This window comes from Macaca mulatta, chromosome 3 (genome assembly GCF_049350105.2).
Source record: "Macaca mulatta isolate MMU2019108-1 chromosome 3, T2T-MMU8v2.0, whole genome shotgun sequence".
NCBI lineage: Eukaryota > Metazoa > Chordata > Mammalia > Primates > Cercopithecidae > Macaca > Macaca mulatta.
Window position 1 is genome coordinate 74,437,943 of NC_133408.1, and position 72,089 is coordinate 74,510,031.

The following is a 72,089-nucleotide window of genomic DNA, read 5'->3' on the forward strand; positions in this document are numbered from 1 at the left end:
CCTACTGCCAAAAGCAATCTACGAATTCAATGCAATTCCCATCAAAATACCACCATCATTGGCCAGGTGCAGTGGCTCATGCCTGTAATCCCAGCACTTTGGGAGGCCAAGGTGGGTGAATTGCTTGAGGTCAGGAGTTCAAGATCAGTCTGACCAACATGGTGAAAACCCATCTATAATCCCAGTTACTTGGAGGCTGAGGTAGAAGAATTGCTTGAACTTGGCAGGTGGAGGTTGCAGTGAGCCAAGATCACTCCAGCGTACTCCAGCATGGGTGATAAAGTGAGACTCTGTCTCAAATTAAAAAAAAAAACAAAAAAAAAAACAAAAAAAAACCACCATCACTCTTCAGATAACTAGATAAAGCAATCTTAAAGTTCATATGGAAACCAAAAGAGCCTGTAGAGCCAAAGCAAGACTGAGCAAAAGGAACAAACCTGGAAGCATTATATTACTCAAATTCAAACTATATTCTAAGGCCATAGTCGGCAAAAGAGCATGGTACTGGTATAAAAATAGGCATATAGACCAATGAAACAGAATGGAGAACCCAGAAATATAGCCAAATACTTACAGTCAACTGATCTTCAGCAGAGCAAATGAAAATTGGAAGTGGAGAAAGGACACCCTATTTAACAAATGGTGCTACCATAATTGGCAAGCCATGAATGGAAAAATGAAACTGGATCCTCATCTCTCATTCTATACAAAAATGAACTCAAGATGGATAAAAGACTTAAATCTAAGACCAAAAATCATAAAAAGTCTGGAAGATAACATTGGAAAAATCCTTCTAGACACTGGCGTAGGCAAAGACTTCATGGCCAAGAACCCAAAAGCAAATGCCAAAAGCAAAACCAAAAAACAAAAAACAAAGATAAAGAGATGGGACTTAATTAAACTAAAAGGCTTCTACATAGCAAGAGAATTAATTAGCAGAGTAAACAGACAATCCACAGAGTGAGAGAAAAGTCTTTGCAATCTATACTTCTGATGAAGGACTAATATCCAGAATTTACAAGGAACTCGATCAGTGAGAAGAAAACAAACAATCCCATCAAAAAAGTGGGCTAAGGGCATGAATAGACAATTCTCAAAAGAAGATATACAAATGGCCAACAAACAAATGAAAAAATGCTAAACATCACTAATTATCAAGGAAATGCAAATCGAAACCACAATGCGATACCACCTTATTCCTGCAAGGATGGCCATAAGAAAAAAATTATAGATGTTGGTGGAAATGTGGTGAAAAGGGAACACTTCTACACTGTTGGTGGGAATGTAAACTAGTACAGCCATGATAGAAAACAGTGTGGTGATTCCTTAAAGTAGATCTACCATTTGATCCAGCAACCCCACTCCTGGGTATCTCTACCTAGAGGAAAAGAAGTCATTATATAAAAAAGATACTTGCACACACATGTTTATAGCAGCACAATTCACAATTGCAAAAATGTGGAACCAGCCCAAATGCTCATCAATCAACAAGTGGGTAAAGAAAATACACACATATACACACCATAGAATACTACTCAGTATTCTGAGGAATTGAAATAATAGAATTTGCAGCAGCCTGAATGGAATTGGAGATTCCATTATTCTAAGTGAAGTAACTCAGGAATGGAAAACCAAACATTGTATGTTCTCACTCCTAAGTGGGAGGTAAGCTATGAGGACACAGAGGCATAATAATGATACAATGAACTTTGGGGACTCAGGGGAAAGAGTGGGAGGAGGGTGAGGGATAAAAGACCACACATTGGGTACAGTGTACACTGCTCAAGTGATGGGTGCACCAAAATCTCAGAAATCACCACTGAAGAACTTATTCAAATAACCAAACACCACCCGTTCCCCAAAAACTTACTGAAATAAATTAAAAAAAACATAAATATAAAAACAGTAATAATCATCAGAATCACTCCCCGATTAATTTAAAACAGATGTCAGTTCTTAGAATTTGACTTGCCCTTTTAACTTTTTATGATTTAAATTCCTAGCTATTTCAGATATTATTCGCCAATCTTTAAAATATTGACCACTGCTATAAAAAACAAAACAAGGCATGTCCATTCACTTAAGTCATTCATAAAGGTACATATTTCCTATTCAATGTATTACCTGGAAGTTGCTGTTTTTGTAGTCCGTATCAATCTGCCAGTTATTCCATTATCCTTATAAAGTTGTGTTTTTTGTTTGTGTTTTGGTCATTAGTATCAGTACTGTCTTTAGAAATGTGGCAAGAGGGGTCCCTGCTCTAGGCCTGGTGCTTCAGGCTATATGACTTGGCTCCAAGGACCTGACCTACCAAGCCTCCAAATTCCTTCTAGAGATCTTTTTGGTATGCAGGACTCACAATTCCTTACAAATTGGCCCTATCCATCTTCTTGTACCAGCATGGGCTGACCGCCTAAAAACAGATTGCAGGACCAGTGAGTGCACCTTGGGCCTGAAGGTTAGCCAAGACAAGACGAAGGCAAAGGGGAGGCGGCGGGAGATCACCTGTCTGTGCATGAGGCAGCTCATGGTGTGGAAGGAACCATAGTGTGTCAAGATCAAGGGCTGAACGCCTGGCTGGCATAAAGAAAAGCTGTTTATCCTGCAATTTCATTGAACTCATTTCTATAATACATACACAGTCACCTGAAGGCCATAAAACAATCCTATTGTCACTTTTTTTCAGGATTGTATCATTTTCCTACAGCTTAAAAGGCTGCATATACAATTTTAATAGTCTGTATCTGGATCTGAGAATACATGTGATTATATACATATATATATATTTTTCTGTTCCCTATTCTTTTAAAAGTTAGGTTTAGAAACACACATACTCATGAAAAATAAATCTTTAATAAAAAATTGAGATGGACTAAACTTCGCTGGAAAATGAAAAGGGAAATAAAGCAATATTAATATCTGATAAAGAAAAATTCAAGGCAAAAGAAAATCAAAAGGACAAAAAGGTTATTTTATATTGATGGCATAGAGTCTACAGTGAAAATCTGATCACCTTCAAGCAGAATACTGAAGGATATAATACAACTTCTCTTTTCATTGTATAGGAATATTGACTCGAATGTGAATAATAACATAATAACATAAGATGTTAAGATTCCTGTAAGTCACCAATGGACCAAAAAGACTAGTTCTAGTTCTATTAATTTGTACTTATTTATTAAAAATACACACTCTAGACTGAGATATTAAATAGTATTTGAATGCTCAAAAGGGTTTCAAAACTAACCATTTCCCAAGAATAACAATAATCTTCAAAATCCCCAACACAGAAATAATGCAATTCAATGTATCTAACCACAATGAATAGAAGTTGATGTTGCTACTATAAACATAAAACAAATTACATGAAAATTTACAAAATAATAACAATTAAAAAACACACACTCTCTTAAATAACCCTCTGGTTAATATTGAGAGGAAGTCATTGGGGCTAATGTGAAAAATTTGCAGCAGAGGAGGAGAAGAATATCTGACTAAATAAACTGATTGTGTAAAAAAAGTTTTATTAATTTTTTTTTTTTTTTTTTTTTTTTGAGACCAAGTTTTGCTCTTGTTGCCCAGGCTAGAGTGCAGTGGCGTGATCTCAGCTCACTGTAACCTCCGCCTCCTGCATTCAAGTGATTCTCCTGACCCAGCTTCCCAAGTAGCTGGGGTTACAGGCACCTGACACCATACCGAGCTAATATTTGTATTTTTAGTAGAGAAGGAGTTTCACCATGTAGGCCAGACTGGTCTTGAACTCCTGACCTCAAGTGATCCACCTGCCTTGGCTTCCCAAAGTGTTTGGATTACAGGCTTGAGCCACCGCACCTGGCCTGTATTTGATCAAGTATTTAATTCATTCAAACTTTTCTTCAAATGCATATTTTTAGGTGGATACGTTTTCCTATGTGTGACTTATAATGTTGCACCAGGAAAGATATTAAGAGCTGCAGCACAGCCCTCCCAATTTTTTATGTTTCTCAGGCTACAACAAATGCTATTAGTGTTACCTGTCTTTTCAAGCCATTGCTCTACAACTCTGCTGTCACATAATTAAAGTTAAGTAGAATCACTTAGTTATGCTAAAACACTGTAATGCTGATTCTTTTCATATGAGAAAAAGATTTGGACTGACACACATCAGTTACAGTAAATAAGAGAGCAAAATTATAATAGAGATGGTCATATTCCTTCACACTCATCTTCCTGTCTTCCTGCAACCCCTTCCTGCCTCTGGCTTTTCCTTTGTTCCTTCTCTTATTTCTTTGTTTCTGTCTTATAGAACCCAATGTGGTTTCCTCTAAAAACCTGAAATCTGAATTCCTTTGCATCCCTGTGTCTCACAGAACAAACTTACGTCTTAACAGTTCAATCAATTCCAAGTAACCTACGAAGCAACAGAGTTTTAGCTTTCAAAGCTTGAGTGTAGAGAATAAAAGTGTTATTCAAAATAAGTTCAACTTTGAAACTTTCCGTTCTCTAATTATTTTAAATTCTTTAACTTACTAAAACAATTCTGCTAAACAATTTTTTCTCAAAAGTATTTATTATAGCTTTTACAAAAATGGTTTTACAAATCCTTATTGAGATTTGTTTACATATAGATAAAACACAAGCTAGATAAATGACCTCTCATCCTTTATGATCCACGTCAGTACGGTAAACCCTAGTCTTAACATCATGGTCTCATCTTCAGAACTTTAGAACATTGCCTTTGATTCCAAATGTGCCCACTCACCTATGCATGTAAAGACAAATCTCCTCATACCTGGACTTTTCTTATTGGATCCTATTTCTGACAATGGCTAAGGCTAAAGAAGAAAAGAGAGGAAAATGATCTATTCCTATAATCTACTATGTGTTTGTCTGAATACTAATTTTAACAAATAATAATTTGGTGATTTGGTTTCAAATTGTGCACAAATTTTACCATCAGAAATGGTTTTAGTTACCATATGAACTCGTTTTGAAAATAAATTGCTCAGTAGATTTCCACATTTGTATTTTAAAATGGCCCTAAGTGTACAGCAAAGCATTGTTAGGAAAGATAACCACAAAGAAGAGTATTACATTAAGTGAAATACGCCAGGCACAGAAGGACAAATACCATATGATCTCACTCATGTAGAATCTAAGAAAACTGATATAAAAGCAGAGAATAGAATACTGGTTACAAGGGGATTCGTGGTTGGGGGTGGGGGAGTTGGGGAGATGTTGGTCAAAGGATACAAAATTGCAATGATTTAAGAGGAATAAGTTCAAGAGATCTACTGTGTACCATAGCCACCATAGTTAATCTTGTGTTGCAGTCTTGAAAAATGCTAAGGGGGTGGATATAAAGTGTTCTCAGCACACAAATGATCACATGTGAGGTGATGCATGCTCATTAGCTAGATTGAATCATTCCGCAATGCATATACGATATACACTTCAAGACATCATGTTGCACACAATAAATACATATAATTTTATCTGTCAGTTTAAAAGTAAAAAATAATAAAGAAATTTTATTTATTATTTTAAGAGTCTTGCTCATCACCCAGGCTGGAGTGCAATGACGCGATCTCAGAGGACTGCAACTTCCGCCTCCCAGGTTCAAGTGATTCTCCTGCCTCAGCCTCCTGAGTAGCTTGGATTACAGGTGCCAGCCACCACGCCCAGCTAATTTTTGTATTTTTAGTAGACACAGGGTTTCATCATGTTGGCCATGCTGGTCTCGAATGCCTGACCTCAAGTGATCTACCTGTCTCAGCCTCTCAAAATGTCAAAATTATAGGTGTGAGCCACCGCACCTGGCCAGAAGAAATTTTTAAAATATAAATAAAATAAGGTAAGTGAAACTCTCTTCATGAAAAATACAAATAACGTATGAACTCAACCACTCAAATTGGTATACAAATGTCTTGTCTTTTCTATGCATAAACTATGCACATAATCAAAATATAGAGAATTTTTATTTCTCACACTGTATAATATACAAATTATCTAATATTTATTTAATTAATTAATAACCTAATTTCTTTCCAAGGTTGATATTTATAGAACACAAGACTTGTGAGAATGAGATGTTTCCTTTTTCTTATTTATTTATTTATTTTTTGAATTTTAAGTCCTTAAGATGAGACTGTGAAGTTTTAGAGTTTACTACACTGTCCTGGATCATAAAGGATAACAGGTCATTTATTTAGCTTGTATTTTGTGCTCATGTAAGAGAAGCTTAAGAAAGCTTTGTGTGGTTTTAAGTATTCCTGTCTATTCCACTCTTCATAATACAATTCTCTAAGAAAAGATTCTCTGAAATTAAAAACAACACAAACACTGCACAAAAAAGTGTCTCAAAACTTTATTACAATTGCCAAAAATAAGAAAGAAAATTATAAATCTCCTTATAGTTTTTCTCTCTACCAGTGATTTTTCCCAAGTCTAATCTGTTCAACATATTTCTGTAGGAGTAATTTTTTTTAAAAAACTTCAGTTTGGCTATGTAACTTTCCTTCAGAGCTTGAGGTGCTCCTACATTACACACAGAATACAGTCCCAACTCAGATACAATGCCTAAGTCCTCAGAATTTGATCTCCATCTTTGCTTCCCTTGGAAAGCAAAGTGGAATAGACTAATCTGCCCTTTCTCCCTCCTACACCAGTCTGAGCACCAGACTACTTGAGGGCCCCGAATCCTTGCTAAAGTCTTTCTACTCTCTCTGTCATCACTCCGTTGTCCTTGTTGCTGGTTTTTCCACTCTGATCTGCTCATTTTCTGCTCAGCAAATGTCTACTCACACCTCAAGGCTTAGCAAGAGCTACATCTTTTACAAGTCTTCTCTGATCCATCCTGACTGAAAAGACTCTCCACAAGAAACAAATGATGGAGTGCTGCATGCCGGCTGTGTGCCAGGGCTGCTGTGGGCTTTCACATGCTGTGGCTTAATCCTCAAAGCTAGACGGTGCAGTCAAGTTAATCCTAATCACCAACAAGAAGAGTGGGTTCGGAAGTGTTGAGCTGACTCAACATGTCATTCAGCTGATTGCATGGGACCTCACACTATTTTCAGAACTTTTCTATTAAGCCTATTGATGTGTGTTTTATTGGCTCTTCTTCTTCTCTGAAATCCTTGAAGCCTTGGTCTGGAGAGACTTTAATTTATCATGCACATCAGGTCAATTCTCATAGTGAAAGGAGAAGTGTCCTTTTAATAATTAATTCAGATTAATATTCACAGCATTCAGAACTTTCTTAGGTAAACAGGAATGTATGATTAAACTTATGTTATGAACTGAGCGTTTGTCTACCTCCGAAATGTGTATGTTGAGGCCTTATCCCTCAATGTGATAGTTGGGGCCTTTACAGAAGTAATTAAAGTCAAAGGAAGTGATAGTGGTGGAACCCTGATCTGATAGGACTGGTGTCCTTATAAGGAGGCACACAGTAGTTCTATTCTCTCTCTCTCTCTCTGTCTCTCTGTCTCTTGGAAAGGCCATGTGAGGACTCAGCAAGAAGGCAGCCATCTGCAAGTCAGGAAGAGAGCCCTCACCAGGATCCAAATTGTCCAGCCTTTTGATCTTGGATTTCTAGCCCCACAACTGTGAAAAATGAATTTCTGTTGTGTAAGCTACACAGTCTGTGGTATTTTGTTATGGTAGCTTTAGCAGACTAAGACACTTTCCTAGGTCATATATTATTTATTATTGTGTCTATCATTAAGTCTACTTACTACGCCACTATATGATAGGCCATCAATACATGTAATTAAATAAAATAATCAGAATTAAAAGCATTTAAAAAGTACAATAGAATTAAAGAACCATTCAATATTCAAAAAGTTAATATCAACATAGTAAAAAAAAAGTTATATTTTTACATTAGGGTACACTTACTATTCATTTTTGTGAGTAAAGAGAGATGTTATTCATATTTCATAAATATTTTTATAAATCCCAAAGCCTTTGGAAATGTTTTCAGTACAACTTTAAAATGTCAATTCTGGAATTAAAAACTGAATTGAGAGTCAGCAAATTTTTTGAAATAAGATTATTTTGTTGAACAGAATAAGCATATAAAAGTAACAAACAACATGCTGGTACTTTTTTTCAGAAGAAAAAACCTCTTAGTTAATACATTTGAAGAATATTTTATAGAAGCAATAAGAAGACCCAGAATAGCAAAAGGATCACAGGAGAAAACTGTGGATTGGCAGATGGTCAGTGCTCGCAAGAGAGTGCAAAAAAGGGTTCCTGGGGAGCCCTTGTCCTCTACCCGTGTTACAGCCTCATCTGAGACTCAGGCACCTTGCAGCTGCAGGAAGGATCCTGATGGAGTCCCAGCCCAGCACTATGGGCTTTGATCTCAATTTATCTTAATGCAGACCCCTTTTGAACTTCCTTAGCAATTTCTTTTTTATTCAGAAATCACAACCCATACATTTTAATCCCATTCTGGACATTGGCTCCCTGTTTATTGTTTGAGCCTAAGTTGTTGTGTTGGCTTCCTGACACATACTCCATGTCTCACACCCATTGCTATGGGCAGGAAATTATTTCTACCCCACTGTCTAGTGCTTAAGGTCCCGCTGAGGCGGCAGTGATATTCCTAGTAACCACTGCCTGATCCCCTGGTTAGATTTTTGCATACTACTGATTCTTGGTTTCAGAGTCACAAATACTGTAATCTCATTCCCACTGTGTTGAATCTCCAAGGGCAAACACTTGCCTATCACTAATTGAGCTCTCCAGGTGCTATTTTATGCTTGCCACCTCCTCCCATTGTCTTCTTCAGCTGGGACTACGCCCATGGTGTTTTCCTACTGCAGCTACTTTAAAAAGCCATTTCCTCCCCACCTGCTCTCCTGCTCACCTGCTACTTGGATAATCATCAGCCCCTCCCATTTCATGGCCTCTATCACAGCAAGTGGCATAACTGAAGGAGCACTGGAAAGAAAATCTGGCTTTCCTTGTATTTGGCTAATGCACCTGTTAGGTAATGATGTATGATGCTATCAGATAGCAAGGAAATGCAGGCCACAAATAAAGCATTGGGTTCAAGAGGGAAGAATATTTTTAAAATATTATAGTAAGGAGCAATTTATTGGTATTAATAAAAGTAAATGTGTTGCCTTCTATCCTCTGTTGAGTCTTTTTCCACACTTTCTTTTACTGAGTGAGAACCAGCTACTTACCTTTAATTCCTACCCTCAGCACTCATTATGTGACAGAATTAAATTGTATTTTAAAGTTACAAATTTGATTTATTGTAAAGATATTATTAAATTTTAAAACAACTTAAAAAACTACTGTAGTGAACATAACTCAGATATATCAGAAACTATAGAAAGAGGAAGGAGACAAGATTGGACCAAGACAGCATTAAGATTTATAAACTTCTCTGAAATAATATGCATAAGGCAGTGATATACTTGTGTGAACCAACAATTTAGCAGCAATAACCAAAAAATAAACAAATAACTGGACTTACAGGCGAGAAAGAGTGCAGTTTAGCTATGTAGGTCACATAGGTCTGAACAATATTTCTTTGGTTTTGTTAGAACTCAATTTTTAAACTGAAATTATGATTCATTTTAAAAATCTAGTGTCAATTAGCAACTTCCAAAAGTATTTTTAAGTACACACAGGTTCTGAAATTTTGTCTCACAAGTGTATAAAAATAAAAGGTTTCTGTTGTCTGGTCACATTTTCAACGTATTGAATATTTCAAAATTACTAAAAGAGGAGATTTTTAACATTCTCACTACAAAAATAGTAAGTTAGTGAGATGATAGATACGTTAATTAATTTGATTAAATCTTTCTACAAAGTATGCATATATCAAAACATCACATTGTACCCCATAAATACAAAATGTTTGTTTGTCAATTAAAAATAAATTTGAAAAAGAATGGCCGGGCACGGTGGCTCATGCCTGTAATCCCAGCACTTTGGGAGGCCAAGGTGGCTGGATCACCTGATGTCAAGAGTTTGAGACCAGCCTGGCAAACATGGTGAAACCCTGTTTCTACTAAAAATATAAAAATCAGTTGGGTATTGTGGCACTCACCTTAATTCCAGCTACTCAGGAGACTGAGGCAGGAGAATCGCTTGAACCTGGGAGATGGAGGTTGCAATGAGCTGAGATCGCGCCATTGCACTCCAGCCTGGGCAACAGAGCAAGAGTTTGTCTCAAAAAAAAAAAAAAGAAAGAAAGAAAGAAAAAAAGTTGGAAATACCATACTTCTTTATTTCAAATTACATTATAAAGCAATAGTAATCAATGAGTATGCCACTGGCATGAAAACAGACCCAGAGTTCAATGGAACAATATTGAGAGCCTCCAACATAAACCTAAGCGTATATTGTCAACAAAGGCACCAAGAAGACACAATGAGAAGACATTCCCCTCAATAAATGGTATTGGTTAAACGAGATCCACATGCAAAATAATTAAATTGTGCACTAATCTTAGATAATACACAAAATCATAAGACCTGAAACTATAAAACTCCTAGAAGAAAACACATGGGATAGCTTTGGCAATGATTTTTTATTTATTTTTATATTTTTAATTTTTAATTGTTGTGGGTATATAGGAGGTGTATATATTTACGGGGATGCTTTGATACAATCACACAATGTGTAATAATGACATCACGGAAGATGGAGTATCCATCCCCTCAAGCATTTATCCCTTGTATTACAAACAATCCAATTATACTCTTTTAGTTACTTTAAAATGTACAATTAAATTATTATTGACCATAGTTACCTTCTTGTACTATCAAATACTAGGCCTTATTCATTCATGCAAACATTTTTTTTTGTACCCAGTAACTATCCCACCCTCCGGCTCTGAGAGCCCTATTACCCTTCCCAGCCTCTGGTAACCATTCCTCTATTCTCTATCTCCATGTGTTCAATTGTTTTAATTTTTAGATCCTACAAACAACCAAGAACATGTGATGTTTGTGTTTCTGTGCCTGACTTATTTCACTTAACATAATGACCTCCAATTCCATTGGTGTTGTTGCAAATGACTGGATGTTGTTCTTTTTATGGCTGAATAGTACTCCATTGTGTATGTGTACCACATTTTCTTTATCTATTCGTCTGTTGATGGACATTTAGGGTGCTTCCAAATCTTGGCCATTGTGTACATGCTGCAACAAACACAGAGTGCAGATGTCTCTTTGACATACTGAGTTCCTTTCTTTTGGATACATGCCCAGCAGTGGGGGCAATAATTTTTTTAGCTATTATACCAAAATCTCAGGAAAAAAAGAGCATAAACAATAAAATATCAAAGTAAACTAATGTAAGCTAAACATCAAACTAAAATGTTTCTGCACAGCAACAGAAAATCAACAAAATGAAAAGCCAGCCTACAGAATAGGAGAAAATATTTGTGAATCTTATATACGATAAGAGATTAATAATCAAAATACATAAGGAGCTCATACATTCAATAGCAAAATAACAAATAACCTGGCCAAAAAAATGGGCAATGGACCTGAATAGATATTTATCCGTAAAAGTAACGTGCAAGTATATGAGAAAAGTTCTCAACATCAAGGAACTGGAAACCAAAACCACAACAAGATATCATCTCACGCCTGTTAGGATGGCTATTATTTTTAAAAGGCAAGAGATAACAAGCATTGGTGAGGACGTGGAGAAAAGGGAAAGTGTGTATATAGATAGCGAGAATGTAAATTGATGCAGCCATTATGGAAAGCAGTGTGGAGTTTCCTCAGCAAATTGAAAATAGAATTAAAATAAGACCTAGCAATCTGTCTTTTGGGGTTATACCCGAGAAAAATGAAATCTACACCTGAGGTCGGGTGCGGTGGCTCATGCCTGTAATCCCAGCACTTTGGGAGGCCAAGGTGGGTGGATCACTTGAGGTCAGGAGTTCAAGACCACCCTGGCCAACATGGCAAAATCCCATCTCTACCAGAAATACAAAACTTAGCCAGGCATGGTGGTACACACCTGTAATCCCAGCTACTTGGGAGGCTGAGACACGAGAATCCCTTGAACCCAGGAGGCAGAGGTTGCAGTGATCTGAGATCACGCCAGTGCACTCCAGCCTGGACAACAGAGTGAGACTCTGTCTCAAAAATAAAAAGAAATCTACACCCAATAGAGATATCTGCACTCCCATGTTCATCACAGGATTATTCATAGTAGCCAAGATATGGGAACCTAAATGCCCATCAACAGATGAAGCGATTAAAATATCTGATATATATATGTGTGTGTATACATATATATACACGTGTATATATGTATGCATATATATCTCATATATATCTCATATACCATGTAGATATACACACATATATACGTGTGTATGTATACATATATATCTCATATACCATGTAGTATAAGCATTAAATCTTTAAAACATTAAAACATATAATATATATATCATATTACATATTATACATATGATATATATAATGTAAGCATATGATATACACATACACATATATACATATACACAATGGAGTACTATTCAGCCTTAAAAAAGAACCAAATAACATTATTGTTACAATGTGGGCAAATCTAGAGTACACTATGCTGAGCAAAATAAACCAGGCACAGGAAGACAAATTTTGCATGATCTCACTTACACGTGAAATCTAAAAAAATTCAAACTCACAGAATTAGAGAGTAGAATGGTGGTTACTGCAGACAGGGTGGTGGTGGGTGAGGACAGCAGTATTGGTAAAATGGTACAGTGTTTCAGTTAGGCAGGAGGAATACCTTCTGGTGATCCATTGTACAAGGTGACTAAAGTTAACAATAATGTATTGTATATTTCAAAAGTAACAGAACAGTGGATTTTAAATGTTCTTGCCACAAAGACATGGTAAGTATGTGGGGTGATGGATACATTAATCAGCAGGATTCGCCCATTCTGCAATGTATATATGTATCAAAACATGACTTTGTACCCCATAAATATAAAATTATATACAGTTGTCAGTTAAAATAAAAATTAAATTGATAAAAGAAAAGAGAATAAGGCACTGTTTTACACAGGGGTAAATTTAAATCTAACAGTGACCCTAGAGATAGGTATTATTTCTCCCATTTCCAGAGGAAATGTGGGATTGGTTACACAGGTGTTGGGAAACTTGCCCGAGGCTGATGAGCTGATGTCACTCGCATCCGATCTGATTTCAGGAATGATTTAAGCATTGCTTTTGGGAGCTAGATGGCTGGACAGTTCCACAAGGTCAAGGCAAAGATCTGCAAGAAACATAGAAGGAGTGAGATTCTGGTGTAGCCCACATAAACAAAAAGGCAACTGAATACTCCTGTTCTTAGGGAAAGGGGCTGGCAGGAGGAGGTCAAAAATGGGTGACAGCTAGGGTTACAGAAGGCTGACCAGGGCCCCCACAAATGTGCCTCTGTGAGAATCAGGAAAGATACACTTTGCTCAATGCAGATACAGACTGGGGCATGAGGCTCAGGATGGACATCAGCCCCGATAGTCCACCCCCTCTCCCTTGTGCAACACAGCACCTTCAAAAAGGTTGAACTACCTGGCTTGGATGCCAGCCAGGGGGCAGGAACCTGATGAGGGCCACTTGGATGAGAGGGACCTCGGGCATGAGAGGGGAGGCAGAACAGCATCAAACAGAAGGTCCTTAGTCCAGCTAGGCGGTACAAGGTGTTGCCTCTGTACAGGTGCTGCTTACCCCACCTGCCCTCAGCTTCCCATTATTTCCCAAGCCTGGCGTGACTGTGCTGACTCTATTCACTGGGCTGAGAGGAAGGAAAGGGCAGTGGGAAAGGTTAGGGGAGCACGCAGGATCATGGTAAGAAGTTGTGTCCTCAAGTGGGCTTATGGCTTTTTCCATGGTTCTGTTTCTGCTCCTACCTAAATGTCAATTTCTTTATTCAAACTGGTGTTTCTAGCTATTGTTGATGTCTCCTCAGTTCATTTCACTTATATCTTAAAATCTTTTTAGAATAAATTAATCTTAGGACGTTTTCAGCATCCAAATTTGGAAGAATAACTATCCTTCAAGGTTATAAATTAAAACACATATTTAAACAAACTTTGCCATTATTGAAAGTAAAAATTATATTTTGAATGACTTTAGAAGCTTTGTAATAAAATTCTAATGACCTCTGAAGCAAAAAGTCTAAATGCTAATTATAAAATATTCTAAAGTGTATTCGTTGTCACCTGATGAAGGTGGCACTTTATTGCTAATTGCAATGTCAACTATTCTTAGAACAATACAATTATAAAACAAAAATTTCTCTAAAATATATAAAATGTGAAAACTAACAAATTAATAAAATACTAAGTTGATAGGCTAAATACAATTTTTCAAAATGACTCTGAAAAACAAACCTATTGGGTTGAGTTTTATTTTGAGGTAGGGAAGCCTGTAATACAGTAAACCCTGAATCGCTGCTGGAAAGAGCTGAATTCAATATCTTGTTGATCTCAAAAAATAATTTTATGCTCTAATTAAATTCATGGTTTTAAATTAAAAGTTGATACAAGAAAACACCAAGGGATTTCATAATGCAAAATAGAGAAAGGAAATTAGAACTGGGAGAAAAAAAAAGTGATGACTCTTGATGGAGAAAAGAGAATGGCCATGAGGAAGGTGATCACCGTTATTTATTACTGTAGATGGCAATTTTGTTTAGGGAAGGAAAACATTAATGCATTCGATATCCAGACACACATTCAGATTGCCTGAAGTGTTTGAGGCATTACTTTAAATATTATTTAAAAATTGTAAATCTACATGAAGAGTATTTTTGAAAGTTATCCTGAGAAACCTAGAATTGACTTTTATAATGAAGCACATATTAAAAAGGTAACTAAAACCTTTGAAAAACAATGTGTTTGCCTATTTTGAAAAGGTTATCTTTGTAAATTAAAATTCAGTAAAATCTAAAAAACACAATTGTACAAGTTTTTTGATGAAACAAATAGTAGGATTTAGATCAGAAATCTTTAAGTACCAAATTTACTAAAAGGATCTAAGAAAATTTCCAAAGAAAATTCTGGATACCATGTTGAGTAGCCATCATAAGGTAACCCAGGTATGCCTATTGTGACCAACCAATGAAGTAACCCTGGAAGTTAATTTTCCCTCCACTATGGATCAAATGTCTGTGCTCCTCCCTCTCATTCACACGTTGATACCCAATCTCCAGTGTGATGGAATTTGGAGGTGGAGACTTTGAGAAGCAATTCAGTTATGAGGGCAGAGAAACCTCATGAATGGGATAAGCGCCCTTATCAAAGAGAGTCCAGAAAGCTGCCTCACCCCTTCCTCCGTGTGAGGACACAGCAGCAGGAAGTACTGCAGCAGCAGGAAGTACTGCAGCAGCAGGAAGTACTGATCTTCTGGTGAGTTTTCTCTAGTTCTTCCTTCATCAGGGTTGGCAGGCATCTTATCTCTGATCCTTCCTGGATAGTCACTTCATCAAATCCACCCACAGCTACCTAAGGACCATTTTCCGTAACAATTTTTATTTCATAACATTCTATCATCTCAACTTTGTCCTTCTACCAATATTCACTATCTATAATGTAGAGATTTATATGTAGTACAGGTAAAGGTAATCTTTTCATTGAAATAATTTCACAACCAGTGATTCTTACTACTTTACGTGGCACATGAAGGGAATTCAGCAGTGGTGCCCGTATCTTGTGATGGGCAACAGGGCATAATCTTATTTAAGAACATTGCTTCTACTTGTATAAATTAGTATATAAGCTCCTTTGCCTTCTCTTAATTTTGTCTTTAGTTTTCAATTTTGATAAAATATCTAGCTGCCTTATTTGCTCATAATAAAGCATTTTACACCATAGCATCTAAAATACACACACTATAGGACTCGATGATTTGCTTCACAGTTTTTCTTTAGTTGAAGTAAATTTTTCTCCCAATAGAACATTCTCCTTTCTCATAGACAATTACATTGTCAAGATAATCTATGTTACGCTGTGGTAACAAGCAACTCAAAATCTCAGTGGCTTTCAACAAGACATTGTTTCTCACTCACACTATATATCTACAACACATTGGCTGCCTCTGTTCCACATCATTTTGACATCAGCCTGGGCTTTGAAGCAGTATCAGTTCATAGCAGGGAGAAAGATATTTTTCCAGGAAGCGGATTTTTTTTCCGGGAAGAAAATATGTCATTTTCATTTCTTTTTATGGCCCCAAACAAGTTACAAGGACAGGGCTGATGTCAATGAGATGGGGAAATACAGTGGGTCCTCTATATCCATGGGTTCCTATCCACGGATTCTACCAACCATAGATTGAAAATATTTAGAAAAAAAAGTCACGAAGTCCCAAAAATCAGTACTTAAATTTACCATATGTCCAGTACTATCTTGAATCCACTGGAATAAACTGATATGTAGGCATTGTACTATTACAAGTAACCTAGAGATGATTTAAAGTAAATGATGTGCATAGGTAATATACAATTACTGTGATATTTTATAACAGGGATTTTAGCATCCATGGACTTTGGTATCTGAGGGAGCTCCTAGAACCAATTCCCTATGAATACCAAGAGATGACTGTATGCTTCTTCCCCAGGAAGGAGTAGGGAACACTTTAAGGTGTACTCAAACACTGTCTATCTTTCTGGGCATCATTTTGCTCCCCCACCACATTCAGAGCATACACACTCCCTAATCCGAGGCAACAATCCCAAATTCCCAGCCACAGCCTCCATCGTGCGCCTGTCTCATCCAGTCTGGAGACCGTGAAGCAAACTCAACCTCAATGACTCACTCCTCTTTGTATTCAGGAGAGCAACAGGAACAATAGCACTGCAATACATGCTCCCACTGGGAAAACAGAACAACTGGACCTGCCATCACTGGTCTGTAGCAATCCCAGAAACCTGCTAGGCAGAATTTTGAGAGGCTCCTGTCCTTAAGGTGGAGAATATTCTTTGGGTCCTGACTGCATACCCTGGGATTAGACACTTTCCTCCCAGTATATTTTTCCCTCCATGACCCTTGGTTCTGTTTTTGAAGATGTTCTCTCTTTTTTACCATCTTACTTTGTCACATCTGAGAGGGTCATTGAGAATGCATCCTCCCTGGGGCCAGATGGTCTTCTCAGTCTGTTTCTTGTCCTTTGAAGTTGGGTGAACCAAAGCCTATTTTAAATTCTGAAGCATCAAACTCTCTTCTGGCTCAAACTGATGGCTATTGGAAATACAACTCTCTCAAAAACTTACTTGCTTTCTTAATCCTGTGAGAAGCAGCAAATATTTTAACATTGTAATATCGTCTACCACAGAGATGGAGCTTATATTTTTCTTTTACATAGAGCTCTTGATGCACTCAATGTAATAGCTGTTCTATCTGCCTTTTATATTTCATTTTTGTATCTGACTTGGCTTTGCTGCTAGAAATAACATACGAAAAGCACTCGGAAATTACATCTTGCAGCTGATATTCCCTAGAGACACCATTCCTGACCCAAATAGTCATTTGGCTTATATTCGAACATAAACATGGATGGCATCTCACAGCCTACTGAATCTGCTCACTCATTTTTATACTGATGAGCTGCTGGGTTATAAATCTGCCTTCTCGTAGTTTCCAAGCACCATCCTTCCTTCTGCCAATACATAAGCACACAATAAATACAAACTATCTTATAAGCTATAGCGAACCAATCAGCCTATCTTTTACTGTGAACCGATATTGCCTGGAAAGAAAAAGTAGCTACTAAAAGTAGTTTTATATATACTTTTTATACAACATATGTTTTTTAAAATTTTTATATAACATACGTTTCCTCTTTGTTTTTCTTTCAATGTGTTCTAATTTGACGTTTTCCTTTAAAGTGTGCATCATAACCTAAATACAGATCTTTAGGTATCCTTGGGTCACTATAAAATTGAATGGAGTCACTATTCCCCTCATTTAAAATAACTACTCTTCCATTTTTTTTGCAGATTACATATTCATGTCTGTGGGGTTTTTGTTTGTTGGTTTTTTGTTTTGTTTTGCCCATTACATTGTTGAACTGATTGTTTTAAGGCATTATGTAAAATCCCTTATTGTTTAGCTTGTCATTTCACACAATTGTTATATATCCTTGCTACTGGTCCTGCACAGATTAGATGGTCATGCCTTTTATATTTTTATTCAAATGATTAATAAAAGGTTGAAAAGGACATAGCCAAGGATAAAGCCCGTGGCACCCTACTGGAAACCACCTTAACGTCATCAACATCTATCCATTAATCACCACTTTGGGTTGAGTTTTTCAATCAGCTACTAATCCATCACTTTGATCTTGCACTTTTCTAAATCTTGTCCACAAATGCCTAGTCTGACATGATTTGTTGTTTGTGGGCCTATATTCACCGCCTCCTCTAAGGAACCATCTTTCAGCTTTAATGATGTGTTCCTTAGACAAGAAGGCAATATTATACTACACATCAGCAGTAAGCACAATCTTTGTCCAACTTTTCAAAGTGTAATGATTATTTGTCAAACTTTAAAAAACTTACAGAACTTCACCAAGTTTTCTCAACTCATTTCAAGAATATGTTCATAAACTCATTGGCAAATTTTCTGAGTAACTTGGATAGCAGTTCTTCTGCTTTAATAGACTTCAAAGAAGCTATGTGTGCTATTAAAATTTCCTTCAACTACCTCGGGTTTCAGTCTTTCTCACTAGTGTACATTTTGTTTGCCTTTGTCTGAGAATAATTCTAGAAACTGTATTCTAATTCTCTCACTGTCAATCATCAACATAACAAACCCCACAGCATGTGTTATCCAGTCATTGCTGAGGTTGTCTTGAAAACAGCCATTATTTCACCCTGTCATTCTTATAGTCAGTTTATTTGCTGACTCTGGATTAAACTAGAAAGCAGGTCTTTTAAAGTTTAGCTATAACTGTACTTTCATTAAATGTAAACAAGAGAGACAGGACTTGCAGAGGAAAGAAGACTGAATGTGGGTCCACATATGTTGGGCATCAGACTAACCTCCAAACTTTCTAGTTCTGTATTTTGGTAGGTCATAAGATTCTCTGACTTACAGTTCGTTCTTTAAAATTATGAAAGAAAAGGATTTTCTCACATCGAGTGCCGTAGCAATGAGAAAAGTATATAAACCACCTTAAAGTACTATGTAAGTGGTAAATAAGGTTCCTTACTATTGTTATTACTTGATAATTTAAAGTTGATATAAAACATAAGAATAAGAAAGGGAAAATAAAAGCAGTGTGTTGAGAACTGAAGGAAGAAATAAATTATATATACTGAGGATGATTAAGTCATTGTTTTGTCTATATATTTAATAGCTGGCAAATTACCTATCCATTCTTATTTAGTCATTCAAATATATGGATGATAAAAAAGCCAAGAATAGTCAACAATGACATCCACTGAGTATAAAAATTAGGTACTCTTTTTAGTATCAATATGTCACTAAATAACGTTTTGGAAAGTTTCAGATTTTTTTTTAACTTTGTAGGTCACATTTTAAATATTTTTCTAGCTTTTCAAATTTAAAACAATTTCATTTCACATTAAAATATATTTGTGATGTGAAACTAGGAATACATTTTGTTCAATTATTGTTTTTTGAGTAATTGGGATTGAGTTCACAGTCAAAATATGAATTATGGAACTAGCTGACAGTATATTTTAATTAATTTCCTTTATATTGATACTATTTAATTACTTACAGTTAGGATTATCCAAAATTTTAAATTTTAAAGAGTGAAGTCATAGAAAATTTAATCAAGAAGGTTTTTATTACATTAAATTTTGAGCCCCAAATATATGAATCTATTTCCCAGAGAGAGACTGATCTATAGAAATGTGCTTTTCTTACCTATTTTTATATTTTTGATAGTCTTTTTGTAGTTTATGTTCTTTGAGAAATGAGGAAAGTCACTGTTAACACTATTTCAACACATTCTGAGACATCAAAAGATAAAATCATAATAATAATGACAATGATAGTATCTTTTGCTGTTCATTTAAAATTAATGGCTAGTTTATAATTACTAATATTTAAAGAACTAGTTGGTTCTTAAGTGGAAAATGAATTTTAATTTCAAAGACATTTAAATTAAAGGGAAGAGCTCTTTAATTTTACATTCATTACAAGCTAATCACTTTTCTGAAATATTGCAGCATAGTTGATTTTTAATTCTGAGACCTCTATAATTCAATTTAGATCAGCACTATTATGCTGCGTTACAATGATATTTAGTCACCCCATCATGATTATTTGATTTAGCCAAATTAAAGTCTGTTTCATGGTTTTAAGATACAATAACATATATCAAAGCACTATCAATGTAGTTAATAAAACTCTTTACACAGCAACAGTTATTTGTGTCAGATTCAAACATTTCCTCCAGGACACCCATGCAAACAGAAGAGTAAGAGTGAGTTCCCATCATTTTTCTGTGTGAGAACAGAATGAAAGCCATGCTGACAGTGATGTGTGTGCATCTATGTTTCTGTACTTCACATGCGTACTTGTATGTCCCTTAGCTGAGCCAACTTTTGAAGACAGCTGTTTTTTGGTACCTGTGGGGATTGGTTGCAAGACCCCTGTGGATACCGAAATCTGTGATTGCTCAAGTTTCTGATATAAATCTTTTTGCACACATCCTCCTGTATAATTTAAGTCATTTCTGGATTACTTGTAACACCTAATACACAGTAAATTCTATGTAAACAGTTGTTGGACTATATTGTTTAGGCAATGATTACAAGAAAAAAATGTCTATGCATGTTCAGTACAGACACATCATCCCTTTTGTTCTGAATATTTTCCATCCATGACTAATTGAATCTGCAAAATCAGAATCCACAAATATAGAGGGCCAACTGTAAATGTACTCATTTCTTTCTGTTCTGGGTAGTATCAGAAAAACTTACCAAATGTCTAACTTTTCCATGAAGGGAAAGAAAAGTGCCCCTCCTCAGAAGACAAAAGTATAGAGAGAGTTATTATAATTTTTAAACATTCCTTTTCTTACTCCTCCCCCAAAGAAGACTAGGGTGGTGGGGGGCAGGTTGGTGAGATGAGGGAGGGCACCCCAAGAGCTCTCCTCCCCACTGTAGCTTGGCTTCCTCTACAACACAGAGATGATCTCACCTCCAGTTGATGCTTGTCCAGGACAGTCATATGAAGGTCATTTGGCCATACATCTCAACCTCACTCTCCAATTAGCTTTAATTTTATTTAAGCTGTTATTCAACAGCTTTAATTTTATTATAATTTTTATAATAGATGCTATTCCCTGTAATTATATTGATATAATATTTTATTGTTTAAGCTTTAATTTCATTTAAGCTGTCATTTCTATTTTTATGATTCTTACACCTCACTTCTCAATTAACTTCAAGCTATGAGCAGACAGGAACGTAACCGATCGGCATTCTTTACCTTGCTAGTAGACAGATTTGTTTTCTCCCTTCTTGGTATCTCTCCTTGTTGAATTTTTTAAATGAGAACTGGCTATGCAACTATGTAAAGTCTTGTCAGGAACTTAAGTAGTTATAGCATAAGTCCTATAGCATAGGCCAGGCGTGGTGGTTCACGCCTGTATTCCCAGCAATTTGGAAGGCCGAGGCGGGTGGATCACGCGGTCAGGATATCGAGACCATCCTGGCTAACACGGTGAAACCCCATCTCTACTAAAAGTACAAAAACAAAATTTAGCTGGGCGTGGTGGCGAGTGCCTGTAGTCCCAGCTACTCAGGAGGCTGAGGCAGGAGAATGGCGCGAACCCGGGAGGCGGAGCTTGCTATGAGCCGAGATAGCGCCACTGCACTCCAGCCTGGGCCACACAGCAAGACTCCTTCTCAAAAACAGAAACAAAAACAAAAAACAAACAAACAAAAAATCCTATAGCATAAAAACAGAGCTTTTGGGTAGAAAACGTCTTTGCACTGCTCTGGCCATGCAGGTTAGGACGTGTAGGTTTGCAGCACGGCAGAGTTCACCTGGGAAGCGCAATGGGCACAAGATGGAAGGCACGTCACCTCTGTCTGTCTGTTTCAGTCACATGAGCAGATTAATATTCATTTCTTTAGAGTAACTTGAACTGGATTTCTATAATCTGCAACAAAGAGAGTCCTGTCTAAACACAGGTACCCACGAGTAAGGAATGCAAACAACAGAACATAAAATTGACTGTGTTGAAGGAATCTCTGACAAGGAGGGTATCTATCTCCGGCTAAGTAATCGTAAATTTGTGTTATGCATGGCAAAACATCTACGTAAATTGTTGCTTGCTTTGTTCAACATTGTGTGCCTATTGAATATTGTGTGTCATTGAAATGACCTCTTTTTCTTTAGCAGCTCTACCGAGAAATAATTCACATAACACACAACTCACCCATTTAAAGCTCAGAATCCACTGTATAACAAGGATATATCAATATAGTTGCAGATGTGCAACCATTACCATAACTACTTTTAAAGCTTTCCATCACTTCCATCAAAATCTTCATACCGATGAGCAATAAAGCCCAATCCATCTCACAGCCCAGACCTGGACAATCACTAGTTACATTCAATCTCTATTGACTTGCCTATTCTGGACATTTTGTGGGAATGGAATCAGAGCAAGGTTTACCTATGTTGTAGCGTGCATCAGTACTTTATTCCTTTTGGTTGCCTAATAATATTCCATGGTGTATATGTATTACATTTTACTCATTCAGTCATCAAGTAATGGACATTTGGGTAGTTTTACTGTTTGGCTGTTACAAAAAAATGCTGCTACATACATTAATTTGCTAGTCTTTGTGTAGCTATATTTTTTTCATTTCTCTTGGGTATATAACTAGCAGTGAAATTGATGTGTCATATGGTAACTCTTTAAACTTTGGAGATACTGCCAAACAACTTTTCAAAAAGGCTGAAATATTCTGCATCCTCATAAGCAATGTATAAGATTTTCATTTTTTTCCACAACCTTTCCAAAATTTGTTATCCATCTTTTATATTTAGCCATTCTAACGGGGTGAAGTGGTGTTTCATGGTTTTGGTGTGCATTTTCTTAATAGCGAATGAAGTTGAGTATCTTGTATTTGCTTACTGGCCACGTGTATATCTTCTTTAGAGAAGTAGCTCTTCAGAATTTTTGCCTAATTCTTGATTGTTTGAAAATTTAAATTTTTTAGTTGTAGGAGTTATTCATACATTTAAAATGAAAGTTCCTTATCAGATATATGATTTGCAAATATGAGAGTACATATAAGAGAAATCCTTAATTTGCTTTTCATCACTTTAAAAGATAATTGACTATCTAAAGAAAAATTATATAAATATATTGAAATTTCTAACGTGTAGAAATAGAAATGTATGAAATGTATAATATATACAGAAATAAAATAGAACAAAATATAGAATGAAGAAAATAAACCTATAATATTTGTATCTCCCAATATAGATCAAGTGATACATTTTGAAGGAGTACTGCCATAAGTTAAGATACATAACATAAATACTAGAAAATTCTTCAAAATATGTATTATTAGTAATACAATAGTGGCCACAATGGAATTATTAAAAATAAAAAAATTAATCTACAAAAGACAAGAAAAGAGAAAGAAAGTGGTAAAAGAACAGACAGGACAACACATGATGGAAAACAGTTAATAAGAAGATAGATGTGACACAGTCATATTTACATTGTATTCATTTTTATTGATATAGATACTTGTATTATATCTTTTTGTCATTAGTTTTTTAACCTATATATTTTTAAGTGAATATGTGCATTATAAGAACTTGAAAAACAGAAGAAAAAAGCAAACTCATTCACAACCACATGTAGTTCACAGTTCGATGTATCCTTCTAGGTCCTGTGTGTGTATAGATGCAAGATCTAATTTTACGGAGTTGAGATTATATAGTATATGTCATGCTGTTTTCACACATCTTGTCTATTTACCAATTCAAAAATCAAAGGTATGTGAATATTTTGATAACCAAGAATATGCTACATCAACTCAGTCTATTAGGAAAAAAATGCAATATTGCCTTTTTCAGAACAAAAATTTCATAGAAAACAAAAATGATCACAGGTCTCTAGATAAAAGTATTTGCAAAGTTCTGATTAAAATATTAATTTTCTGATTAAAATATTCACTTAATGCTCAATTAAAGTGAACCATAAAACAACAATTTAAACTAAGTATGTTTCTAAGGTAATTCATTATCAGATCTATGCTATTCAGATATTAGCAAGAAGGTGTGTTTCTACTGAATTACTTAATGTATTCCTATGGTACAGCCAAAAAAGATGCACATACATCACTGGCTATCCTCAAAATATAAATATGAACACGTTGCTTACTCCTCTCCTCTTATACTTCCTTTTGTTTCTCTACTGCTCACCTAATCAACAAGTCCTGACATAAACTTCTCAGAGGTGGTCTAACAATTCCATATCCAATATGGTCCTTTTCCATCAGTTATAACAAAAACGTATTTACAAGTTGGCTAATTCACTAGCTCTGCTTTTATCATACATTGCCACCTCAGAACATCTATAAAACTTAGAAGTTGGAAAATAGTGAATTTTTCCACAATAAACACTTTACTAAAAATGCTCATACAGACCTATGGTTGTCATCTGAAACCATCTTCTAGCTATGGAGGTCCTAAAAAGAGCTCTTCTCTTTACCCCTCCTCTTCGCCCTCTTCCACTATTCCAGTGACTGGGTACAGAACTATGTCCAACTCCAAGAGGTAGAGTAACAAAGGTCATTCTTGGAAGACAGGCCTTCCTAAAAACAAACCAAGGACATTTATAAAGGGGTGGTAATATTACTACCTCTACTTTTAACATATGTCGAGTATTAGGACTTGGACTTTTTTATCCTTTCATACACAGCAATATGAACTAAAATGCACATATAGAACAATCATTAGACCATCTGAACTAATTAAATTCACGGGACAGAACCTTTCTTTCTGTACACTTCCTCCTTCCCACCTGCCACCCTTCAGTGAATAGTCAGTATCTTTTAAAAATATATCTTTTAAAAAAGGAGACTGTCAGATTAGGGGAAAAAAAAAAAAGGAAAAACCTAAGAAACCCACTCTCAGTACAAAGACGTAGGTAATGTGAGATATTACCTTGAAATGATATGATATCTCTGATTTGCTTTAAAATGCTTCAGCCAAAAAGAAAAAAGAAAAAATATTTAAAAAGAGGAAGATGATCTGGTAATATTTTAAGTTTGGGGATCTGTGTGGGTGAACAATTTGATTTTTTTTTCCTATTTTTGTGTATGTTCAACTTGTTACGATAAAATGCTTAAAATACACAACTATAGGCTCCCCCCACATCCTTTTAGTCATTGATAATGCCACAATCACAAATTATTTCTTATAAACTAAAGGAAATGCTAGCAAGGGCATAGGAAGCTCTAAAGCAGAGGAAGGGTTCAAATGGGATTTTCATAAGGGGAACACAGCTGAAGGTTCCCCATCCCAGGACTTCTCCTGACAACACAGCTAGCAAGTACCCCCACCTCAGAGCACAGTCCACTAAGGAGAAGCTGGGGACCCTGGGTACATGTCCTTGCTCCAGGCAGGGCTCCAGAGGCCAGGCCTGAGATAGAACTGGTTATGTGTGTAAAGGGCTCAGGCAGAACACCAAGACTCATCTGTAAGAGGCAGGCACATCTATAGAGAGAGGCTGATGCAACATGACAAGGACTGGCACATGCCATGAAAAGAAATGAATTTCAAAAAGCTTTTTTGCTGGAAAATTCAAGAGCTAAGGTCCCTCTTTTGTGCAGATTGCTAATCTGATAGAAAATTAGTCTTTGAATCCCAGTGCCCATGATATTATATCTGTTACAGAGAAATAATATTATATGAGGGAGGGAAGGAATGGAACTGTATGGAATTACAGAAACTTCTGCATCCAGCATATCTAAATTGAGAGTGTCTCTGGGCATTTTGGTTCATTTTGTGACTTACTACCATTTAATCTGGGATTGCCACTTGCCACAAGTTAACATTTGAATTTTTCAGGCATTTTCTGGGATGCTTTGGGGGAGATGCTCTGGCAATGAAGACCATCAGAAAGACCGGAATGTAGAAGTGAGATGCAATGATGCAAAGTCAGGGGCTGAAAGATGGGGTTCTGTCCCTCTCTGCTTTCTTCTTACTTCCCAGGATTCTGACAGCCAGAATTGTGATTCCAGGCCAGAGTCAGGGAATGATTGTCTGAGGAAACTGACCGAATCAAAACGAAGACCCATAGATATGGGCATGTATAGTTCCATTAACGACTGGATCTAGCCCAACATGAAAGCAGAACTTCCAATCAGATGTACATGGTCATTACATAATGTTAAAGGGATAAATTCAGCAAGAGGATATAATGGTTGTAAATAGATATTCACTCAACACTGGAGGACCCAGATACATAAAGCAAATATTATTAGCACTAAAGAGAGAGTTAGGCCCTGATACAATAATTGCTGGAGACTTTAACACTCTGCTTTCAGCTTTGGACAGATCATCCAGACAGCAAATCAACAAAGAAATAGCAGACTTAATCTGCACTATACAACAAATGAACCTAATAGATATTTACAGAACATTTCATCCAACAGCTACAGAATACATATTCCCTCAGCACATGGATCTTTCTCAAGGTTAGGCCACATGTTAGACCAAAAAACAAGCCTTAAAACATTTAGAAAAATTGAAAGAATAACAAGCATCTTCTTTAACCACAATGGAATAAAAATAGAAATCCATAACAAGAGGAATTTTGGAAACTATGCAAACACATGGAAATTAAACAAAATGATCCTGAATGACCAGTGGGTCAATGAAGAAATTAAAAAGGAAACTAATAAATTTCTTGAGATAAATGATGATAGAAACAAATCATACCAGAATTAATGAGATACAGGAAAGCAGTACTGAGTGAAATTTATAGCTGTAAATGCCTACATCAAAAAATAAGAAAAACTTCAAATAAATAACCTAATGATGCATCTTAAAGAACTAGAAAAGCAAGAGCAAACTGAACCAAAATTAGGAGAAGAAATGAAATAATAAAGATCAGAGCAGACATAAATGAATTTGACATGAAGAAAATAATGTAAAATATCAAAAAAAGTTTTTTTGAAAAGATAAAAAAAAATTTATAAACCTTTAGCCAGACTAAGGAAAAAAGAGAAAAGTCCAAATAAATGAAATCAGAGATGAAAAAGGAGACATTATAACTGATACCACAGAAATTCAAAGGATCATTAGTGGCTACTACAAACAATGATATGGCAATAAATTGGAAAATCTGGAAGAAGTGAATACATTCCTAGACACATACAATCTACAAAGATCAAACCACAAAGAAATCCAAATCCTGAACAGACCAACAATAACAAAATCCAAGCCATAATAAAAAGTCACTCAGTAAAGTAAGCCCAGAACCCAATGACTTCACTGCTGAATTTTACCAAACATTTAATGAATTAATATCAATCCTGCTCAAACTATTTCAAAAAATAGAGAAAGAATGAATACTTCCAAACTCAATCTACAAGGCCAGTATTACCCTGATACCAAAACCAGAAAAAGACAAATCAAAAAAAAAAAAAAAAAAAAAAGGCCAGGTGCAGAGGCTCATGCCTATAATCCCAGCACTTTGGGGAGGCTGAGGAGGGCAGATTGCTTGAGGCCAGAAGTTTGAGATCAGCCTGGCCAACATGGTGAAACCCTGTCTATACCAAAAATACAAAAATTCACCAGGCATGGTGGCGCATGCCTGTAGTTTCACCTACTTGATAAGCTGAGGCATGAGAATCACTTGAACCCAGAAGGTGGAGGTTCTGGTGAGCCGAGACTGTGGCGTTGCACTCCAGTCTGGGTGACAGAGTGAGAGTCTGTCTCCAAGAAAAAAAAAAGCAAAAACAAAAACTAAAGGCCAATATCTCTGATGAATATTGATGCAAAAATCCTCAACAAAATACTAGCAAACTGAATTCAACAATGCATTAAAAAGATTATTCATTATGACCAAGTGGGATTTATCCCTGGGATGCAAGGATGGTTCAACATATGCAAATCTATCACTGCAATACATCAGATCAACGGAATAAAGGACAAAAAAGATATGATCATTTCAATTAATGCCAAAAAAGCATTGGATAAAGTTCAACATTGTTTCAGGGTAAAAACCCTAAAATACTAGGTATAGAAGGAACATATCTCAACATAATAAATGTCATATATGATAGACCACTCAGTGTCATACTGAATGGGGGAAAATAGAAAGCCTTTCCTCTTAGATCTGGAACATTATAAAGATCCTCTCTGTCATCAGTGATTCAACCTAGTACTGGAAGTCCTAGCTAGAACAATCAGACAACAAAAAGAAAGAAAGAAAGGGCATCCAAATTAGAAAGGAAAAAGTGAAATCATCCTTGTTTGTAGATGATATGATATATTTGGAAAAACCTAATACTCCACCCAAAAACTATTAGAACTGATAAATTCAGTAAAATTGCAGGATACAAAATGGACACACAAAATTCAGTAGCATTTCTAAATGCCAGCATTGAACAATGTGAAAAAGAAATAAAAAAAGTAATCCCATTTACAATAGCCACACATAAAATTAAATACTTATGAATTAACTTAACCAAAAAAGTGAAAGATCTCTATAATGAAAACTATAAAACACTGATGAACTACATTGAAGCAAACACCATAAAAGGGAAAAATATTTATGTTTATTAATTGGAAGAACCAGTATTGTTAAAACGTCCATATTATCCAAAGCCATCTACTATTATATAATACTACCACATTATTCAATGCAATCCCTATCAAAATACCAATGACATTTTTCACAGAAATAAAAAAAAAAACTATCCTAAAATTTATATGAAACCATGGAAGGCCCAGAGCAGCCAAAGCCTAAGCAAAATTAAACAAAACAAAACAAAAAGCAAACTGGAAGAATCACATTACCTGCTTTCAAATTATGCCACAGAGCAATAATAACTGAAACAGCATGGTACCAGCAAGAACACAGACACATAGACCAATGGAACAGAGTAGAAAACCCAGAATCAAATCCATGTACCTACAGTGAACTCATTTTGGACAAAGTTGCCAAGAACATACACTGAGGAAAAGGTGGTTTCTTGAATAAATGGTGCTGGGAAAACCGGATATCCACAAGCAGAAGAATGAAACTAGACCTCTATCTCTCACCATATATAAAAATCAAATCAAAATGAGTTAAAAACTTAAATCTAAGGCCACAAACTATGTAACTGCTACAAAAAGCATTGGGGGAACTCTCTAGGACATTGATCTGGACAAATTTTTTTTGAGCAATATCCCACAAGCACAGGCAACGAAAGCAAAAATGGACAAACGGGATCACATTAAGTCAAAAAGCTTCTGCACAACAAAGGATACAATCAACAAAGTAAAGAGACAACCCACAGAATGATGTGATTATTACACATTGCACACCTGTACCAAAATATCTCATGTACTCCATAAGTATATACACCTACTAGGTACCCACAAAAATTTTTTAAAAAAGTAAAAAAATGGCAAATACATAAAAATTAAAGATTAAGTTAGACTTTTCAGACGGGTTAGAGTTCAGTAAATTCCCAGCCCATAGACCCTTCCTCACTAGGCTTTTGGAGGATGGGAGCAGACTCAGCTCCCATCCTCCAAAAGGATGGGAAGCAGACTTTTTGGAGCATGTCAAGGCAGACTCAGAGCCAGGAAGCAAGGGACCCAGCACAGCAGAGAGCAGGGGGATTTCACAGCAACGATGAGGAGAAATCTCCAGACAGCAAGTGTGCAGCAGACTGGAAATAAACAGACCATACCGGAACAGTGGAAGAAGGACCTAGAAGAACTGCTCCCAAGAAAACAAAAAAGGGACACATGGATGTGCCTGTCTGTTGTAAGAGGAGGTTTGAGTACTTACTCTACTTTTGGAAAGGAATTATCAACAGCTGTGAAGACTACAGGGAAAATTCTAAAGCATAAGACTACTGCATCTATACAAATGTATTAATACAAATGTATTAATGTGTCTCTTTGAAAAAAGGAAAAATGTACAAATTGGATCACGTCAAGTTAAAAAGCTTCTACAAAGCAAAGGATATGTAAATTGTTGCTTTACTATTTTGTGTGTTGTTAATGTATCTCCTTGAAAATACATTAACAGCACACAAAATAGTAATGCAACCATTTAAAAGCTATTTAAATATAAATATCAATTTAAACAAGTTGAAACAATAGAGGAATAGAATTTGCCTATTTAGACTGGAGCTTGATAGAACCACATTTTTATTTTTCATAGAAAAACATTAATTGCTAATATTTGCAATCTAATAATCTAACAATATCAGTAAGTGGATATTACTTAGACAAAGTCATATTATTTAAGAAAACATGGAAGTCAGGGGTGAGGCTTAAGGGAAGTGACAGACACACAGGTAGCCCTGAAGCGGGGTGAGGACGTGGGGCCGACACAGTGGGAACAAGCAAGGAATACTGGGTGTAGATGAACGCTGCTATGGTTGTAAGTGGAGGAATGGAATTTGGTGACAAAACTAATAGAGACAGAAAGTCAAGAAGAAGAAACCAAGAAGGAGTTGATTTGGGAACTACTTAAAATATTTTTAAGAAGATTATGGAATATCGAAGTTAATGAGTATAGAATTTGAAAATTTTGATTTATAGACCAAAAGAACAATTTGTCCCAGTGCTATGAATATGGAAGCCCTTTGGACAAGACTATATTTGAAATGAATTAACAGATATAATTGATTGCATGAAGTCTTTGGAGAGAATATATGGATTAAAGAAGAGTTGAAGAAAGTGTCATAAATAACATCAACTTTTTATGGATGGGCCGAGGAACAGGAGGGAGCCACTTCAGGACGACTGGAAAGAGAAGTGATAATAAATAAATGAGGGTGATACCACCAAAGACGTGAAGTCTACAAAATAAAGAAGTTTTATCTTTCTATTCTGGAAAGACATCAGCCACCTATTAGGTGCCCAGTGAATGTCTGTGGGGAGAATGGATTAATGAATGAATCAATGAAATCAACAATGGTAATGGCACAGCAAGACCAGCCAGGACAACAAATCACTGGGAACTTGATGCTTGCAGAGCCAGTGGAGTGTTTTATGCTTAAGGCAAACTGCAGAGAGGACTGAACATAAAGAGAGGAGGAGTGGCTTCTCATGAAGCACAGGCCCCATCCCCTAATCCAACAAAACCAAACCCAGTGCAACAGATACGGGAGGGAAGTACGGCGCAATCCACGCTCCACTGGAAATACCCTAATTAAAACTGATTGTCTCCTTATAAATGATGGGATTTTTATATACTCAAAGTATATTTTAAAACCCAGCATCAAAAATCAGCAAAGCTTATATATTTTCTGACAAGCAGGAAAAATGTAACCCTGAATATAGAAGCACAGTTCCTCTGTGGTGTTACTGGGATGGATTCGGGACTAACCTCCTTGTCTTTTCCTTCTTCAGGAAACAGAGCTTTGAGGGAAAAGTCAAAACTTAGTACTACTTGGTAGTAAGTAGGAGAAGTAGATTCATGATAAATAAACAAAGTTAGCACATGATCTTTATGGACATCAGGAAGTGTGATTTATTAATCTTCATTGAACATTGAAGCCATTTGAATTGCTTAGAAATTAATATAAATTAATACAATGAAGGAATGATGCTGAGCTCTAGTGATCAGTGTCATATATTTGATGGGCTAATTAGTTAATTTCACATGGTTTAGCAGAAACATACTAAAGTTGTAGAAGAGTGGTATTGCAGATCAAATGCCTGGGATAAACAACAATGGTTATTTGAAATATAACCATTTAGTTACAAGCGTATTTTTCAATACTGCAAATTTGTTTGCAAGCTAACTCAAAATAATACAGCTGATAACATTTAAAGTTCATGGATCAAAACCAACATAGGCCACAATGTACAAAGCTTCTTGTTTATCTCCAAATTAGCCACTTAGAGCAAAAGCCAGTATAATAATGTGAGCAAATCAACAAATCAATGAAACTTTAAAAAGGGAGAATGCTTCAAACAAAATTTTCACTCTATTCTTTCAGGAAAGATATAGTTAGATGAATGTAATCCCTGCAGCTGTACAGTCAGGGTAGCTTTTTTTTTTTTTTTTTTTTGAGATGGAGTCTTGCTCTGTCACCCAGGCTGGAGTGCAGTGGTGCGATCTCGGCTCACTGCAACCCCTGCCTCCTGGGTTCAAGCAATTAGCCTGCCTCAGACTAAGTAGCTGGGACTACAGGTGCGTGCCACCATGCCCAGCTACATTTTTTGTGTGTTTTAGTAGAGACAGGTTTTCACCATGTTGGCCAGGATGTTCTCAGTCTCCTGACCTTGGGATCCGCCCACCTTGGCCTCCCAAAGTCTGGGATTATAGGTGTGAGCCAACGTGCCAGGCTGGAGTAGCACTTTTATGAACAGTTATGACAGTAACAGCTATTGCTGTGAGATCTGCATTAGTATTTGGCTAAGAACTGATTAGAGGAGGATGCAGTTGTGGAGTTTTTTTGATGTTTACTGATCTATGAGCATTTCTTAGGGTATATGAGGTCCACCTTCTAATGGGACCCTCCAAATCCTTTTTGTCACTTACTACAAACTGAAATTTTATGGTAGTGCTTTAATTTGAATAACATTTGATCAAAGAAGATCGTTTTCCACAAATCTTTACATGTCTTATGAGCAGAGGCTATGACTATCTGTCCCGCACTATCTTCACAAGGATGTCTGTAGAGTAAACAGCCTTGGAAGACAGAGATAGTGGCCCCAACAGGGGCAGAAATCACACAGGCCTAAGTTACCAGTTTTATCAAATAAGAATATATGGTGTCCAGTTAACTTCGAATTTAAGATAAAGTATGTCCTATGCAATGTTTGGTACATATTTATACTAAGAAATTTTATGTTGTTTATCAAAACTTCAAATTAAGTAGGCATCCTGTACTTTATCTGCCAACCTTCCTTACTGTTGATTATAAACAATGTAGTTTCCCTAAGTTTGGTCTCCTCTCCCAAAATCCATGGTGTGCCCAGGCACGGCCTGGCCCTCTTACCTTTGCTGATAGGGACCGGGCCTCAGGAAGCCGGTGCATGTGCTGGCGCTCTGGCTGCTGCTGTGGCTGCGAGAAACACTCTTTCATTCTGACTCACAAGTCCCAAGTTTTCTGCCAGTATCCACAACATTGTGCTAGGCTGCTTGAGCTTCTAATTGGAGTCAAATCTCAGACACATCAGACAAATCTTGACATCTATCTCCCTCACAAACACATAAAAGCTTTTGACAGCAGGGACCACTTACGTTTTGTTTAATACTGTGTCTGGCATATTGCCCAGTACCTCTCACTAAGTAAATAGTTGTTGAAAAGGTGAATAAAAGAATAATTGAATGAGCTGTCAATTGACTTTCAGCTGCTAAACTCTGGGAACCTTTGTAATGCAAATAGGCTAGATTCCCTTGTGTTATGTGTTCCTCTATCTTTTCTCCATCATTCTCCCCATCCTAATCCCCATTTCATCTTTATCTCCATCACTTTCTTAAGCTTTAGCTTCAGTTGCCTCCAGCCCTAGCTCTAATGCTATCAATTGGCCATTCTTGTATTGGAAATCTAACAGGGCTTGAACAGGCCCAAGGGAATCACTGAGAACCCTTGGAGACCAGAACACATTCTCCAATTGCACTTCAATTCCAGCATCCCCATCCCACTCATATGTATCATGCTTCACTAGAGTATTTTAGAAACACTGAAAACTAATAGAGGGTAGGTTAATATAATAAGGAATGATTGGTTGTGTGATTGCTCAGTTCAGAATTGAGAATGGAATTTCTTTTGAAATATTCTGGCTCTGATTCCTCGCTGCACAAAGGAAGAAATGAGCCTTGGAGTATGGGATGCACCTACTACATTTACAAATCCAGACACTGATGCTGACTTAATCCTCTAAGGGTTTTTGAGATATACTCAAGATACGTATATATAAACACACATACACACACACCCCCAGTATAACATGGACTATTGCTTACTTAATGATATATCTGTACCTATCGTTCTATACCTTTCTATGTCTATGTTGAGGTCTGTCTATCTGTGCATCCATACATTGTTCAATGTTAAAATGACTAAAGTGAAAAATATAAAAATATGATTAATTTTTAGATGAACATGAAACCTCAAAGAAATTCTCTGCTAGCTGTATTCTACTGTTGGCTGCAGTCCTGGGCCTTCAAGAACTCTTCATCTTTCTCCTTTACCTTAAAGTTGAAGGGTATAGAACGTGCCACCCAAAAATATGCCACTTTGGCATATTTATTATTCTGAGCAGAAGTTAGTTGAAAAATCAACAAATACAGAAGAAAAGCCTTCTCAGAGCTTCCTTTATATCACTAAAAGCAGAAGCTTCTGAGAAATGAGGACTGCAGACAATTCCCTCTCTCAGGAGAGTTTTAGGGCCATGAGGAAAGGGGAAAGTTAGCACCAAGATGGACCTACACAAACAAACAAACCTTACTAAAATCGCCCTTGTTTTCCATTAGTTTCCCCATATATTTACCTTCCCACAGTTTGCAGGTGATAGAAGCCTGAACATCCTTTTCCTTTGTTTTGAAATTTATCATCCTTTATGAAAAATGGGTTGTACTTATTCAGGCCTGTCTGCTTTTTGGGATCTTCATATCTTTTATATGAAGGCCTCCATGTACGCATAAGATAATTAACATTAAATTAATTTGTGTGCATTGTCTCTTGTTAAACTGTCTCATGTCAGATTAATTGTAGAGAAAAAATGGGTTTTCCTCCCCTATGAAGTCTACTCCAGTGAAAATAAAGGAAGGTTGGTAAAAAATGACTCATCCTAAATTGCTCATTCTTTGCTGAAGGTTTTCCTAATTCCATTTACCTTCCATACCCCTTATATTGTCTTATAAGAATGTCTTATAAGACATTATCTTATATTGTCTGCCTGTCTTATAAGAATGTCAATTCTGGGGTCAAGATGTCCAATTCCTTTCCATGGCAAACCATGGTCCACTGGTAAAGCTTTAGAATCACAGTAACCAAGGTTTACATCTTTGCTATGACATCCATGAGTTTGCAACCTCAGGGAAGTTACTTAGGCCTTAAAGCCTGAGTTGTCTCAATTTACATAAGAATAATAACATAACGATAATAATTACAGAGCTTAAACAAGAAAACACACGTGAACATTTTGCTCAGTATGTTGTACAAAAAAATAGTAAAACAAGGGAGGTAAACTATTATCATGAAACTATTATGATGAACCTGTCAGTTTATTTCCAGAAAATTTTCACTTTGAAAGGCAACAAGCAGAAATCACAGAGAAAGGGACCTCCAGACAGTTCCAGAAGAGTAGTATTACACAGATCAGATGCCTGGAATAAGTACAAAGCTGGTGACAAATACAAGATAAGAAGCTAAGACTTAGACAAATATGCAAGTGTCACACAATGAAGCTGAATGCAAGATAATTCCCTGAAGCTGGGAACAAGACAGAGATGCCAATGGCTGGCTCCTAGAAGGTGTTGGCTGTATGACATATTTTGTGGTGGGTAGGCAGGTTATAAGACCAAACTTACCACGTATATAACACCATTGACTTTGAGGGTTAAAAAATATAAATATACTTTTACCAGACTCTCAGAAAAGTGCAGCGGCAATGAGGCATTTAAGCCTTTAAACCCCAATGCAGCTCTTGATGCCATTCGCTGTTTCCCAAACTGTGTTCTTCAGAGTCTCAGGACTCAACACAGGCATATCAAGGACAAATATGAGCACAAGACACAACACACACATATTTAAGAAGAGCATCTTCAGGTCAGGCCCAGTGGCTCCAGTCTGTAATCCCAGCATTTTGGAAGGCTGATGGGAGAGTATCACTTGAGGCCAGGAGTTTGAGACCAGGATGGCAATATACTGAGATCCCATCTCTACAAAAAGTTTAAAACTAAGCCAGGCATAGTGGTGCATATCTGTAGGCCCTTCTACTCAGGAGGCTAAGGCAGGAGGATTGCTTGAGCTGGGGAGGTTCAGACTACAGTGAGTCATGATCACACCACTGCACTCCAGCACTCCAGCCTGGGCAACAGAGGGAGACCATGTCTCAACATATCTCAAAAAATAAAAAATTAAAAAAAGAAAGAAAGAAGGAATAAAAATAGCATTTTCATTGCAAATTTGGGTAAGCATATGCAAATATAAAGCAAAACCTTCCCACATTTGGCTTTTGAGTGCATCAAACTTCCAGATAGGGCTGTTATCATATTTCTGATCAGTTTATTTGCATAAAAGAAAATTATATAGTCATTCTACCAACAAATGTGGTGACCCTCCGACAGTTACTCTGCAATTTCTCTTCCCAGAACGCTGAGTCCTGGGCCATGTTTGTATTATACCTCAGCACCTATTGTCACACCTATTATATTTTTCTAATACAATATTTGAGAACAAAAAATAAGATTATTTTTCGAAAACTACTAGTCCAAAATAAGTTTTATAATTTGAAATATTATGCCATGTTTTGTTTTTTTCTTAAACTTATTCTAAACTTTGCAATATGCCTTTTAAAAAAATATTAGTTGGGTATTTTGATTCTGACAATTAGTTTTTCTTGTGGTTGTTAATTTGAAAACACTGAGACATCCTGTTTCTTTAATCCCGCCATCTATCATTATAACTTTAATATTTGCCTAATGTACTTAATATACTAATGTATTCAGAAAAGACATTAACAGATTTAAACCATTTTCTCAGGATTATTTTAAAATCTTAATTAAACCATTTTTCAAAAATCTTATAATTTATGAAGAGTTGGATTATTTTTCAAATTTCAAAAGAGGTGGGAAAGAAGAAAATAAGACCTATCAGTAAAAATGTTTCAGTTTCAATAAAGGCAAGTCACATATTCAATAAAAACTCAGAAAGAATGACAATAGATGTCCTTCTGAATGTTTTTCCTTCTTCTGCAATTTTACTAAAAACCAATGTATACTTTTTGAATCATTATATGTGTGTATGTGTGTGTATATGTGTGTGTGTGTGTATTTCATTCTTTTAAGTAATTTAAGGAAAAACAATTTTAAATAAAGGAAAGCTAATGAAAACAATGTCACTCCCTAAGTTTACCTACTAATAAATTATCAAACTATGTTTCTTAAAGAAAATGAATTTTCTTTATTCACAGCAGAAATGAAAGGAACAAATTCATTTACTAACAAGATTAATGTCCAATGCTTGTCACATCTCAGTTTTTTCCCCAAATCAAACTTACAAATACCAGGCAAGCCTAGGCTGGCCGCAGTGGCTCACACTTGTAATCCCAGCACTTTGGGAGGCCTAGGCGGGCGGACAACAAAGTCAGGAGATCGAGACCATCGTGGCTAACACAGCGAAACCCTGTCACCACTAAAAAAAAAAAAAAAAAATTAACAGGGTGTGGCAGGATCCTGTAGTCCCAGCTCCTCAGGAGGCTGAGGCAGGAGAATGGTGTGAACCTGGGAGGCTGAGCTTGCAGTGAGCTGAGATCACGCCACTGCACTCCAGCCTAGGTGATAGAGCAAGACTCCGTCTCAAAAAAAACAAACAAACAAAAAAAAAAACCAGGCAAGCCTAGACCTCCAAAAGTCATACTTGTCCTTAAGGGCCGAAGAACCTCCTCATGCTGCCCCATCTACATGATATTCTCCAATGACTTTGTGGCTGATTTATTATAAGTGCTTAAAATAAAGTGTTTAAATCTACTAGTTATGTAATATCCCTCATGCAGAGCCACTTTAAATCTATTTCTTGACTGATATTTAATACTTTGCCTTAGAATTTCACATATTAAAATGGGCAATTGTCCCCAAATGGTATTTGGGCTTCAGATGACCATGAACAATTGTACTTGAGTTTCAGATACTTTGAAAACTCACAATGCTTCCTATTATTATTTCTTAATTATTGCTGAAAAAAGGATATTAGTAATTATATTAATTCTCCAAGAAAATGTCTTTAAATATTTTAACATTATTCTCTAAAAAGAAACATAAGCAAAACGTACCTTTATTGTCGAGTTTTCTGGTTGTGTTTTGGGCTAATTATCTTAAGTAGTGAAAAAATTATTACACAATCTTTAATAAAACATTACTTTTTGAAGATGAAAGTTAAAATAACAAAAATTAATATTGAAATAGTTTACAAAAGACAAGGGCATTCATCAGACATGGCAATCTTTGCAAGATTTATAATTGTATTATTGCTGAATTAGTTTATTATAAATGTAGCACTTACTTGTTTAGCACAGGATCCATTGATCTTACTCACCTGTGCTTTTGTTGGAAATTCCAAATGACTCAATCAGGGTTTGTCAAAGGGAATCTGGGCCTTTGCAAGGCAGGAATTGATATGAGAAGACATCTGTGTCCTGGTTGACCTGGCCCTTTTGTAATACAGCAGATGCCCCATTCAGGAGAAAATAGTGAGTAGCAACATGCCCTTTCCTAACGAGGGGGTTAGTGCTGACTATGTTATTGCCTAGATCAAAGGTATTAGGTTTAGAGATTTCCTTTGGTCAGCATATCCTTCTTGGTGAGCTGCAATTACTTGAGATTAGGCCATATCCTTGGATATCACTCTATTAGACCTCATGGTTCTAAGATTTTTAGGCTTGATTCATGTAGCTTTGTAACATCTCACATTTTTAAAAAATGACAACATTTGCTTTTCACTTTTCCGCTGGATTGACTTCCGGTACCATGGGCTGATGGCCTGCCATCTTTATTGTATTGGTTGGTCTAGTTCAAAAGCAGTAAAGTTTTATTTGTAAATGTTTAGGTGGATTTCTTTTACAAATGTAATTTTTAAGTTATCTCTTCTGTATTATTGTTCTCCTGTGAAATCTGGTAATATCCACATTCTAAAAGGAATAAAAAATATCAGCAAATAAAAGTATAAAGCATACTTGGCTTCTCTTAAATATTAAAATAAAATACTGTTTATTTTTTTAAAGGTAGTTTGCTGAATCATTGAGACCCTGCTGGTCTTGGTAATTATTAGCAAGGATATGTACATTTTCTTGGGTTTCTGTGGTTTCCTGGGAGGCCGGAGTGAGAAAGACCCTCCTGGAAGTAAAACGTGTGCTAGTCAGAGCCGGGAGCCAAATGGCCTCGTGGCTCTGTTCCAGCTTCAGCTCTGCTGCCCTGACACTGCTTCAAAGAGAATGACCAAGGTTACTGCATTGATGCCTCATTCATGCTCATTAAAACCAATAGTTAAATGAAAACTTAGTTTTATATTGTAATCTTATATTTTCCAAAATATTTAGCACAACAACAAAATGTCTGGGGCGGTGTATTATTTATTAAAACTTCATCCTCGAAGACCAGATTTTCTGATTCACTGAAATAAAGACAGGCAGATAAAATGCAGAATGTCAGTTAAATTTGAACTTCAGAAAAATAACTTGTTTTAGTATAAGTGTCTCCCAAATAGTCTGTGTCATACAAAAAATTGTTATTCATCTGCTAATTATTTTTTGTTAAGTCTGGCAACCCTACTCAAATAGATATGATGGGAGGAAAAACTTTTCCTCTACCAGCTCAGGTCTCAGTAGTCTGGAGGCCTGTGAATTCAACTGATGATAGATGGTTTAAGATGAGAACAATTCATTATGCATGAGGGTTTATTCAGGGGAAGAGGCTCCCTAAACAGCTAGGAATGAGGGTTATAACAACTTAATATTGGAAATGGGGGAGGGATAGGACTTCCATAGCAAACAAATGAACTTTTAAGGGAACAGATGGAAGGTATGCAGTTTGTGATAATTTTTTTAATACAATTTATCATTCCAGTGCTAATGCTCAGTCTACTTCCGGCTGGAATTTCCCTCGAGAGGGGATTTATGGCAGCGTCACTCTCAGAAGACTCTGCCTGTAGTCAGATAAGATAAGCTCAAAAGGCTTCTTTCTGCATCTGCTCTATCTCCAAAGTCTTCATTTTACAATAATCTTTGCACCATTCTGAGGCCCTTCACATACACGCTCTGGCAAACCTCTGGTTGAGCATATTGGTGTAATATTTTTGGGAGGTAATTTGGCACCATCTATACCATTATCTATTGATTCAACAATAAAGCTTCGTGATATTTATTGCACAAATGAATACACATGCCTTCAGAATGAGGCATTTCATTTTGGAATGCATATAGTATTACATTTTGTTTTGGAATAATAAACAACAAAAGCAAACAAACAAATCCTAACTATTAATCAAAATGAAGACTTGTGGAATAAATTTTGATAATTAGTCCCTGGAAAAAATAAGTTTTATATATAGTAATGTAAAAAATAAACAATATTATAATGTTATGATTCTTTCTGTATGCCCTTATTCCTAAAACAATAATTTTAAGTGAATACTGATAAGAGGCTATATATACCATATTCCAACTATGTGCAATTCCTACGTGAGAACTTTGGGTGTGGTAGCTCATTTATTTCTTGCAATTGGCACATAGAGTGTGTATAGTTTTAATCTTTGTGTTATTTATGAAATAAGCATATAGAGGATAATTCACGTACGTAAGGTAGCACATCCATAGGATAACTAGAGATGGATGCATTCCGTGGACCTCCCAGGGATTCAGGTATTCAGGTATTCAGCATTTCCTTTATAAGCATAGAAATAAACATGAGAAACTGTCAATTGCTGTCATTATACCATATGGGCATTAAAAATGTTTGCTCAAAAAGATGCACACACACACACACACACACACACAAACTCTTTGAGGAGTGATGTTTGGGTTTGGGGCACTGAATGGAAATTTTTTTTTTTTTTTTTACTTTTTACTTGTCTGACCTCTTTGATACTGTTTTACTTGTATTAAGAAAATATATTGGTTTCAAAACATAAATGTCTTTACCAGCTTTGTGTATTACTCTTCCTCTGAAGATAAAGAAAAATGAGAAATCTATTTTTATTTGCAATATCATTCTATATCTGAAGTGACAGACAAAAAATTACAATGAGCCTGGGACAGTGTGCAACTAGTCAGAAGTCACTTGTTGGATTTTGGCCTGACCTACTGTAGACCTCACCTCAGAGGTGTAGGTGTGTGTGTATAAGTGTGTGGGTATTTTGGGGTGAGCATGTGTGTTTATCTGGAAAACACAGTGGAAGAGCAAGACTTCAAGAGGTAGAGGATTTGATGCTGAGTCCCAGGACTTCCGCTCCTGATCACATAAGACCTGGTGATTCTCCAACCTGACCTGGAGTCTCCCCATCTTCCAACTCCAGAATACAGAAACCCTTCTAACTCAAAGGATCTCTCTGAGGTATATAGCAATGTTTTATTAATGTAAGCCACTGAGTCATTACTAAATCATAATTTCTAAATTTCTTTTTTACTTTTAGTAGCTGTACTCAATTTTTATTCCAATAAAATGTATTTTTCCAGGTATGTCTCCATTTCTCCTGAATACATAGATGGTATACACTTTCTACTTTAGAGTTGATATAGAACATTCACATGTAACATTTGCTTTGATCACTGGCCAATCCTTTGAGCAAGGGCAAGCTAGTTTGTATCATTCCAACTAAATTAGGACATGACGGCCCACAAAATTTATCTAAAATGAAGTGATTTTGCTATGCATACCAAAGGGCAAGAACTGTGTCTCCTGGTCCAGTGTTTGTTTGTTTTCTCTCAAAAGTCATGCCGTACCTGAGTAGGTCACCTCCTTTCACGGTCCCTGCCTGCTGTCCTGTCCCAGACACAGAGGTCTCCGATACAGCCAAACAATACACTGAAGCAGAACCACACTGGCTCTCATATCCTCAGGCAAACAGTTTCTGGCCTGATCTGGAAGCTTCTACCACACAGCTCCTGCTTCCCCTTCTCCTCCTTCTCTCCCTCCTCCCCCTCACATGCACTTTCACCTTCTACCCTGTGGCCTTTGGAGTGGATGCTGTGATACACTGCCCAGACACTCCTGTTAGGTGCGCGTACCTCCCAGTGCCAGGAGCTTTGACTTCTGACCTGAGGTCCTCCCTAGGAACTGAAGTTGGCCATTGGAGTTACTCCCTTCAAAGATACACCCCTTCTGGAGGAGAAAGGACAGCTGAATGTAGGGCTGCAAAGTCTCCATTCAAGACTTGTCCCTGTGGAATCATTCTCTGTTGAGAGCTCTGTTGGCCATGGGCTAGGAAGCAATTGCATTACAGTTTAATTGCCATAGGTGCCCATCCCATCTAAACCCTCCCCCACAGGCATTGCTCCCAAGATCTGTCCCCAACAAACCGCCTGCATGCAAATCTCCAACTCAGAGTCAGTTTCAGTGACTTAGGACAGTTGAGGAACAAGTCCAACTCAATTCTCCTGGGTTTGATGAAGTTCAGACACCCACTCTGTTGCCGTATAATGGCTTGTATTCTGTCTCATTCCTTGTGAATAAAATCAAGTCCCCAAACAATACCTAACTCCTTTATAGGAACACAATTGATTGAAAAGAAATGTGGCTCAGATGCAAGGAGGATTCAACGAATTCCCCACAGGGTGTACTCTTTCAAGAAAAAGTATGGATTTGCTCCAGATCATTCAAGTAATATCCTCTGTCCTGCTTGAGGAATAGACATTTAAAGACTTATTGAAGGTAAAGAAAGCTAGACCTTGTAATCCGGAGGAAGACTGCACACTCAGAGGCGCTGCCCTGTTTTGGTCCTGCTCCTTCTACACAGCAGTGACGATTATAGAGTCCAAATCATATTTCTTCAAAGAATGTGACTGCAATTCATCTTTACTCCTATGATTTTCATTTGCACTGATAGTGAAGATTGCTGCTGCCCCAGGGAGGGGAGACAGGTTGGTCTGCCCAACAGGATGCGCGCAAGCAAACGTCTCAGTCTTGCCCTCCATCTTCCTTTTGTCGGGGTATTGCCTTCAAAATGAAAGGCTGTTCTCAGTGGGACCTTTTCAAAGGACAATCGTCAATTCATAGTCCTTATTTTAGGTTTGAGACGCAGGCAATAAATCAGGGCTCTTGCATGCTTTTGTTATGAGCTCCCATGGCAGACTCATCCCGGCCACCATGACTTACCTGGATTTGTTCTTTGTGCAGGTTTCTGGCTAGTTTAAACTGGGATCCAAGGAACAGAAACATCCTGCCTGAACTCATTTAGTCAACAAGAGCAATGCAGCATTTCCCAGAACAGGAAGAAGTCTCAGGGCAGAGCAATTCTAATTTAAGGTACATCAACCATTCCACACGTAATCAAGGACAATATTCTACTATTCATTTGGTTCTGCTGTTTCCCCCTGACCCCGTGCAGAGTCTGGATGTTTCCCCTTAGGCCGGCACCTTTCTTGACGGTAGGCACCAACACAGACCTGAAGCTACCCAATGAAAGAAGGGATTCTTTCTTGGGTTTGTAATATTTTAAGACTGAAAAACATTTGTCATTATGCAGACATTTCTTGACCAGAAATGTGTCACACACCTATTCCTAAATCAGTCCTTGGGAGGCACAAAGTAATTATCGTCTTCCGCCTGGTGAAGCCTGTGAACATGGGGAGGGGAAAGTGCATGCAAAAATGAGCACAAAAACAAAACAAATGGAGAATAGAAAACAATTTTAAAAATTAAGAAATTTAAGAGTTTGTGTTATGAAATGATAAAACTGCCAAATCTTTAAAGAAGAAATGAGACAGAAAAGTCAAATAAATTAAATGAAAAATGAAAAAAAGAGACGTTACAATTGGTGCCACAGAAACAAAAAAGAGTAACAAGAGATTACAAGGAATAATTAGATACAACAAACTGGATAACCTAGAAGAAATGGATAAATTTCTGGGAAAATAAAACCTACCAGAACTGAATCATGAAGATATAGAAAGTCTGGAAAAACCAATAATGAGTAAGTTATTTTTACCAGTAATTCAAAATCCCCTAACGAAAAAAAGCCCAGGACCACATGGCTTCACTGGTGAATTCTACCAATCACTTAAAGAGGAATTTACACAAACCCTTCTCAACTCTGCCATAAAATTGAAGAGGTAGGAACACTTATAAATTCAAGTTATGAGGCCAGTCTTACTCTAGTACAGAAGTCAGAAAAAGACACCACAAGATAAGAAAATGACAAGTCAATATCCCTGCATAATACGGACTTTTAAAATCCTCAACAAAATAATAGCAAACTAAATTTAACAGCATATTAAAAGGATCATACACCATGGCCAAGTGACACTTAACCCTGTAATTCAAACATGGCTTAACATACAAAAATCAACTAATGTGATAAAAAAGCACATTAACAGAATAAATGATAAAAATCACTTGATGATCTCAATAGATGCAGGAAAAGCATTTGACAAAACTCAATACTCTTCTGTGATAAAAACTCGCAACAAATTAAGTGTAGAAGGAAATTACCTCAACACAATAAAGACTATATGTGAAAAGGTAACATATGTGACCATGAAACAATACAAAACATTTTCTCTAAGATCAGAAAGCAGGCAAAAGATGCCCACTGTTGCCACTTTTACTCAAATAGTAATGGAGGTCCTAACCAGAGAAATTAGGTAAGAAAAATAAAGAAAAGGGAAGGGAAAAGTTAAATCGTCCCTGTTTTCAGATGGCATAATCTTATATACAGAATACACTAAAATCTACACCAAAAAAACTGGTAGAACTAACAAAGGAATTTAGTGAGTTGCAGGATATAAAAACAACATAAAAATAGTTGCATTTGTACACACTAAGAGCAAACTCTCTTAGAAAAACAATACCATTTGTAATAGCTACAAAAATAATGAAATACTTAGGAATAAGCTCAGCTAAGGAGATGGAAGAATTGTACACTGAAAACCACAAAACATAAATGAAAGAAAGTAAAGAAGACACAAAGGAAAAGACAATCTGTGTTCATAGGTAGAAAGATTTAATAGTGCTCAAATCTGCATTTCTAGCTCAAATATTCACACTAATCATCAGATATTTATCAATAATTGCCCGGTTGATAAATTCAGCTCTATTTTACACATACATACTACACTAAGTTTACATTTTACCCCAATGTAGATAACTTAGTCTGTTATCTAAATTTTACACCTGGGTATGATCCATATTCCATTTCCTCACTTTTCACCCAGTTTTATTCTTGCTTGCTGACCACTGGCTTTACTCCCAATGCCACTGTCTTTGTTCTTGCTACTATGTCATTTTTAAACATTTTATTTTATTATGGTAAGAAGACTTAACATGAGCTTTACCCTCTGAACAAGCTTTTAAGTATGCAATAGAAAATTGTTAATTACAGAGGTGATGTTGTACAGCAGATATCCAGACCATATTGTCTTGCATAAATGAAACTTTATGTCTGTTAATTGTCAACTCCCCATCTTCTCCTCCCACAACCCCCTTAGCAACCAGCAATCTATTCTCTGATTCTGTAAGTTTGACTATTTTTGATACCTCATGTAATTGGAATTTTCATCAATATTTGTGTTTCTGTAACCAGCTTATTTTATTTAGCACAGTGATCTTAACGGTGATCGTATATGTGTGAATTCATTCTTGGGCTCTCACCAATGTTGCACTGGTGTACACATCTGTCTTTTTGTTATTAGCATACTGTTTTAATTACTGTAATTTTGTCATATATTTTGAAATCAGGTGTGATGCTGCTAGCTTGTTTTTTCTCTAGATTTTTTTGGTTACTCAAGGTTAGGGGTACGTGAGTGTGTGTGTGTATGTGTTTTGTGTTTCCACAAGAATTTTACTATTGCTTTTTCTTTTTCTGTAAAAAATGTCATTGGGATTGTGATAGGGCTGCACTGAATCTGTAGGTTGTTGGGGTAGCATGGACATTTCAACACCATTAAATCTTTCTATCCATGAACATAGGTTGCCTTTCCTATTGTTCCTTCTTTACTTTTTTTGTTAATATTTTGTAGTTTTCAGTGTACACATCCCCCATCTCCTAGCTGAGCTTATTCCGAAGTATTTTATTATTTTTGTAGCTATTGCAAAGGGTACTGTTCTTTAAATTTTCTTTTCAGATAGTTCACTCTTAGTGTATAGAAATGCAACTAATTTTTATGTTGTTTTTATATCCTGCAATTCACTGAATTCCTTTGTTTGTTCTAACTAATGAGGAATCTGTGGCAGAAACACATACAGGAAAATAGAGAGGAAAGACAAAAACCATGCATATATGTATGTTGTATCTGAACATGTATTCTTCTCAATACAGACAAGTGGTTCTTTGTCACCTCATTGGCAGTTTGAGATTCAAAGTCAGTAATGTCTCCTGCTATAGTTTGCCTGTTTCTTCCTCTAAACTTCATGTTGAAATTTGATCCCCAGTGTTGGAGGTGGGCCCTGATAGGAGTTGTGTGGGTCATGGGGCAAATCCCTCACGAAGAGCTTGGCGCTATCTTCACAGTAATAAGTGAACTCTCACTCTTCCAGCTTCTGTGGGAGCTGGTTGTCGAAAGGAGCCTGGCAACTCCTCTCTCACTGCTTCCTCCCTCACCATGTGGTCTCTGCACACTCTAATGTTTAAAGTGTCAAGAGATTGTTGCCTCTTGATCCCTAGATCCCAGCTATGGTAAATTTTTGTCAATGTAATCAATCAACCAGAGTGGCTTCATGATTCTATACCTTCTCGTTCTTAACAGGGGTAGTGAAATTCCTGGTGGACCAGTTTGTGAATCTCATTATGATTCATTTCTGCAATCTCAGTCTAGAGATTTCTCTTTGTAGCATGTCCAGTGATTTTTAAGCCTCTAAGTCTCTGCATTAAATACCTTTTTGCTTATTTACAGTAAGGAAGAAGGAAATGGAGAAAAAGGAAGAAAAGGAATAGTAGGAAGAGAAACAATAAATGTGTGTCTACTGAGAGATGGCTATAAGCTTGTGGAAAGGGGAAGGCCAGTATGGGTCAGTATGGAATATTAAAATTGATGAACCATAAAGCACAACACTTTTAGAGAGAAATAAATATCAGGAGAATTGATTACATTAAAATATACATTTCTATACAGAAGAACAAAAGAAGATATTCAAGAAGCTGGGAAATCTTTTCTGCAAATGGCAAAGAAATTGCAAAATATCCATAAGCAGAATAAGAAAAATATCTTCTAGGTAACTTTTTGATGAAAGGGAAAATCAAAAAAGCAACTATATATAATACTGGAAATATTCTAATGCAATAACTATATGTCTAATGTCTAAACTGTGTTTAGAGTTTTCCAATTTAAGCAATAAAATAATAATAAAAATAAATGAGATTTACATTGAAAACAAGCTACAAGTTAAAGAATAAAAAATAAAATAATCAGTAATTTCATATGAATAATGAACAAGATAAGTAATATATAAAATTAAATAAGGACAATTTAAGATTCAATCTAAAATTTTTCGTTATGTATGACAAGGAAAAGTAGAAAGGTAAGAAAAGAGCGTTTACAAATCTAAGCAAAAAACTGACAACCCAGTAGCCATATAACAAGTTATATGTATTGATTCAAAATTGAAAATGAAAAAGAGATAACAAACAAGAAGAATAAAATTGATGTTAATAATAATATAATGCAAGTAGAAATAATAGGATAGCATTTAATTATCAGATAATAATATACTAAGACATCAATGATTATTTGTAAATCAACAACAGAACCAAAATTATTGACTACAATACAATTTTAAATGACTACACATAGTCTAGTAAATAATCAACTAAAATGATATAAACTAGTATTTTCTGACATAAAGGTACTTTCTAAATATGTTTGTTTTGAAAATATCAGGTTAAAATGACACATATGTCTGTTTATATTTTATACGGTTTCAAGCATATTTGTGTGCATGTGCATGTGTGTGTGTATGTATAGGTGTGTGTGTGAGTACACCTGTGCAAGAAAATCACTGCATACATTATTAGTGAAATATTGTTGGTAATTGTGTCTAGTTAGATTTCCAGGTGACAGTATCTATTTTTCTTCAATTTCTATTTTTTCTTTATTTTCTGTTTTTCTTCAATAATTTTTGTAATTTTGCATTACTTATGCAAATTTTTAAAATGAAAAATATTTCTGAAAATAATTGTTATTGAAATATTGAAAATTAAAGAGACAAATACCAACATTATTATACACACATATATGTAGTATATTAACAATTTATAAAATCAGATGAAATGACATTTGAAAAATTATGCCAAAGCTATATTAAGCAAATTGTTTACATATTAAAATATGACCAGGGGTTAAAATGCAAAGCTGGGCTTTATTTGTGATTAAATAAATATAATTCATGAAAATTACAAAGTATATTTTGTTTTTCTCATCAAATTAACATAATCTGCAAATTCTGTTTTTGTATAACTTGTAGTGAAATGGGCTTTCTTAAATGATGATAATTAATAAAACAAATTTTAAATTTATGTTGAAAAGCTGAAATATATTTCTAAAAGGTAATTATAACTTTCGTATTTTATTATAGATAAATTTGAGATGTAGGAAATAGAAAACATCCTGTTATTCTAGCCAAAAAAAAAAAAAAAAGAGAGAAAGAGAAAGAGAGAAAAATGCTTCCCACGGCATGAACTTTAATGTTTCATAGGTATCCAATGCTTATTTTGTCTGAGCAGTAACTCTAAATGTTACCTGAGTTAGAGGACTCAGACCACCTGATTTCAGGACATAGTGTAAGACTTCAATAATTAAGACACTGGGATATTGGTAACTGAACAGATACATAGTTCAATGGAATAAAGAGTCCAAAAATAGACTCACATCAATGTGGTTAATTGATTTTTGACAAAGGAACCAAGTGAATTGGGAAGGATAGTTCTTTGAACAAGTACTGCTGAAGAAACCAGACATCCAATGTAGAAAAAGAAAAGTCAATCTATATCTCACACTTCATACAAGTCACTCAAAATGAATGACTGACCTAAATACAACATGCAACAAACTTTTCTAGTCACAAAATTGTGACTAGAAATGGGAAAAAAAAAACAGTCTTTGATTCCTTAGGTTCTACTAACAGCTGTAAGCTGCTACTCCAAGGCCCAATTCATAAAGAAAAAAATGCTAAATTAGACATTTGCAAATTAAAAAACAACTGCAAACAACTTTTTGCTCTGTGAAAGACACTACTAAGACAAATGACAAGCCATAGACTGAGAGAAAATATGTGAAAATAACACTGCATGTAAGGATTATAGCCATAATATTTAAAGAACTTCCAAAAATTAATGAGGAGGCAGTCAGAAAAATAGACAAAAGATTTGAATAGACATCTCACCAAAGAAGACATACAGATGACAAATAAGCACAGGCAGAGATGCTTAACATCATTAGCCATTATGACGATACAAATAGAACCACAATCACACACCACTACACATTACCTAAGATGGCAAAAATAAAAAATACTGATAAAATCAAGTGCAGACAAGAGTGTGGAGCACCTGAAAATCTCATGCATTTCTAGTGGAAATGTAAAAATGCTACAGCCACTTTGAAAATATTTAGGTAATGGTTTTTACAAAGTTAAGTACGTACTTAACATATAACCCAGCAATCCCACTTCTTAATATTTTCCCAAAAAAGAAATAAAACTTACATTTATGAAAAGATCTATAATAAGTATTTATAACAGCTCTATGCATAATTGACCAAAACCAGAAACACCGCAAGCATTCTTCAGTGGAAAAATGAATAAACAAACTGTGGTACAAGCATACCATGGAATATCACTCAACCATAACAAGGAACACGCAATAACATGGATTCATCTCAAATGAGTTGTGCTGAGTGAAAGTCACACACACTCAAAAGCCTACATAACAAGTGACTCCATTATATGACAGCCTGAAAAATGGCAAAAGTATAGTGGTAAATTTGCCAGGGGTGAGGAAGGAGGTACTCAACTGCAAAAAAAAAAAAAAAAAAAAAAAAAATTTAATAATAAATAATAATAGCGCAATAGAGTTTTGTTTTTTTTTTTTTTAAGAGAGTGATGAAATTTTTCTGTGCTTTCACATTGTAGCAGTTTTACAACTTTGTATTTTTGGGGACCAAAAGGAATTAATTTGTTGTATGTTAATTAATATAAATTCAAATAATAATTTAATAAAAGATTATATAGGAGCACTTTGGGAGGCCAAGGCAGGTGGATTGCTTGAGCCCAGGAGTTTGAGACCAGACTGGGCAAGATGACAAAATCTCATCTCTACAAAAAACAGAATAATTAGCTAGGTGTGGTGGTGTGCACCTGTAGTACCAGCTACTTGGGAGGCTGAGGTGGGAGGATCACCTGAGACCAGGGAAACTGAGGCTGTAATTGCACCACTGCACCCCAGCCTAGGAGACAAAGTGAGACCCTGTCTTATAAAAAAAAGATTATATGGGAGCTCGATTTTATATTATTTAAAAATCCTTGCCAGTTTTAATAGCATGAGAAGCTGTGAGGATACTACAAGTAGATGCAGCCCACCCAGTGCACACATGGTTTTCAGATGTTCTTCAATCTTCTTAGCCTCCTTATCATCAAGGTCAGTCACCTGCGTCCTCCCCAATATTCAGGAACAATTGTCATGCAGTATTCAAATGATTTAAACCCTTCATTTATAAGAAGACTAAAGGCAAATATTTTAAATATTGCTATGGTTTCCATGTGTCCCTCACAAAAATGTGCTGCAAACTTAATACCCAGTGCAACCATGTTAGGAAGCGGGGCCCAGTGAGCGGTGAGTAGGCCATGAAGGCAGAGAGAATGGATTAATACTGTTGTCTTGGGAGTGGGTTCCTTATGAAAGGGTAAGTTCCACCTCTTTTGCTTCCCTCAAGTCCTCTCTCTGCCCTCCTGCTATGGGAATACAAAAAGCAAGAAGTTCCTTGTGAGATGAAAGCCCCTTGATCTTGAACGTCTCAGCCTCCAGATCTATGAGCCAATACATTTATGTTTCTACAAGTTACCCAGCCTCTGCTATTATGCTATAGTAGCACAAAACAGACTAAGACAAATATGAGAAGAGGAAGAAACGGTCTTCTAACAGGAGCGTTTTTCCTTCAAAAATAAGCAAATGAGTATGATTGTTCCTGATTTCTAATGCCATTTTTTAATGTTTGGCCTTCAAATGTTCTGTAATATATAGCAGTTACTCTTACAATTGAAAAAAAATCTCACTGATTTTCATAAAGCAACTCTTCCTTATAAAATGTGAAATATGACACTCACGGTTCTGTATCAAGCGCTATTAGAAGTAAGGCACATGAAAATGTGCTTCCTAATCTTTTGGGCACATCTTCCTCTAATATTTAACACTAGATCTCACATCTATTTATCCTATAAAGTATTTTGTATTTCACAATCTAAGTTTTTATACCTGAAAAATTTCAGTGTAAATTATTTTACTTTTGAACAAGATATTAATAATAATACACCTCTGACAGTATGGCTGTTGCATTTCTACTATTTAGCAATGCTGGCTTGCTTTTGACCTTTAAGAAGTTCTAGAATTTCTATCTATGTCTGCATGGTGAAAATTCTTCAAAATTAAAATTTATAAAACTGCATTCAGCATACCTTTAGTAAGAATGAAAAGTAACTTGACAACCTGATGTCAATGGGAAAAGCAAAATATGACTTTTTTTTTGCTATAAGATGTTACACTCCCAAATTAATAGTAACCTGTTCTGCCTCCATGGACCAAGAACTATGTGGTGTTTTCCTCAGACATAGTAAGTGCTCTCTTTATGCATTTTAGTATGATCAGTTACTGCTTTCCTTTTTACCTTGTTGCTATCCAGTGCACCTGAGGGAGCATAAATTTAATAGTAATTTATGATCTTTAATAGTGGGAACAAGCATTCTCTATTAATAAATGTGTAAAACTGAGTTTCATAAGTCATGTGGATTTTTATAATAAACCCAGGCTCTATTACAGGAAATGACCATTTATTCAAGAGTAGAAAAATAAAATATTCTAGTGGTTTAAATATTCTAGTTAACATTGAGGTGCCTCATATAAAATAATTAATGATTTCCAGTCACATACGGTCAACATAATTTAACCACTTTGCTGATAAAGAAGACACTTGGAGCTATGTTTCAATAAAGAGGGCAAAAATCACCCTCCTCTATTTTACTTTGCTCTTCTCAGCCAAAAGGCTATTATTCCTGCAAGTAATCATGTGCTTTTAAAGAGCGAAACCAACAGGGAACTGAAGGCAAAAGAATTGTGTGAAATAATCTAAGAACACATCTTCAGATATTCTGGTTCACATAAATTTTTAAAAATTAAAATGATGCAATTGAAATACTATGTCATTTTTGGAGATTAATATCAAATAGGAAAAAGAGGTAGAAAATATTTTAAAAGCTGGCAACAGTGTTGCAATTATCAGAAGCAAAAGGCAATGGCTTTCCAATTATCAGTAGCTCTACTGTAAAAACTTCAAGCCCATTAACTTGGTATTGAGATTGGCCAAATACTCTAATACATTATTAAAGGAGTGTTATACCTCTCCTAAAATGGATTCTGGTTCACTAAGAATAACTTATGTAGCACCAAACTTGTTTTTTTTTTTATCTGATGATGTTGCTGGTCTGCTAAAAAAAAATTGATGTGTATAACAGTATGTTTAGAATACAGTATAAAGTCATATTTCGAAGGGAAAGGTGAATAAATATGGGCTTGCTGCTGGTTGATTTAGGGGAGTTAGTAACTAATGGAAATGCTTAAACTAAAAGTTACTAATCAGTTTTGTAATAGAAGAGAACTTCATCTTCAACCCTGCCTTCTTCAGCATTGAAAAAAAAAAATGAACTGGATTAAGATGTACAATTTATGCTTAAAAACTATGTTTCCCATTTGAAGACATACAGAAGACTCCACATTTGGCATGATGGAATGAGAAATTCCTAAAATTTCAAAGAGCAAGAACATTAGAGTGAATCTATCAAGAAATAATATAAACCGTACAATAGATGAATATAAAAATAAGCATACAAGAACAGAATGAGGAAGTGCTATGGTTTATGTACGTGGTCCCCTAAAATTCATAAAATTTAATTACAATGTGACAGTATTAAGAGATGGCATCTTTAGGAGGTGATTAAGTCATGAATGTGATTAATGGTCTTATAAAAGAGGTTCCAGGGTGCTCTTTTTTCCTTTGATCCTTCTGCATTCCACCATGTGAGGAAGCAGCAACAAGCTACTATCCTGATACAGAGATACCTCACCGGGCACCAAATCTGCCTGCCCCTTGAGTTTGAATTTCCTAGCCTCCAGAGTTTTGAGAAATATTTTTCTGATGTTAACATATATCCTAGTCTACAATGTTTTGCTATAGCCAGGAACAGGTTAAGACAATAGGCCACATAACAATAAAACTTGCAGAAAGAAATTATAAAAGAAGTAATTGGCAGTAAGAAAAATATGAATCAGCAGAATAATAGGACTAAATAGCTACTGCCATTGGCAAAAGTGTAAACAAACAATTCAAATTTAGAATTACATAGGTAATTGCAATTCTCCAGCCCGGAGTTTATTTTTCTGTTTTCAACAGTATTCTGTAAGGAGAATATCAACCTGGAATATATTCAGAAAAAAACAGCCTGGATAATGAAGGATGAGGGTATATTTGGCCTGGGAAAAAGAAGAATGTGGGCAGAAAAAGCAGAGTATTTGCAGGACCATCTTACGGAAAAGGCTGTGTTTGACTGCAGCCTCTACTGATAAGTAGACCTCAATAATTAAACAAGCCAATATCTAATCTGATATTGAAGGAACTCCAAACAATGACTCCCTCATAATTTTGATTATACCAAGTATTTGGAAGAGTTCTGGGATAAAGCAGGGAGGAACTTAAAGGTGATTAGTATGAATGGGGATTGCAACAATCACCCCTCACCTTTAGGGGCTTTAAAACCCTGTGTATAATAGTGCCATTTTTAAGGATTGAATTTTAGAGTCAGGAATTCCTATTTCCCACCAAGAAGAACTTTCTCCTGACATATCTACACAAATTACAAATATATTTTACACAGAGTGAACTCATAGAAAGTTGTATGTGCCTCTGCACATGAGGTATAATAATCAATGTGTTACCGTATGTCTTTAAAATTTAAAACTTTTAGTTCCAGGATTAATTGTGAAATTCAAGTGATACTGTAAATTTAAGGAATATCTATATACATATACATATAAAGAGCATAAGTTTATATTTGATAGACAAATCATTTAAAAAATCCAAAAATAATTCATAGTGGTTGTCTCTTTTCTTATTGTTTCCAATTTTAAAAAGTTCTTACTATTTAAAGAACTAGCACAATAAGATGTGGTAGAAGGATTTAGATTTTCCTGGAATTCGTGGCACACTTTCTATTTTCTAACCAAACTCATATGGTTGAAATAGATCCAAAGTTAGTGCCATTTTGCTTAAAGCAAATGCAATTCCAAACTGACACAGTCTTGCTTTGGTTTAAAATAAGAAAAACAACATTGAGTGTTGCTTCACTACATATACCCTCCTTCTCTCTGGCTGCCTCCATATCTCTACTACAGTATATGACGTGAGTGTGGCTTTGGGTGGCTTTATTAAGTATATGAAACTTGGCACTTATTATGTTGAAAATAACTTCTTTTTTTTCCTTAGCTACTGTAGTGGGTTGGATGGTGACTTCCAACAGACGTGTACACAGAATTTGTGATTGTCACCTTATTGGAAAAAGGATCTTTGCAGACATAATTAAGGATACCAAGTAAGGTCATCCTTCACAATCTGAATAGACTCTAAATTCGACTACAAATGTCTTTATAAGAAAAGGAAAGGACACAGACACAGAGGAGAATGTGTGAAAATGGAGGCAGAGGTTGGAGTAATGCTGCCACAAACCAAGGAATTCCTGGAGTCCCCAGACATTGGAAGAGGAAGGAAGGATTCTCCAGCAAGCCTTCAGAGAGTGTGAACCTGCATCCACCTTCATTCCACACTTCTTGTCTTCAAAATTATGAGAGAATAAATATGTGCTGTGTCAAGCCACCAAGTTCACCAACTACTACTTTGTCACGGTGGCCCTAGAAAACCAATAGAGCCATTATTTGTATTTGACCAGAATCTTACTTTTAAAATACAAAGATTCACCCATGGCTCAAAGAAAAATAAATATAAGAGAAAAAGGAGCAAAAACCTAGGATGCCTGACATAGTAATTAACGTACTTGAAAGTAAGGAATTGATGAGGGACTATGGAAAAGTTCTTTGGCCTCTTTGTGGAGACTGGTAGCTGGGAGCTGGTTGGTAATTTTGTTACACTTTTGGCCTGAAGGGTTGTTGTTGATAGCAGTTTTTTTTGTGTGTGTTTGTTTTTATAGTAGACTATTTTAACTGCTTATTTATAAACCAAATTATGAACTATAAGATCAAAATATATTTTAAATAGTTAAAAAGTAATCTCAACTTCTGATCCTGACAGCAAGTACGCGGCTTAACTGGCGGTTTGCTTAGTGTGGAAAGCATGTATCCACTGTTTTAAGTTCATTTTTTTAGGTAAAGCAAGTGAAATTTAGAGTAGCTAAAGTAAACTACTTCAGGTATGTTTTTATTTTTTAAAAAATCGCTATGCAGCCTAAATGTTCAAATCCCATGGACAGTAACCTATCACATAGCTGCCATATCCCTCTAGACATTAAAATGATGAAATATGAAGAAACTATGATATGAAAATAAAATTGGCAAAAACAGTGGGAGAGGAATAGGAATTGATCTAGGGACATAAACAAATTTTGTCAGGCATGTTGACTGTCCAAATGTGATTGAAGGGCATTAATTTATAAACAATACCAAACTTCAAGTAGATGGTTGGATAGGATTCATTTGTAATTGAAAGAAAAACAGTCAATTTGAAGTTAAATTATTACTATCGCCTATGGAGACTCTCAACAATAAAAACATGGAAATTGTGATGGTTAGTTTTATTTGTCAACTTGAGTGGGTCAGTGGATGCCCAGATATTTGATTACACATGATTTTTGGCTGAGTCTGTGAAAGTGTTTCTAGAAGAGACTAGCATGTGAATCCATAAACTGAAGAAAGCAGACTGCCCTCCCCAGTGTGGGTGAGCTTCACCCAATTTGTTGAGAGCTCGAATAGAGCAAAAAGCAGGAGGAAGGGAGAATTCTCTCTCTCACTGCATGACTATTTGAGCTGAGGTATAAGACTTCTCCAGTGCTTGAACTGGAACTTACACCATTGGTGCTCCTGGTTCTCAGACCTGTAGACTCAGGCAGGACCCACTCCACTTCCTCTCTCCAACTTGCAGATGGTAGATGGTGGTACTTCTCAGCCTCCATAATTGCATGAGCCAATTCCTTATAATAAATCCATTTAAATCTATCTGTCTATCTAGCTAGCTAGCTAATCTATTAATATCTACCTATGTATCCTATTAATTCTGTTTCTCTGAAGAACACTGACCAACAGAGGAATTTTACATCTGAAGACTTATAACGAGATCAAGGCTGTGAAATCAAGAATTTCTTCTACATACTTAAAGAGTTTCTTGTTAAAAAAAAAGAAACACACATGAGCTAAGACAATAATTTAGAAAAAAAGCATAAGTAATGTATGAATATTATTATGTATTTTTGTTTAAAAAATAGATTTTAGAATCAGTTTTTCAAGTTTCATTGTGAATAAACCTGATATTTTGATTGGCACGACGTTGTATTTATTCACCAATATTCCTTTCTTTGATTCTTTAGACTACTTGTTTAAGACAATGAATAGGTACCAAATTGTATCAAGCAGTTTTTAAACATTCATCAATATGTTCATTTTAATCTTTTCTCCATTATTTTAATAGTTTCATAAACTGATAAAGAACCTTTGCCTTGGCAATAGTGTATTAATTTATTTAATATAATGCTGAAACAGGATAGCTACTTTAAAAAAAATTGCACTTATGGTAACATGTAAAATGAATCTCTACCAGTATTTGTTCTACATTTGTATAAATTTAGTATCAGAACTTTTCCAGATGTAGAAAGTGACTTTTTCTGTATTCAATAATCATTACTGTCCTTATAAATTCAGCTACATATATGATATAAAGAGTTTAAAAGTAATGCCACTGGGCACGGTGGCTCACACCTGTAATCCCACACTTTGGGAGGCCGAGACAGGTGAATCACCTGAGGCCAAGAGTTCAAGACCAGCGTGACCAACATGGCGAAAACCCGTCTCTACTAAAAATACAAAAATTAGCTAGATGTGGTGGCTACTCAGGAGGCTGAGACAGGAGAATTGCTTGAACCCAGGAGGCGGAGGTTGCAGTGAGCCAAGATCACGCCACTGCACTCCAGTCTGGGCAACAGAGTTAAACTCTGTTTCAAAAAAAAAAAAAAAAAAAAAGTAATGCCACTTAGACCTATAGATTCTGGAGCTTCTATGATGGTAATTTGGGGACAGTGTAATTTTCTTTGTGTGTGTGTATGTAGGGGAGTTACAGTAAAAACTGAAAAATTTGCTCAGAAAATACTAAAAAAGTTGTAACACTTCTTTTTGTAAATTTAAAAAATGTTCTCAGACAATTTTGATCATTTAAAAAATTTAGGACAATTTACTTTCATTGATAATTTCAAAATGATTGACATGTACAAGTATTATCATATACAATGCTTATTAAAAATACAAAATGAAACAATCCTATTATCTACATCATCATTCTTTTTCCAAAATAAACATTTTGATTTTGTATCTGTATTTTAATGAGCTAATTATCTAGAAAGTTGTTTATATTTTAATTGTCTTATAATTTTTAGAAAAATGTTAATGATAGTTATTTTACTAAAATTTGACATTTGAATTACACTCATTTATTTCTAATTTTTTCAATAATAAAATTATTTGGGTTTTGTTTTGCATGTGACTACATTTGTTCATGTTTCATTAGTACTAATGAATATCTATTGCTATTATATTTTATATATTCTATAGTTGGAATTTAAATCTTCTTAAAGTTATTTAGAAGCATTTTTGTTAATTTCCAATTTATTGAAATCGTTTTAAACTGTTTTAATATGTTATTATTCCAGTGACAAATATGGACTTTGCATTTCTGATCAGCATTCAGGTTATGATGTGTGGCTGATAAACTTGATCCATGTCTTATTTAATTTTACACAATGCTTGACATATATTTAGTAATAGATAAATTTTGGTAGCATTAGCAGTTCTTATCTATACTATTATTACTTTCATTGTTCTCACATAATATTATCTGCCTTTTGTAATCTCCCAGAGCTATTGACATTTGATATGTGGCCTAACATATGAATACATTTAAAAATATTTCAAGAGTACTCGTGGAAAGGTATATCATATTTTTATGGTACAAACTTACTTAAAAATTATCCATACTGACCCTATTTGTATAAAAGTCTTTACTTTTCTGGTTTTTTTAAATTTATTATGCAAGTTTGAGTGATATAAGAGATTCTGTCACTAAAATTATTTTTCTTTGAAATTACCCAATGATCTTCACATGCCTGTGATTTTTCCAGTCTAACAATTGTGCCACTCTTTTTTATATCATTCTCTGTTTCATGTCTCAAAACTCCCATGATAATATTACATAATATGAAAAAGATATCTAACATTTAGTATGAAATACAGTTTTACAGAATAACTTGTATCTTATTTCATATAATTTTCTTCTGCCACAAAAAACAATAACGAATGCTGTGAAACGTTCTAACAAACCTGATGGTTTAAAAAAGAAGTCCTTCCTTTGGGTGAGGAGCTGTTTCTGAACATTTTAAAACCACTTGTCTTAAAGAAACATGATTGGCATATCCATTTTATTAATGATATTATGGGAATAATGCAAAGGAGTATCCAATTTTGCTATGAAATACATGCTGTGAAACAAGAAATCCACTCTGAGGGAATTAACTGAAAATGTATAGCATGGAATAAAGATGCACTACCATCATAGTAATGCCTGTAGTGTTAAATGTTTCAAATAATATTTCCTCAATTAGACATCGGTTTTTTTTAAGTGTACTGAAAAGTCTTTTTTAAATAACAGCAAGATGCAAATTTGCTATTAAATTATAGAAGGTATGTCCCATTTGACAGTTTCTGCTGTGGAGTAGAATAAATTCTGTGTCTAATGAACAATACTGATTTGAAGATAGTCTTTATATAATGTGCTATCATTAGCAGCAGCAGTTAAAGAGGGGAACTGAACAATCTTAAAGCTTGTTTATCATTAGAAAAGAAGATTCAATCTCTCTGCAATAAAATGAGTTAACCTGACTTAAGAAAAAGATAAAATGAAGTAAACTTCCTTGGATTTAGTAAGGGAACATTGTGGGTGGTGGCCTATAAAATTACATAAGAGACGACTGGTGCACAAATTGGACAGTGACTATTGTTAAGTATCCTTCCAAAGTTCTTTGCAATTACTTGGTAAGGCAAATTTGGAAACAAACCACAGAATACCATTGCAATTACAGCCAGATGCACAATGTTGAGATTTTTCAAATTAATTTTTATATATGAAGAATGTGGCAACGTTCCTGATACAAGGTGGCTCAGTTCAGAGATCACACAATAAACTTAGCTGTCCTATTGTATAATTTTTAAATGTAAACATCCAAACCATTATCAGCAGGCAAAAATTAAACCATTTCTTCCCAAGGCCATTAAATGTGCACTTGTTTGAGCAGACTCTTTATCATATAATATGGGCCTGTCCGTTCTCAAGACTGTGTGCTTCTGTATTTTACTTATGAAATTTCTGAGGGAAGAAGAATGTACCTCTCATTATTGAAAGGAGAGAAAAAGGTGGACTCCGCTGAGATTTCCTGCCAAGATTTCTGCATTCAGATTTGACAGAGCAGGCAAACCAAACCTCCCTCAGAAAACTGTGCCCATTTGGAGACACACTGCTGTGGGATCGTGGAGCAGCGTCAGGGTTGCACCTGGGACTCTTTTTTGCTTGATTGCATAGAGAACCAACACAGAATGAAAAACCTTTCTCAAATTTTGAATCGTTTACCCCTTGCACATTTAATAAGAACCTTTCAAGCCAGAATGGGAAAGGCATTAGAGTAGAAATGCAAAGTGTACAACTGGTAGGGCTGAGCATTCCTCCTCTTTGGGCCTCTGAATACTCCACAGCCTAGGAGCTGCCTTGGGACAGTTCCACCATCACATAAGCAAAAGAGAAGAACATTGTCATGCTCTGCCCAGCTCACTCACCTCTTAGAGAGCTGCAGGACTACCATATAAAAACGACCTAACAAACAAATGCTGGAAGAGTTCAGTCAAGGAGCCTCAGAATCTCACCTTCTACTGGGCTCAGTTCTTCACTCTCAGAAATAATAAAAGATCTAAAGTGTAAGAAGTCTGAATGAAGCATAAAGATTCCTCCAAAACAGTTAAAACACTTTCAAAAAATTTTGCCTAAAGCAAGGTATGATTCTGTTTGTACGGAATGGCATAGCTGTATGAAGAGATAGTTATCATATACCCACTATGGTTTTATCAAGTATACATTATGCTAAAGTCTGAGGAATGGGTAAAAAGTATGAACACATTTTAGATATTAAATTCCTTTCTTTTGTGTGATGCACGTTGCTAAGTTATGGGGATGAGGCTTGTGACAACAAGGATAATTTGTGTAATTAGAATAATGTTTTGTAATCATGAAAATGTTGTAGCAAGCACTTTATTTTAAAGAAAAATTAGTCTTGAGAGGGGCAACGCACCATTGAAATTACAGTGTGTTGAGGTCAATTGCCACTTCATTTGCCTAGCCATTCAGTCGATCAAAGAAGACATTGGTCATAATGATGTGGTATAAGAATTTAAGCCATGAGTGCATTTATCTCTTGGGGCTCCCTTCTATTCCCTAGGAAGCAATCAGGAACTATCAATCAACTGAGACTGAAAAACAGCAATGAAGAAAGATATGTGTCTCGGAGATTCACAAACAGGGCTAAACTGAAGAACTCCTGGGACTAAAGTTTAAGTCTAAACAATAATGGAAGCAGCGTCTCAGAAATATTTAATATTAAATATCACACACACACACACACACACACACACACCCCTGTGGGCCTGCACATTGACTAAGGCTGCCCTTTTTAAGTTTATGGTTCATTCTGTCACCTATACTGAGGGCATAAGAAAGGAAACTTGTTTTGTCTTTAAAATTTAGCATGTAGATTATACATTAATGTGAAATTTTTGCACTTTGACATGGCAAACTTTATGAGGCATAGGAAAATCATATCAGAGTTTTGGTTGCTTTGTTTCTTGGTTGATTGACTTGTTTTCAGGCCAAATTGAATTCAAGGCAATAGCATCAGAAAGAACACAGGGCCGTTTCTATTGTAAAACACAGCCTACTGTGAGATTTCATAGGAGAAGGTGTAATATAAAATACTTGAAATAAAATATTCATAAATTTGAAGTTTGTCTTGATAAGTCCATAAAAGTCATAGAGGTGTCCTTGGAAAATATATATAAATGTAAACAGTTCACATAAACACATTCAAATGCAATTTCACATGTGGCTTTTAGGAAGGCAGACAAAAAAAAATTATAAAAACGAGTTGAAAAACTCTGTTGAAAACCTAACAATGAATATGTGAAAAGTATATGATTAAAACTAGTAAATTTTATTTTAAAAATATTTTTAAAAGAACTGTAAATTGGGTCTGATGAGTGATTATATCTTTTTCTGAATATGGCAATGCTAAAAATTTTACAAACTAAATTTTCACAATAAAATATTTAAGAAAGCATGCTAAAATTTTAAAATAATAAGAAAATGAAAGTCTTAAAGAAAAAAATGTGAAAATACTAAAATTAAGTTAAAAAATAAATGGAAATTATTAAAATATGGTAGAACAGGAAAATTAACTTCTAGTTTTACAGGGTTATGTGCCAGTAGCTATTTAACTATGTAACACATTAATGTATCAATTCTTCACAAAGACCTTCAAAGCAGATAAGGAAATTAAGGCACAGAAAAACCTCACACTAGAAAGGGGTTTTTCTGATATTTAAACACAGATACCCTACTCCAGAAGCCATTCTGTATCTATTACATTTGTAGGAGATCAGAATATGCCACCCTGAAATATGCTATTTTGCTGAAGGCAATTGAGATTCAACAAAGGCAAAAATAAGCTTTCCTAGCGCTTCCCTTCTCTGCCGAAAAGCAGACACTTGGGAGAAGTGAGGACTTCCATCCATGCTCTCTCAGGGCAAGTTTCACAGCCACGAAGAAGATACAAAGTCGGTACCATGATGGACCTGCCCCCAAAAATCTTACTCTATTTGTTTTCCTCGTATATTTACCTTTCAAAGTTTGCTTCCCCTAAAAACCTAAACTCCTTTTCCTTTGTCTCGTCACTTCTCTACAAACGTATTGTTCTTTGCTAAGTTGCTCCCTAAGTCCCAGGTTCTAACAACCCCTTGCACTACCGTTCACTGAGGTTTCTCCTGTGTGCTATGTGTTGCATCATGTTAAGAAACTTTATTTTTCTCTTGTTAACCTGCCTTGTGCCTGTTCTCAGCTGGAGAACCTAGGAGGATAGAAGGTAGAGGTGTTTCTGTTTTGTGTTTTCCATCCCTGCATATTATAATCCCTCTGTATGGAACTGCAATAATTAAAAGTGGAAACTGTATAAGAGGCTCCAGGTTGATGAGCAGAAAAGATATTCTTGAAACAGAACCACTTATATAAAAATCACACTTCGAATGTAAAAGGAAGCATTACAAATATATGAGTGTTATTTGAGCATAGTGAAGATGTGATAATCAGCAAAAGTAATTTTCTTAAACGAAAGTCTGATGCTATAACTCCTTTGCTCAAATCTTATAAAGATTTTGCATCCCACTCATTGTTTAAAATGAACGTCTTACGGGCCGGGGGCGGTGGCTCAAGCCTGTAATCCCAGCACTTTGGGAGGCCGAGACGGGCGGATCACGAGGTCAGGAGATAGAGACCATCCTGGCTAACACGGTGAAATCCCGTCTTTACTAAAAAATACAAAAAACTAGCCGAGCGAGGTGGCGGGCGCCTGTAGTCCCAGCTACTCGGGAGGCTGAGGCAGGAGAATGGCGGGAACCCGGGAGGCGGAGCTTGCAGTGAGCTGAGATCCGGCCACTGCACTCCAGCCTGGGCGGCAGAGCGAGACTCCGTCTCAAAAAAAATAAAAATAATAGTAATAATAATAATAACAAATGTCTTACAAGAGTCTACAGAGATCTAAATCCACTGGCCTCTGTCAGACTGTACTTTTTTTTTTTTTTCTAGGACCTACTTTTAGGTGATCTTTTTAGTAATAGAACCCTTGAAGGTTCTGCCTGGCCCATGCACCTCCTACCTGGGATTGCATTTCCCAGTGTGCTGTGAGGCTAGGAGGAACTGCCCGTAAATTTAGCCAAGCTGTGTGGGAGTACACTGCGACTGACATTTCAGGTCATGGACTTTAAAACAGAAATGTCTTTGCCGCTACATCTTCTCTTCCTCCCTTCTCAGTAGGCTAAAACATTGGAATGTAGACTTGGTGATCCCTGCTTTGATCAAGAAATGAGAGCAGGAGTTTAAGAAATAATGAAGCAACCAGATAGAAGGAACACAGGTCTCAGATGAATCTGCCATTAGGAGCTGACTAGACATTGGAAACACCTGACTACGTCTGGACTCTTAGGAGAAAGAAAAATAAACTTCTGTTATGTTTGAGCCACTTGTCACTTGTAACAAGACAAAGGGAAAGGAATTTAGGTTTTTAGGGAAAGCAAACTGTAAAAAGGTAAATATATGGGGAAAACAAATAAAGTAAGATTTTAGGGGGCAGGTCCATCATGGTGCCGACTTTCTATCTTCTTCGTGGCTGTGAAACTTGCCCTGAGAGAACATAGAAGGAAGTCCTCACTTTTCTGAAGTGTCTTCTTTTAGGCAGAAAAAGGAAGCGCTGGGAAAGCTTATTTTTGCCTTTGTTGAATCTCAATTGCCTTCAGCAAAATAGCATATTTCAGGGTGGCATATTTTGATCTCCTACAAATGTAACAGATACAGAATGGCTTTTGTGTGTTTTGTTCTTTGTTGCAGCATATACAGTTTATACCGTTTCTTGGCTGCCTCTGCAATCTCTTCTCCTACCGGCTACAGTAGCCTCTTTCTTGTTTCTCAAATGGGAACACTCCTCACTCAAGAACTTTGCACACTCTCTTGCCAATGCCTTGGATTCTCTTCAAAAACATCCCCATGGTTTGCTCTCTCACTTCTTCAAGTCTCTGTTCAAATATTACATAAACACAAAGCCTCTCACTGACTACCTTATGTATACACCTCTCCCCATTGCCTTAACCTCTACTGCGTTACTAAAATCCTCTTCTGTTGTGCATGGTCTATATTTTCCTGATCAAATATGTGCCATAAGAAAATAAATTTCACTTATTTTATTTTCTTCTGTATCCTTACAGTCTAAACTAGGCATTGGCAGAAAATTGAGACCCAATAAACGTTTTGAAATCAGTTAACAGAATGAAAAAACAAATTCCTCTTTTTTTTTCAGGTGCGCATGAAACTGTCACAAAACAGATCATATGCTAGATCACTAAGAAATATCAACACGTAAGTTGCAGAAAGTTAAAATCTTATAGGCAATATTCTTTGATTAAAATTCAATGAACTTGGATATTAAAAACTACTTTCACCTAGGAATCAATTTTAAAATGTTATTAAGAAACTCTTGGATGAGAGGATGATGTCGTTTGGATCCGTGCCCCCACCCAAATCTCATGTTGAATTGTAATCCCCAATGTTGGAGGTGAGACTGAGTGGGAGGTGACTGAATCATGGGAGTGAGTTTCTCATGGACAGTTTGGCGCCATACCCTCGGTGCTGTTCTTGTGATAGTGAGTTGTCGTGAGAGCTGGCTGTTTAAAAGCATGTGGCACCTCCTCTTTCACTCTGTCTTTTGCTCCTGCTCTGGTCGTGTGACATGCCTCCTCTCCCTTTACCGTCAGCCACGATGATTGTAAGTTTTCTGAGGCCTCCCCAGAAGCCGAGCAGACGTCACCATGCTTCCTGTACAGCCTGCAGAACCACGAGCCAGTCAAACCTCTTTTCTTTATAAATTATTTTGAGATTGCTCAAGTATTTCTTTATACCAGTGCAAGAACAAGTTAATATAGAGGGTAAATATAAACAGAAATAACAGAATTTTTAACATACAGGGAGGTATTTCTAACATTATAGGGATAAAAACACTATACATCATGTTAGATGACTTTAAAGTAGTAACCAGAGAAAAAGTCATAGCCTTAAAAATGCATGATAATAAACATACACTAGCCGGGCGCGGTGGCTCACGCCTGTAATCCCAGCACTTTGGGAGGCCGAGGCGGGCAGATCACAAGGTCAGGAGATCGAGACCACGGTGAAACCCCGTCTCTACTAAAAATACAAAAAATTAGCCGGGTGCGGTTGTGGGCGCCTGTAGTCCCAGCTACTCGGGAGGCTGAGGCAGGAGAATGGCGTGAACCCGGGAGGCGGAGCTTGCAGTGAGCCGAGATCGCGCCACTGCACTCCAGCCTGGGCGACAGAGCGAGACTCCGTCTCAAAAAAACAAACAAACAAACAAACAAACAAACAAAAAAAACATACACTAATATAAAATAAATGAATTTAAATTCTTTAGGAGCTAGAAAATGAGCAAATATAAATAAACCAAAATAAAACACAAGAAAGAAAATAGTAAAGGTAAAAACAGAAACCAATTAGGTGGATAATGACAGATAGCATATTAAGATTATAAATAAAATCTTCATTAAAAAATTACAAAATGAATAAATTATCATTTAGTTTAGTCAAGAAGAGAGGATAAAACACAAGTATAAAAATTAGTAAATGCAAAGGAGGGTATAACTATCAATATAGAAAACTTAAATTTAAAAACTTTTAAACCATTGCACCACACCTCTGTACAAATTAATTTGAAATTTTACTTAAAATGAGTGATGTCTTAAAAAATATCTCACTTATCAAAATGGATCCCCGTAGTGACAGAAAGCTTAAATACATCAATTTTTATTTAAAAAAGAGAAAATAATAAAGACAGTAGCCTGAGTTGGTGTCACAAGAGTGAGTATTCTACCAAAAGGTGAAGCAAATAGTTTCAATGCCATATAAACTGCTTCAGGTAATAGAAAATAAACTGTCAAATTCATTTGAAAAATTAAATATAATGTTAATATCTATATCTGATAAAGATAACCCCCTCAAAAGGAAATTTCAGCTGAATACCTCTCATAAATATTGTTGCAAAAATTGTAATTCTAAATAAAATACAATGTAAATAAATTTCAATTGAATATTATGAGTACATCATGACCAATCATGAAATATAACAGTAATGTCCAAAAGTTTCAATATGAGAAACTCTCTTTGCATAGTTCACCATATCATTAGACCTAAGGAGGGGCTATGTTTATCCCATAAATGCTGAAAAAGTCTTTAACAAAATTCAACAAACTTTCTTAAGAAAACATTCATGAATATAGCAATGGAGGCATTTCCTTAACAATGGAGAAGTGTGTGGGCATTATATACATATATATATATTAAATAAAACGGCATATATGCCATACTGTGCATGTCAGCACAACTGTGTGTGTGTCTGCCCTAAAGCCAGCATCTTACTTAATGGGAAATCACCAAAGCCATTTCCATTAAGTCAGGCACAAGGTTAAGTATTAGCACTAAATTTAACAAGAAAGTTTTAGCAAAAGAAAATTTTAATAAACTTGACTTTAAAAAACTTAAAATGTATTTCTGAAAATATACAAAAGTGGATGTGAACAAATGGAAAGTCATCTCTTGTTCTTTAATAGGTTGTCTCAATATCATCATCTTATCAATTATTGACAAATTAATTTGAAAAATTAATGTAATTTCAGTAACCATGCCAACAAGATTTTCTGGAGGTGGATTATTTCATTCTAAAGTTATATGGAAAATTAATCATAGAAAAATAACTAAGAAAATAGAAAATATTTGAAGAGGAAGTAGTGAAAATGTAAAAGTTTAACAATACACTTTTGTGGCAAGGCTTTGGGGAAATCCTATTTTGAACTCATGTATTATTGCTAAGGATGCAAGTTGATAAAGTCCCTCGGGAACTAAACTTGGCAATATAAGCATAGTTACACATGCATTTACCTGTGACCCACCAGTTCTACTTCTAGGAATTTACCCTGAATATACACCTTCAAAAGTATGAAAATGCATATGCGTAAGTTTATTTGTGATTTCGAAATATTGATAACTGCCTCAAGGCGCAAACATAGGAGACTGTGATATGCACATACGATGAAGTACTCCATAAAGACATCGAAGATGTCCAGGATGCATATGGGAAGCTTGGCAAGACATTTGTAAATTGTAAAATAATATGTAGTATGTGACATATTACATATTATCTAAAAAAGAAAAGCATTAAATAAACATACACTAATCTGATTATTTTTGCAGAGAAACACATGAAGCATAATGCATTGCTTACCTACAAAACTAACTAATGAGTTGCAAATCATTGATTAAAATGGAAATTCATGAGTTTATATTTACAGTGAATAGATAACAGCATCAAAAAATAAATAATAAATAAAGAAGCACAATCAATAAATAAATGTTGAAGAAGAGAGGAGTCTTTTGTATGACAGAATTTTAAACATTTGCTGATAAAATGTATGCTGGAGTTGGAAAATTCCCATATTGCACCCATCATACTAAAGATGAACTTATTTAAGAATCATCAGTAGATGCTAAATTGGAGGCAAGGGAGTTGTTTGATTTGACTGAAAGTTAGAAATTTGGGTAGTCTGAAAGTGTGTCAGTACAGATTGCATGTTATTTTTAATAGATAAAATAGTAAATAGAAGTCCACAACAAGAACAAAATACAACACAAAACCTTGACCAGATCATCAAATGTAATATCACCAGAAAATGCCAAATAATATCACGCACCTCTGAACATGATGAAAACATACTATCGCTTTTTTAATATACCAATGGGCTGCATAACCTGCATCTAACCAAAAGAAAAACCTCAGACAAACCTAAATTGAAAGACACGCTACAAAATAAATAAATATCAATATTATGAGGAACAAAGAAGGGCTAAAAAAACTGTATCAGTTTAAAGTGTCCCCAAAAAGTGGAAAACTAAATGCACTACAAAATCCTGAACTGCATCCTCTATGGGATGAAAAAAAAAATGCAAAAGATATTACTAGAACAATTTCAGGAAACTGCAATATGGACTGTAGATTAGGTGAAAGGATTATGTCATCTTAAGTTGCTTGAATTTGGTAACTGTTCGGTGGTATTTGGAAAGCACACACGGACATATTAAGGGACAAAATGCATGATATATACAAGCTCATTAAGAGTAAAAGGAGCTCTGTATGTATATTTTACTATGTAATACGGTATATATATATTTCCTATCTGCTTACCCATCATCTGTATCTGTTTAGAGAGGATGGAAAAGCAATTATGGCAAAATAGTAAAATTTGTTGAATCTGGGTAAAGAGCTTCTACTATTCTAGCAGCTTTTCTGCAATTTTTAAACATTCAAAATAAGATATTTAATATGAAGCATAAACACAAATGACAGGACAAATTTGCAAAGGCAGTTTGGCAGAAATATTATTAATATATAATGAGTTTTTATGATTCAAAGAATTTGGATACACTGATAAAAAGGGCAATAAATGACATTAATGGATATGTTACAAAAGAAATCAAATGCATATAAACATTATGTTTTTTCTCTATAGAAATCCAATAATACAAAAATAAAAAATATTGTTATCAGTGAAACTCATTAATTTGTGGTTTGCTTTGTTTGTAAATGCTAAAATGTCTGGAAAGGCCCAGGTACATAATGCTCATGGAAGCTTAATTTGCTACAAGCTTTGAAGAAAGTAATTTGGCAGTATTTATCAGGATCATTAAAAATGTTTATATACTCTAGTCAATTAATCCCATTTCTGTAATTATTTTTTAAATAAAATGATCTAGAAGGCAATCAAAAGTTGGTGTACATAAAGATGTTCATTGTACCACTTTAATAATACGGAAGAAATGAAAATATACTAAATATTTGTGGATCAATCATCTTATTAGGCTGTTCCAAAATAATGTAAAATAAAAGCAAATTGTTGGGAGGAGATCAGTAGATACAGCTATATCTAAATTTTTGACTAAAATAATGGAATATTATAAAGATTCTAAAATAATAGCCTTTATATAACAGTTATTCCTATAAAAATGTATTTTATGTGAAATAAATGACATTGTATGGGTAAACTATCTCTATTTGGACTTCCATATATGGAAGTACTCATTGGAAGAAAAACTTAGTTCACTTCAGACGGAAGTATCAGTAAAAATTTAAGTAATAGCTACATGTGATTGGACATGTTGTGTCTATTCTGCAGGTGGAAATACAACTCAAATGGTTCAGGAGGACGTGCAATGTTATCCGCAAGAAACCAGGTGAAAAGCGGAGTGCTGCATTATATTAGCATTTCTGTAGCTGTAAGTGTACATATAGCCAAGATCACAGGTGACACTCAACCAAATGGAGTTGAATGCCCTCAAGGATGAAATTCTGACAACAGTTCAAGTTGCCGTGGACACATGTCCTACTTCTCTTATCATTGACCATATAATGTGTAATCATAACATAAAGTGAATGGTAATCAGTAATGGACAACATCAAATAGAGTCAGCATCTCCTTGAGGAAGGTCAGATCAAGAGTGTGGGAGAAGTTGGTACAGTGGACAAAGATGGGAGATGAGACAGTGGATTGCAGGTGCTGCCTATGTTCCACAGACCTTTCTCACTCTGTAGTCAAAAGCTATCCACAAATTAGTTGTCTTTAAATCCACAGTTTCTCCCTTATATAGCTACCTTGGAAGAATTATAAACTGAAAAGTTGTAGAGCTCATGCTTCTGGTGTGTGTTTTATTGATTGGGTTACTGGCATGTGTAGCAAGGTTGTGTTTTCATTATTCTCTAACCATTGGCCTCACCAAAAATACTTGAATACACAAAAAATAGAGCAAATGGTTGGGAGAAGACCAACAGATATACCTATATCGAAAATTTTACTGAGCTATAATTATATATTATGTATGATTATCTCACATGAAAATAATTTAAAATAGGTGATTTATTAAAGATCTATGGTCTCCCAAAACTGCACTGTGTGATCAACTGATTTTTATTTACTTTTTAGTATTTAGTTTTTCATTTATAAAAAAGTTGAAATTTAAACTTTATGTAATATTCTAATGTCTTGGCCGTGTTCTCATTGCATCAATGTACCCTGTATAATCATAAAAATAGCAGAAGGAGAATATCCTTCCAGTCCTCTCCCACTCCTGTCCCCAGAAAACCAAGCAGGAGGTGATGAGGAAATTTCGAGGAGAGGAATTATTCAGCTTCACAATTTGACAAAATTGTAAATGTTTAATCTGCTGTTCCTCTGGTTCTTTACTTTTGAACTCAGACACAAAAGTAGAAGAACGATCTGTTTATGTATAAAAAGCAGTTAGCAAAATTGTATTTCATTTCATTATGCACAGGATTTAAAATCTTATACAGTGTTTGCTTTGTTCAATTAATTTTTACTCCACAAGCAAGTGACATCTATTTAGAATTAGATTCTAGAATGGTATTTTGAGCCAGGTTAATCAGAAAGAAAGACATTTTGTAAGTAATTCTCTAAACTATAGCCCTAAATACACAGAGTCTGTCACTTTGTTTGCAGTGACCTCACTAAGAATTATATTTGGCATCCGACCTGCACCGAATGACTCTCATCACTGTATTCACATTGCCCCTAGCTCCCTTGTATATTTACAATTCATGGGAATTTTGTTTCATGGAATTCAATCCTAATTATTGTACAGAGCAGTCTATAAGCTACAGTAGTAGATTGTTTTGTCACTTGCAGCAATCAGTGCCTGTCTCTAGGGAGACATTCCACTCACGTATCTGTTCTTCGGTCTCACATCGAGACTCTTCACAGTTCAGGCGCTAATGATCTTTGCCACCAAACACTTATGTTCACACCATTTTAAAAGCAGTTTTAAATCCTTGGGCAATTGGTCAAATGCTTCTTCTGGCTATTTTCTTGGTAGCGGGCTCTTTTTCATTAAAAAGGGACTCAGAATCACATGATGTAGAAGACAATAATTTTTTTATCCTTAAGAGCGTTACAAAATCACATACACACACATATATAAATTGAAATTTGCTGTAGCTCAGAATTACGAAAATGTGTTTGACTTTTATTATTATTGTGGTATTTTTAGTGATCTCTATAGAAATGGAACAGATGGCTTCATGTTATAATGGAAGAACAATTATCATTAAATGGGTAATGATCTACAACGTGTGAGAAAGAGAAAAATATAAAATTCTTTTTATAGGTTTTGATGAGATATTTCTTTCATGTATAGGTAATAATTCTGTGCACTGCTCTATAATTTTGGGGGGATAATGGCAAAAATGTAGATTGAAAATATGTGCAAAGCTTTACTCACAATGGTGTGAGTTCCCACCAATCTTCACACCCTCTGTTACACTCTCACCCCTGCTTACGTTCTAGAGTCATACCAGAAATAAGCACAGGACAATGTGGGAATGGCGCCTAAAACCTTGTACAAGGTAGAAATGCAGCACAGAGGAAGGATTCACTCTCTTAAAGGTTGTTGGCTGGGTGCAAGTCATGAAATAATGTTGTGAAGAAATTTAGAGGCAGCAGCGTGGAAGAAATCAGCTAAGAACATTCAATCAAATCATGTTCAGTAACTGCAAATGGAAGGCATTTTTCATAGGGCATAGAAACCA